This window comes from Furipterus horrens, unplaced genomic scaffold (assembly GCF_987537825.1).
Source record: "Furipterus horrens unplaced genomic scaffold, mFurHor1.1.pri manual_scaffold_7, whole genome shotgun sequence".
Taxonomy (NCBI): Eukaryota; Metazoa; Chordata; class Mammalia; order Chiroptera; family Furipteridae; genus Furipterus; species Furipterus horrens.
This window is the reverse complement of record NW_028327177.1, coordinates 1586201-1644944: the sequence shown is the minus strand read 5'-3', so window position 1 is coordinate 1644944 and position 58744 is coordinate 1586201. Positions and strand designations below refer to the sequence as shown.

At 64.6% G+C, this 58744-nt stretch overlaps 2 protein-coding genes and 1 long non-coding RNA gene across 4 annotated transcripts; 2 read left to right on the top strand and 1 right to left on the bottom strand.

Annotated features, from left to right (window-relative positions):
* The first annotated feature begins 10768 nt into the window (after window positions 1-10768).
* On the top strand, window positions 10769-12947 carry LOC150003941 (uncharacterized). Its single transcript, XR_016512243.1, has 2 exons — window positions 10769-10826; window positions 11751-12947. It is a non-coding gene; the product is annotated as an uncharacterized LOC150003941 (long non-coding RNA).
* A 4161-nt stretch (window positions 12948-17108) lies between these two features.
* On the bottom strand, window positions 17109-19623 carry GPR20 (G protein-coupled receptor 20). Its single transcript, XM_090282721.1, has one exon. It carries the CDS (start codon window positions 19597-19599, stop codon window positions 18517-18519), a length of 1083 nt encoding a protein of 360 aa, XP_090138847.1. The 5' UTR covers window positions 19600-19623; the 3' UTR covers window positions 17109-18516.
* Window positions 19624-48359: 28736 nt separating this feature from the next.
* On the top strand, window positions 48360-56949 carry PTP4A3 (protein tyrosine phosphatase 4A3). 2 transcript variants are annotated; one of them, XM_090283311.1, is made up of 6 exons: window positions 48372-48497; window positions 50889-51787; window positions 53518-53610; window positions 54752-54882; window positions 55485-55559; window positions 56444-56949. In XM_090283311.1, the coding sequence occupies exons 2-6, from the start codon at window positions 51683-51685 to the stop codon at window positions 56559-56561; spliced, it is 522 nt and encodes a 173-aa protein (XP_090139437.1). In that variant the 5' UTR covers window positions 48372-48497; window positions 50889-51682; the 3' UTR covers window positions 56562-56949. The 2 variants fall into 2 exon arrangements, with proteins under 2 accessions (XP_090139438.1, XP_090139437.1); XM_090283312.1 differs by lacking the exon at window positions 53518-53610 and having other exon boundaries at window positions 48360-48497.
* The last annotated feature ends 1795 nt before the right edge of the window (window positions 56950-58744 follow it).

Here is a 58744-nt window from a genome sequence, read left to right as displayed (position 1 = left end):
CCATTGGGCTCAGCCCCTCGTTCCAGGGTGGAGTCAAGGGCATAGACTGGAGTCAGAAGCAGGTGCTCAGGGCCCTTGGCCCTCTGACAGCTCCATGCCTCAGTTTCCCCAGTGTAATGGCACGTGGCACTTGCAGGGATGTCTGGGAGCGTTCGAGTCTTTGATGCCACCCGAGATGGGGATCTGTGCCCACATGCACACACTCTGCCCTCACACGCGTGCACGCACGAACATGTGCACACCGCTCTTGGCTGCCACGCACACTCACCTACACGCACCCACAGATTCTCGCCCCTCTGGCAGCACCACCCACCTGCTGGTCCTCGCTGTTGAATGCAGGAGAGGGTAAGAAAACCAACAAGAAGCCGGCCCGCTCCTGAGCCCCACCTGGAGTCCCACCGTTCGCTCTGCCCCCGCAGGAGCGCTCCAGGGCAGCTGCTGCAGGCCACCTTCCCGGGGAGGGGCTGAGGCCCTGTGGCTTAGCCCGGCCCCCGCCACGGCCTGGCCCACATGGCACAGGTACGCCCTGCCATGGACAGAAGTCCCACTCCCACGGGCTGCACTGCCCCACCTGTGATCAGAGACGTGGGGCTCCCGGAGCTGGGAAACTCCAGGAGGAGGGTCCTAGGGTCTTGGCTTAGCTCACGTGGGCGCTCGGCCACCACCCTGGAGTGACTGGTGCTCTGCGCCTCCATCCCCTCGTCTCTGAACCGAGCCGGGCATGACGCACCCAGGGCCGCGTGTTGCTCGTTGCTACAAGGAGGGCGCAGGGCCCCGTGGGCTGAGCAGGGCTGAGTCGGGCGCTGAGGAGCAGCCGGTCTCTGTTAACAGACAAGACGGGAACAGTGCTCCCGCAGAAGGAACAGCGGGTTCAAAAAATATTGGGCCTGGAGATCTGCTCAAAGCCAGGCAGCACCCCAGGAGGGCTGGAGGCGGGGTGGCCGGGGTGGGCCAGGGGCTGGGGGCTCCCCAACGGCACGAGGAGGCCACTGCCAGGGTTGGCCACACTCCCAATCCCAGCTGCTCCTTCTGCCAGGACGCTGCCAGCCCTGCCCACACTCTCCACCCGTCCAAACTCAACCAAAACGCGTCCTCGCTCACAGGCACTTAGTCCACCACCAAGAGGTGGGAGCGGGCGCACTGCCAGGCTTGGACCAGCTCAGAATATACCTGCCGAGCGGGCGCACTGTGGGGAGCCTCTGGGGAGGTGACTCCATGCAGCATCAGAGGCAAGAAAGGGGCTGCAGGGGGGCTGGGGGCGGGGAGGAGCCCGTGGTCCGGCCGCTCTGCCTTTCTCTGCTGCCTCTGAGCTCACTTGTCGCCAGCAGAGCAGGTCCGGCCCCGCAGGACTTTCTAAGCATGAGAGACACAACTGCCCACAGCAGGGTGCCAGCCTGCTCCTTGGGGTGCTGCTGGGGTTCTGGTGGCAGGTGTGGTGTGGCCCCCCCCCCCGGGGCTCAGCGCAGCCAGTTTTGCAGGTGGGCGCACGCAGGGTCACGGCCCCAGAGGAAAGCTGCCTCCTGGCCCCAGGGGTGGGGAGGCCAGGGGGGAAGGTGCCAAGGCACTCCCCAGGCTGGGCAGGCCCCACGCCCATCTGTGGGAACTGTCACCCGGGACCTGGAGCAGAAACAGCGACAACCCCTGGGCGCCCACGGCCAATTAGCCGAGGAGGAGGAGACTGTCGCAAGGGCCAGGTTTTGAAATTTGACTGAGGACTGCCCTGGTGAACTTGATTCACCCGCAGCCCGGGACCCACCTTCTCCAAGGCCTCCTCCCTGCAGGCAGACCCGCAGCCCCCGTGCCGGCCGGGTCCTGGCCCACTTCTTAGCCACTGGGCCTCCCTCCTCTGAAACGAGACGTGAATCTTCCCTTCTGGGGTGTTATGGGCTGAATTGTGTCCCCCAAATTCCTATGTGTGAGTCCTAATGCTCAGGACCCCAGAATGGGCCTCACTCGGAGAGGGGCCTGTACGGAGGTGACCCAGGAGAGCCAGGTCCCTGGGGTGCCCCTGACCAAGTCTGACTGGCGTCCTTAGGAGGGGGGATGTGTGGACACAGGGAGAGTGCCCGCCGTGTGGACATGTGGATGGCCGTCTACAGGCTGAGGGCAGGGGCCTGAAACAGGTTCTGCCACCAGGGGCCTCGGAAGGAGCCAGCCCTGCAGCCGCCTTCACCTCGGACTTCTGGCCCCCGGAGCGGGGAGGCCGTCCGCGTCCCCATGCCGCTGCCCCGCCCGTGGGGCTGGTCACGCAGCCCGAGCTAACTGACACAGGGAGGCTGTTAAGATCATTTGGATGGACGTTTTTGAAGTGCCAAGCACGTCTAGCAGATGCAGGCCTCCAAGAGCTGTGGGGTTCACACAAGTATTTAAAAGTGCATCACGCCCTCTGCAAAACGAAACAACTGCTGCCGAGGCCTTGGACTGCCGCTGGGAGAGGCCGGGCTGCTGCGCACCTCTGAGCCCCCGGGGCGGGGCGCACGGTACACCCGGCGGCCAGGAGCACAGGCGATCGCTGCGGGCCCTTCGGTACCGACAACCCCTCTGTGCCTGCTTCCCCATTGGCTAAGGGCACCTGTCCACAGGGCTGTGAAGACCAGCTAGGGCAGGGGTCAGCAAACTCTGGAAAGGGCCAGAGAGGAAATGTTTTCTCCTCAGAGGGTCACACTCGTCCGCTACATTGTTCTGCAGGCAGCCCTGGACGTATGTAAAGGGAGGGGCATGGCTGTATTTCAGAAAAAAATCTTCATTCCCAGACGCTGAGAGTGGAATTGTGTGTAACTGTCATGTGTCATGAAATGCGAGACTTCTGTAGATCTTTTCCCAACCATTCTTAGCCCAAAGTCCGCACGCAAACAGTTGTCTGGGCTGCCGTGACCCAGGGGACCCGCCCTAAGTGGTGAGGACCCCTGGGCAGCTGGGGGTGCTGGGCAGGACGTGCTGTATCACCTTCAAGCGCTGCACAGACTTGGGCTCCAGAAACATGTTTGAAACTCACTGGGTCCATTTGGGAGCGTGGCTGCCTCCGTGATCTTCCTCCCTTCCAGGCTCCCGGCCAAAGGCTCCGGAGCACCTGTGGCGTGCCCAGCCCCGGGCAGGTGCATCAGCCTATTCTCTCTCTGAGACTGCCCCTTCGGCGCCGGGGGGCCCGTCCCTAGCTCCCCTTTTACAGATGAGCAAGCTGAAGCTCAGGGGGAAGGTACTCAGCTCGACCCTGCTTGGCCCCGGCACCACGGACCCTACTCTGCGAACCCTGGCCAGTGGGGCCGTGGCGGGGGCTGCAGAGTGAATGGAGGAGGTGGGCACGGGGGTGTCCGGGAGGAGGTTACACAGACTAAGGGAGAAGCAGGGCTCAGCGAAGGGCCTTCCCAGCAGAGGGATGGCTCACGCGGAGGCCCGGAGGTGGGAAGGGACGGGGACCTTTGGGACAGATGGAAGTGGGGCTTAGTCATAACAAGCCTCCACCCTGGGTGTGAAGGGCTTCCTCCGGGGGGGACAGGCCTGATTTTGCTTTGAAAAGCTCCCTCCGAGGGCGGTATGCACAGTGCTCTCCAAGAGGGGTCCAATGGCAGCCGCTTACGAAACTTTAAAAGTTATGTTAAAAAGGGGGAAAAAAATCAGTGCAATCGATCTCAATAATAATCCAAAATGCTACTTCGTGTCATGAATATAAACATTATTGAGATATTTTTGCATTTTTTTCTCACTCGAGGCCTTTGGAATCGGGTGGGTGCCTCACACTCCCAGCAAACCTCAGCTCTGGCCGGCGGCGCGTCAGCTGCTCAGGACCACGTGGGGCTGGCACAGGTGTGGACGTGGGCCGGAGGAGGCGGGGGGGGGGGCTCCCCAGGCTCTCCGCTCAGACCCAGCCCAGGGAGGGCACACAGCGCAACTCGGAGCACTGGCCGCGGACGGCACAGAAAGCAGCGCTGAGTCTGGGCTCTGTCGAGTGTCCAGTGTGCTGTCACCGTATCAGTGTCAACGCAGACAGCTGCTGTCCTCACCCTCAGGGTCAGCCTCCCGGCCCCTGTCTACCCCCCACTTCAGACTAATGTGAGGCTTCCTGTCCCCGCAGGCGGGTGACCCGAGACCTGACCCTGGCGGCCCTGGCAGATGCATCCGGAAGGAAGGCCTCCTCCTTGATGTGCTCCGCAGGCGGCTGCTGGGGCTTCCCCGGGGACTCCCTCGGGAAGCACTTCACACGCTGGTGGGCACTCAGCCAGGGCGGCCCCCAGCAGCAGCGGTCCGCGAAGGTTCTCGGGGGCACAAAGGGCCAGCACCCAGGTTCCCCTGGGCACCTGGATCTAGGGGTACACCAGGGCTGTCCCCCCAGATATCCAGGGCTCTTAGGGAGCATGCAGGCGAACTAGCAGGCCAGCATCCTCCCGGCCCCAGCCCCTCCTCCAGGGTTCGGGGGACAGACAGTTGGGTCAGGAGCACATGTAGCTGTGGCCTGGCTGAGGAGCACCACCTCCCTGAGCCTCGCACTGAAATAGGGGCGTCGGGACGGCTCTCTTCATGGCCAGAGTGAGGATTCAATGAGCGCATGTGTGCGCATGAGGGTCCCCACAGAGAGCTATCTGTGGCCGTGTCATGCATATTTCAGGTCCTGGAACTTCATTTCTCATGTGTGGCCTCATCTCACCCCAGCTGAGTCCCGCTCCCAGGACAGAAACACTACCTGCTCTGGGAGTTAACTCACTCAGGCTCCTTGTTCATCTTCCTTCCGAATAAGTATTGTATTTGGGGGTCTTCCAGCTAGCCCACAATGCCCAGCCTTGGAGTGTCCATCTCTCCCCTCCAAAAAATATTTATTGAGCATCTCTATGTACTGTGTGCCAAGTGCTATGCAAGGCACTGGGGATTTAGCTGGAACAAAACAGACAAAGCCCGGGCCTCCTGGAGCTCACAGTCTGGGGACAGACACTAGTGACTTAAATGGAGAGCAAATGCAGAAGTGTGACTTTCAGTCGCTTGGAGAGAGAGGTAGGTGGCTGGCATCCGGAGGGCGAGCAGCAGAGGGATCGGGGCCAGGGAAGTGCCTGAGAGCTGAAGAAGCGTAGGACGCGGTGCGATCGTGCAAATGTCTCGTGGCCGGGGTTCGGCAGCCGGGCCGCTGTGAGCGCAGGCCGGGACGGGCAGGGCCTGGGCGGGCCTCCTGGGCTAGGCTGGGGCTGCGGGTCTTCTCAATCGAGAGCAGCGGCAGTCCGGGGCAGGGGCTAGAGGCCGGGGTGGGGGTGGGGTGTTCCGACCTAAGGGATCGGCCTGGCGCCTGGGAGAGCGCTCGGAGGGAGCAAGGGTGGGGCTGTGAGCCTGGAAAGCACCGGAGGGGCAGGAACGGGGAGAAGCCGGTGCCTGCGCGCAGGAGGCAAGAACTACCAGGCCTCCGGCAGCCTAGCCCTGGGGGCGGTGTGCGCGGGGTCCGGGGCGCTCCCGCCCCGCTCTCGGGAGACTGCTCGCACGTGGAGGGCGCTCTCCCGGGTGCTGGTCCTGGCCTCCCGCCCCTCTGATTGGTGGGCCTGGGGAGAGGCCTTGCGCATGCTCAGCCCAGGAGCCCCGCCCGCAGGCAGCGCGCCCTCTGCGCATGCCCAGCCTCGGGAACGGGGCCCGCAGGCGGTGTCCCCCTGCGCATGCCCGGCCAGGACGCCTGCCTGCAGGCGGCGCTGAGTCACTGGACGGCCGCGCGTGGGGGGCTGGGCGTCCCCCGTCTGCCCTTGCCGGGGGCCCGAGGGCGCACTGGAGCGGGGCACCTGAGCACCCCCTCCAGCACCCGCGGACTCTGGAGTAGAGGCGGCCCCGGCCTTTCCGTCTGCCTTACTCTTCATGTGCTCATTGAGAATTCGGTTGGGGGAATTGAAAGCGGTGCTTCGTCTGCAAGCTGCACGTTCGCACGGCTGGGTGGTCGTGGAGAGGGGCCCAATGCTAGGTCCCCCGCTGGGCCGCGGTGCGCTGGAGGGGAGCAGGGTGGCCGGACGGGGACTCCTTCTCCAGGACTTGCTGTGCTCACGTCCTGCCTTCACCCTCCCACCCAGCCCCCCGCTTCCGATTCCGAAAACATCAGGTCGTCGTGTTTCCGTTCCCCTAACCTGAGCTGTCTGTGGGCAGGCTGGCCCTTTGGGGACCAGAGGAGGAGCATCCACCCTCCCAGGGAGCCGTGTTTGCTCAGTTCGCATAGATGGCCTCCGACCGCGGGAGGGGCTTGGGGTTCCAGCCAAGTCTTCAGAGGCTCAGCGGCAGCTGCGTGGTTGGTGGGCACGGGTAGAACCAGCCGGAAATTTAAGGAAGGGGAAGGAACCCCGTGGCCTTTCCCTCTCTGCCTGTGTGGCTGGGGACACCTCTGTCACCCTCTGAGCCTCATTTCCCCAGCTGTTACTGGGTGATCAGCACCCACCTGCCTGCCTGGCGGGTAGGCTGCAGAACCAGACTAGCTCGGCCTTCAGTTGCGGGGCTTGGGTCCACATTCAGAGGCTCTGTGGCCAAGGACCCCGGTGGGCGTGATGGGGTAGGAGATCGAAGCGAGGGGGAACGGGGACAGGATGAGAGGCAAGGGGTGGCCTCTGAGCTGGCACCTGCTCCTGTCCTCTGTGTCAGATTCATGGAAGCAGGCGTCACTGGCTGATGTTCATGGCCATGGTCCTAGGCAGAAGTGTCCAGGAGGATGGGAGGCGGCACGCTCTGCTGGGACCCAAGCAGGCCAGCACAGAGCAGAAATGACAACTCATTATCATTCCTTGAGTGGGGGGCAGCACTCAAATAGACAGAGTGGGCGGTGAGAGAGAAATCCATCCCGGCAGCCCCTGCTGACCTAGCAGACAGCAAGGGACCACGACATGGGCCCTGGGGGCCTCTGCAGGGCTCCCCCTTCCCCTGCATGCTGTCACAGCACCTGACCCACCATCAGGGTCACATTGGTTTGATCCTGTAACACCGCTGGTTTCCTATGTTAAGCAAACACTTTTTAAGGGTGTCCTGTGTAGCAGCTTTTGTTCAGTGTTAAAAAAAAAAAACAAAACAACCCTCTTATTTATGCAATAAATAGGTTTTAATAGCCCATTGACAGGCTAGAAAACAGCAGCTCAAAGAGGTTCGGTAACTTGCCCAAGTTCACCCAGCTCACACGGGCAGAAACAGGACGAAACCCTGCCTATGTGCTGATGGGGTGGGAGCACCTGATTCATCTTTAAAGCCCCCACTCCTAACCCTGGCGGGAGCAACAGCCCTCTAAAAACAGGCTGAATGAAGCGGACCCACTGACAGAGTGGAAGGGAGGCTGCTCTTGGGTCCCCTAGTCCTGGGTTCAAACTCTGCTCCACCAGAATGAGCTGTGTGCCCTTGGGCAAGTCACCTCACCTCTCTGAGTTTCTGTGTCCTCCTCTATCCAATGGGAGACTGAATATTGTTTAAAATATGTTGTGAGAATTCAGTGGAAAAATCCTGCCATGGTCCAGAGCCAATTTATTTAGTTTGACAACAAATAGTATTTATAGTGATTCCTGGTGGGCGAGGGGGACCAGGGCGTGGTGGTTTGGGAGGGCTGGGGTGGGGTCCTGGGCAGTTGGGGGGCTGTTTCAGGGCCCACCTCCAGGTTTACAGCTGCTCCCCACAAATTAGAAAGGGCACCACCTCTGAGCAGATGCAGACCCTTGGGCTCACCAGACTGGCCCTGGCCTGGCACCTCAGAAGGCACCCAGTCCTCCTCCCCTTTTTAGGCCTAAAAGGATTGCAGTTCCCCCTCAGCCCTCCTTCATCCCTGAACTGGAGCGGGACCATGAGACTGGCTTTGGCCAAAGGATTTGTGACCGGGGTCAGGGCTCAGTGTAGGGCTGGGATCATGGCTCAGAGTGCAGCCAGAATCAGGGCTTACTAAGCCTGTGACCATGATCAAGGGTCAGTGTGTGACCCAGATCAGGATTCGTTGTGTGCCAGGACCCTAGTTGGCGCGTGATGGGGCCCGGGGCTCAGCACGTGGCCGGCATCGAGGTTCAGTGTGTCCCAGGGCTCAGCAGGTAGCCGAGGGGCAGGCATTCTTGGCAGCTGGGTGTCTCCGTGCACGCCTCTCCAGCTGGCACCCCGTGGCTGCCCCTGCCCGACACACAGAGTAGCGGGGTCCCCCGTGCTACAAGTGCTGTCCTGTCACCCCTGTGTTTAGCCTGCTAGCAAGGACCTGGACACCGGGGTCATACCACAGGTCCCTGCTCAGGCCTGGGCCCTGTCCACTCTGTCAGTGTCTTGCCAGGGCAGCGCCCTGACCCAGTCTGGCCTGCAAACCCGCCCTCCCCCAACTCAGCCCTCAGGCACAAACCTGGGCCAGGACACAGGTGAGATGGAGGGGAGGGGCGGCTGGAGAGCTGATTTGGGAAAACCAGGAAGCACTGGTACCTGAGCAAGGCAGGCGCCTGCCCCCTGCCCCCTCCCCCCCCTCCCCTGCTGGCCCCGGCCTGCAGGTGGCTGGCTCTCACACCTGCCTCTGAGACCCACTCTCATCCTGCAGGGAGCAAGCTGAGCCCAGAGAGGGTGCCTGTGCGCCCGGCATCACACAGCAGAGGAAGCCCGAGGAGATGGCAAAAGGCAGCGTTCGGGCCTTCCTACTAGGGCCGCGCAGTTAAGGCCGCTCCTCCGCCTGGGGCTCCAGCCTGACCCTGCTCTGGGATGTCACGGTGGCATCACTGGGGCGTTGGGGGTCTTTGTGTTGCTCCCAGGAATACTCTTAGTTTTTAAATAGAGGGCGGTGCTTAGCCCAAGGTAGGTGCTCCCAAATACCCCACCTGGTGACCCGGTGGTGGTGGTGGTGGTGGGGTTCGCTGGCCTGGGGCCCATGTGTCCTTGCACCTGTTTACTCTCCGTAACTAGGACGCACCCTGCTCCCAAGCACCTGAGATCTGGGAACAAGGGCGAGGCCTGTAATTAACGTTTCAACAACCCGGGACCGTCTCTCAGCATCTCCCAGACTCTCCCTCTTCCGGTCTGTCCACTGTTCTGTTTGTGAGTGGTGCTGTGACCTTGGTCTCACCTTGATGAGGAGGGAGACACCCCACTCCGCCCTCTTATCCGAGTCCCACTTTCTCTGCGTGCGAGTCAGAAGCTTGAAAGAACTTTTGAATTACACATATTGAGGTAACATTGGTTAACGTTATGTAACTCTCGGGTCTGCAGCTTCGTGATACGGCATCTGCAGGCTCGTCAGCCGCCCAGATCATGGGGGGCTGGGGCTGGGGGCTCGTTCTCCTCGGGCTGTTCTAGGGGAGGAGCCACACACAGCTGGTCCCAAAGGGTCCCAAGCTCAGAAGTCTGAGCTGAAGCCCCCCCTCCTGAGGAGGGTCGTGGGATGGGGGCAGAAGGCCCCTGACCTGGGAGGGGACCTGGGCCCCCGGCTCCTCCCTCCCCAGCCTCAGTTTCCTCATCCGTCAGGTGAGATGGGGTCCCTGCAGGGCTTGACCCAGCTCACAGATGGCCCAGGGCTCCACCAGACCCTAGACTCCACCAGAAAGGACACAGAGGCAGGCTGGTACGGCAGCGGGTAGCTTCAGCAGTGTCCCCACTGGGAAAAGGGCCGCTCCCTGGGGGACCGGGTGAGGGCGGCCCTTGGCAGGGGCCTCAGGGTGCTCTCATCCCTGAGTCAGTGTTGACGGGAACTTTCATTTGTCTAAGTGGCTGGCACGGCTCAGGCCTGGCAAGATGAGGAGCCTTCGCTGAGGCTGGGCTGCGGGCACCAGGTGGGGTCTGCTGGGCTCCAGGCCCCATGCGCAGCTCTGTGCCCGCCCCCTGCCCCCAGGGACAGGGGAGGCAGGGGAGAAAGCCTGCCTCACAGGGTGGGCCTGGGCCCTGGGGCGAGCTGCACGGAGTGGGGGCGCAGCCTGGGCCTGGGCCAGAGGAGCTGGAGGCGGCCAGGCCAGGGCTCCTCCCCAGAGCCTCCAGAGGGAGCCAGCCACACTGCCACCTTGACCTTAGGACGCCTGACCTTGGACATCGTCAGAGCAAATGTGGGCTGTTTTAAACCCAAAAGTTTGGAGTAATTCTGTGCAACGGCAGCCACAGGAGACTCGGACAGCCTTTTGGGGCCAGAGGCTAGCTGACCGAGGTCCCATGCCGGAGCCCCGACCGGCGGCCATCCCAGAGCAGGGTGGGTCAGGCCAACCCCAGGACCCCCGGTGGCGGTCACCAGGAGCCTGGCGTGGCCCACCCAAACGGGTGGGCTTGGCTCAGGCTGGGACAGCGTTGTGACCCTTAGGCTGCCCCAGGCCCTCTGGAGGTGGAAACCCTGTGCCCCTGGGGCCCCTCCCGGAATGGCAGGTGGGCTGCTGGCTGGTCTCTAGGATGCTTCCTCCCTGGAAACACCAGAGCCAGTGGGGACGCGGCCGGTGGGTCACCTGGATGGCACTTCCCTCAGCGCAGCCTGGCCACCGGGGGGAGCGCTGGGCTTGGCTGGAGGCGGCGCTGGGTGCGCCCCAAGTGCTGCAGGCCACGTGTTTGGCTGCCCGCTCCCCAGCCCTGTGTGGTGGTGTGATCGCTGTGTTTTAGATAAGGAACTTTTAATAGGCTTTTTTATGGGGGTGAAAGTCACAAGACATAAAATTAACCATGTTAAAGCAAAACGTTCAGTGGCCTTTGGTAGAGTGACAGTGTTGTGCCACCACCACCGCTCCCTAGTTCCAGAATGTTCTCCAGAAGGAGGGCCTGTGCCCAGGAAGCAGCCCACACAGCCCCGCAGCCCTGGCCACTGCTGCTCGTGGGTGGGCCTGAGCCAATGTCTCACGGGAATGGAACCAGATCACCCCCCCGCCCCGTGGTCCTCGCGCCTGGCTCCTCTCATGCAGCTGAGTGTTTCCAAGGTCTGTCCATGTTGCATGTGCCTGTCGGTGCTTTGTTCCTTTTCCTGGCCGAGTAATATTCCAGGGTGTGGTCGTTACCCGTGCATCTGTCTTTTGGCTGCTGTGAATGATCATGTCAATAAAGACCCTGAGGCAGAGAGGGGAGGGGACCTGCCAGGAGCCCAGGGCCACTTGGGTTGGAGCCAGCGTTTGAACTCCTGTTTGGGGGTCCCTCACCCCTCGCTGCTCAAACCTGCCCACCCCTTGGGACTGGGGCCTTGACCTGGTGGCTCCTGCACCCTCAGGGACAGCCCTGTCCCCGAGCATTGGGCTGGGCTGGGAAGGCCCCTCCACGCCTCGTGAGCAGGAGGGAGGCATTCTGCAGGCGATTTCCTGCCTGAGGCTGCAGGTCTGACAGGCCAGTGGTATCAAGGGCTCTGAACCCTGGGGTCTGAAGAGTCTCAAACACTAAGCTTCCGGAGTCCCAGTGTGTGTCCTGCCCCCACACTCACCAGGGGAGACAGCGTGAGTTGGGACGTGGCAGGCCTGGCCTCAGCATCCCTGCAAGGGTCTGCAACAGCCATAGCCACCCTCTGGAGATGAGGTCTGTGGGCCCCACCTTGTGCAAACTGCCCACCTCCAGCTCTCTCCCTGGAGTGATGACCCTGAAGGGTCACAGGGTGGGGAAATTGGTGGAGACCCCCGGTGACAATGCCCTGGGTCCTGCCCCTTGTGCCCCTGCCCCTGTTGTCCCACCTCGGCCTGGCAGCCGGAGGCCTCTGTGGGAAAGGACGAGCTCTGGGCCTAGAAATAGCCAAGTGTGGACAGAAATAAACTTGGCCTCCAAAGGGAACATGGAAAATTAAATAGGGAACATTAGCATTTGCCCAGCACTTTCCACAGCCATTACTCATTGAGAAGGTGATGTTTTTATCCTCATTTTAGACACAAGAGAACCGAGGCCCAGAGAGGGGAGGTGATCTGCCCACGATCCTTCTGCCAGGCCTCTGACCCCTGCGCATCCCATGATATGACCTGCACGTCCATACCTTTGAGCATCTACCGCCACAGTGCCTGCTGCTGGACATGCCCTTGCTTGCTTCTCTCCAAGAGGCAAACTCCTACTCATCCCTCAAAACCCAGCCAAATGCCACTTCCTCTGGAAAGCCTTCCCCAATCCTGTGGAAGGCAGTTGAGCCTTAGTGTGGATCTCTGCCAGGGCCTTCCCACACTGTGGGCCCCTTGAGATGGGGACTGTGCCTCAGTCAATGCTGCATCCTCCGATTCTATGCCAAGGAGTGTAGTAGGTGCTCAGAAAATGCTTGTTGAATGACTCATCAATGGAGGCTGCTCTCACTGACATGTGAGTGGCGGTGGAATGTTTGCCCCGCCCCCTGCATCTTCCTCACAACAGCCGGAGAAGTTAGCATTTGTAAGGCCATTCTACTGGTGAGCTCAGACAGGTGGACTCACCTGCCTAGGGGCCATGTAGCAAGTAACGGCTGGACCTGGGATTTGAACCCAGTCTCACAATCATGGATCCTTCTTGAAGGCCAGCTGTGTGCCTGGCAGCAGGCTTGGGTGGGATCTGAGGTGGGCAGGGCATCCGACCGCCCAGCCCGTCCACTCCCTGCTTCCTTGTCCCTCAGGCTGGCTCTCAGGAGCGCCATCTGAATGCCCTTTCTCCCACACAGCAGCCCCTCTGTGGGTCTGGCATCCTCCGCTGAGAACTCCTCCCGGCCTGCGGGGACCGTGCCCCGGGGGGTTCTGGGAGCACCTGTGGTCCCATACCGTCCTCTCTCGCCTTCCTCAGGCTGGCTCTGCACCTTTGGTCCCCTTGGAGGGTGTCCTTGGCAGGCTGAGGCCTGAGGCTACCCCATGAGAGGCTTAGGGGGCTGGGGGGCAGAGGCCAAAGCGCAGGGAAGAAGGGGGGTGCAGAAGGTCTGAGAGCCATGGCAGTGAAGCGGGGTCCACAAGAGGATTTCAAGATTCTAGCTTAAAGAATTAAGGTTCAATGGCGCTGGCCGCGAGCTCAGTCGGTTGGAGCATCGCCCCCTACGCCAAGGTTGCCGGTTTGATCCCCAGCCAAGACACATACAGGAAACAACCAATGATGCATAAATAAATGGGACAACAAATCGATGTTTCTCTCTCTCTCTCTCTCTATCAAATCAAGAGATAAAATAATTTAAACAAATTTATAAAAGGAATTAAGTTTCTAGGGCTATTGCCATCTCTCCAGCCCAGCAAGGGCCTGGTGGCTGGAGAGAAGGAGGGCAGCTCAGAGATGGGGGATGGGCCGGGGCGGGTGGACAGAGGAAGGGCAGGACAAGTTGGAAGGAGAAGCATAGCCTAGAGGGAGGAGCGGGCCTGCAGGTGCCTGGCCCTGGTTCTGGGAGGAGCCCACTGAGGGGGTCTCAGGGTCCCTTGGCCACACCCCTGCCCCCTGGGGCGCACATGGGCACACCTGGGGGAGAGCCCAGGCCCTGGCGTGCCTGGCTGGAGCTGGCCTTGTGCCCCGCCCAGGCCGCCGTCCTCAGCTGAGCCAGGGTGGGGTCTGCCTCGTGGATGGCGGGTGGGCAGATGGAGACATGGGCCGTGTCATAGCCCAGCCATTGGCTGGGGTCCACCCGACACCATCTCCTCTGTCCCTATAAGCAGGGCCTGTCCCTTCTGCTGACAGGAGAGGTCAGGGACCCGTGAGTCACTCAGACCTAGTCCAGTTTCTCCCTGGCATCCATCCATCCGCCTGTCTGCTGCCTCCTCGCTGCCTGGGCTGGGGGCAGGTGCCGGCGCTGCGGCTGGAAGCCCACGGCGCTGCGGTCAGGACACCCCAGCCCTCGGGCGCGCCTCTCTCCTGCTCACGCAGTGAGCCGCCCCGCTGCCAGGCTCTGTGACCCAGGGCTCTGGGCTCACGAGGTGCCGAGTGAGGTGACATCAGGCTCCGTTCCACAGGCTCGCCATGACCCCTGCTCCCTGTGGCCCCCTGGCCCAGCTCCCCTCTGGCAGGTGGGAGCTGCGGCCCTGGGCGAGGGCCTGCTCTGGAGTTCCCCGAGCAGGGGGGCCTGGGTTCCCCTAACTCCCCGTCACGCTCCTTCCCAGGCGGGCCGGGAAGCCGCAGCTCCTCCGCTCCTCCAAGCTGCTTTCCAGGACTGCGGGCTCTAGGGCCACCGCTCCAGGGTCAGGCGGCAGAGGCCACGCGAGGGTCCTGGCCGCCTCTCCGGGCCAGCAGCGCCACCTGGTGGCCTCAGGCCCCCAGACACCTTGGTCCCACGACGCGTGTCCCGCGGGTCAGTGGGAGGGGCTCGCCCCAGGCCCCTGGCAGCTCCGAGGAAGAACCCAGGAGTCCTGGGCCGCGACCAAGCCTGCGATGTGCCCTGAGCTCTGCCCCTGACAGGTGAGCGCAGGCTCCAGCAGAGCCCGGAAACAGCGCCCAACCCGGAGGGAAGAGTGAGAAAGGGCCTCAGTCCCTGCGACTGGGCGTGTGTGGCGGGGCACAGGGAAGGGAAGGGGTGCTGCTGGGTGGGTGAAAGGAAGTAAATGAGTGTGCTGGGCCCTTCCCGTGATCTCAGGCTAGTCCCTCATTATTAAGTGCTGAGCACCATGTGTGCTCCTACGCACATGTGTATTTAGTACATATGCAGGCACATGCACACATAAACACATGCACTGTGCATCCACATGCACAGTGCATGTATGTACACAGCAGTATATGCACACACAACTCGCACACATGCACACTAGTGTTTAATTCTTGCAACCCCCTCTCCAGGTGGAAGGTCGATCAGTTTCTCTCCCTCAACAGAAGAGGGAGCGGAGGCCCATGCACGACTGGAGGGGCTGGTGTGGCCAAGGGGTGTGGTGTGTGAGGGGCACCCTGTCGCCCCTGCCTGGGCTCCAGCCCCGGAGCGCCTGCCCTGGGCTGGGCAGGGGTGCTCCCTCTGTGAGCCCGTGGTCTTAGGGTCCCAGGAGCTGCCCCCAGCCTTCCCTCTGGGCTTGGCCCTGCAGAGGGCAGGGTAGGGTGGGGTTCAGATTCCTGGACCTCCCCCGCATATGCTAGAGCTTGACTCTCAACCCCCCCAGCAGGCCACTAGGAGGGGGCATCTGTGGGGGTGGGTGGGGCAGACGAAGACCCTCGGGTCCCAGGACTCCTCCATGAATGGGTCCCAAGTACAATCTGGACATCTTGGGGTCACACGGTCAGATGCCGTGCAGCCCCTATGGGCTGGTCCCGGGCCTCGTGAGATGCTGGGTGGGCCAGCATCTGAGCTCTTCCTGGGGCCACAGTTGGGGTCCCAATGGTTGATCGCAGGGCAGATGCTTGTGCACCTGGCCTGCTCCTCCCACCAACTTCATGCCCCACCCCTGCCCCGCCTGGGACCCCCTCAGGGCCCCCACTCTGCCACAAGGTACCCCAGGAAGGCATCCCAGCTTGAAACATGATTGAGGGCCCCACAGTCTGTGAGGCCATCTCTCTGCCCAGGACACCCTTGTCCCTGAGCTGGAGCCCTGGACGCGGAGAGGTCGCAGGGAAAGCGGCGGCAGAGCCTCAGGCTGCTTCATGAACAGAGAGGCCTCCTGCTGAAGTCCTTGCTGAGCCAGTGGGAGGTGGGCGTGTGGTCCCGCTGGGTGGGCGGGGGGAGCAGGCAGGGCGCCATATGCTCTCAGCTCTGATTACAGATGAAGAAAGTGGGGCCCAGAGGGGGCAGGGCTGGAGCTGAGGTTTCAGGGGCTCCCGCACCCCCCAGGCTCTGCTGTCTCTCCCCTGGCCTCTGCAGAGCAGACTCCCACCTGCAGATGGCAGAGCTGGGGGGCTCCCAAGGTCAGCTGATCAGCTGGGCAGACTGGGGGGGTGGTGGGCCTGCCAAGACCAAGCACAGAATAGAATGGACCGCCCCAGGGTGTGTGTGGGGAGCCTGAGAGTGGGCGTGGGACTGACTGCAAGTCTGAGGAGGCTCTAAGGGACAGGTGGTCACGTGGGAATTCGGGGGGGGGGACCCAGGGAAAGAGCAGGGGCCCGGCCTGGCTGCAGGGGCCCATTTCCCCAGCCCTGCCCTGTCCCCTCCTCCTCCCTGCCCTCCCCCTCTGCCTGCACCAGGACACGCTCCCCTCTGCTGACACCCAGCCCACTGGTCCCTGCCTCCCTGCCCACAGCTCCCCTGTTCCTTTAAGGGGTCCAGGGGTGGGTGTGGCCTTGGACTTGGGCTCAGGCAGGCCTGGGTTGGAATTCTAGCTCCTTTTTCAGACCCACTCTGAGCCTCCATTTTCTTCTCTGTGAACTGGGAGCACAGACCCCTCAGGTGTGGGGGGCCTGTCCCCAGAGGGTGTGAGGACTGGCCCAGGGGGTCTTTACTTACTCACCCCAGTCCTGAGCTTCCCTGCCCTAGGGGGCCACAGAGAGCCTCCTGAAGGCGGGGTGGGTGGGGGAGTGTGAAAGGTGGGCCTGGGGGTTGGAGCCTAAACCAGGGCGTCAGGGCAGGACGTTTCTCTTGCGGGGCGCCCCCACGCCTGCCTCAGGCGTCGAGGCCTCCAGGAAGCCATGGCGGGCGCCACAGTGACATTTCCTGCTATTAATGGAGCCTAATCTAAACAGGCCCTAATATTTACGTCCAGACGCCTCCGGCCTCAGAGGGTGCCAGACAGCGAGAGTGATGAGCCTGTCCAACCAGCGCCGCCCACTGCCCCCCCTGACCCCCTGCCCATGCCTTGTGGGCGGGGATGGGCCCAGTGGTGTGGGAGGCAGGGGCTGGGAGCCAGACACCCAGGGCCTCAGTGTCCCCCTCTGGGAGATGGGGAGACACTCCTGACCTCCCAGGCTCATGGGGAGGTTCAGAGAAAGGGACAACTCGGAGCCCCGTTGCAAGCCCACAGGCGCTGCCACAGTCCCTCCCTCGCCTGACCCCTCCCCTCCCCCTTCTCCCTCCAGCACACACCTCCCGTGATCGAGGACGCTGTGGGCACTCTGGCTGCCCTGCCCACGGCTGTGTCTCCCCCAGGGCAGGCGGAGCTGGGACCAGGATGGGGCGAGGACGCCTCATCCTGCTGGTCCACCTGCGGCGGTGACTGTGCCCACACCCCGCCCACAAACCCGCTGCCTGCACCCCTTCCACCCCCGCCCTCGGAGCAGCCAGCCCCAGGCCCCTCAGCCTCCTCCCGCCAGTGATGGCAAAGCCATGGTGCTGCCTCCACAGCCTTTCCTGGGGGCCCCCGACTGCGCACAGGACAGCGAGTGCAGGGGGCCGTGCGTGGGTCACCACTGGCCCAGTGCCCTGCGTGACCCCTGCCCACTGGCTGAGTCGGGGGCACAAAGGAACATGCAGGTTTAATTCGGGATGAAAACCTCTCGTCAAGGAGACTGTTTACAGCAGATATAAATACACAGCCCGTCTCACGCCACTGGGCTTTTTGGAAAATCTGGGAGGGAGGCCATGGAGGGGATGCAGCGACCTCTCACCTGGCCCCTGTGGGACCACAGACAGTCCTGATCTAGCCTCTGAGGCTCAGCAGGAGGGAGCAAGCATCGGTGCCAGCATGGTGGCCCCGCCCCCGCCCCACCCCTCCAGTTGCAAGGCCAAGGATAGGAGTGGGCATGGGGGGACCTGAGGCCCAACTAGTGAGGGTCCTGCACAGGCGCCATCAGACTGAGTTCTCAAAGGTGTGCAGTCAGCTCCCAATTCCTGCCCCAGCCCCAGAAGACAGGGGCCACCCTGCAAAGCTCATGTGGTTGAAGGCTCCCTGGGCCCAAGCGTTCTTCTCCCCCAAGGCCCTTGAGGTCCCTGAGGACCCCAGTTTGGATGGTGGGATTGCAGATGGGACCAGAAGGCACATGAGGCAATCCTGGAGTCCAGGTCAGAGGAGGCAGTCAGAAGACTGAGCCAGAGGAGGTGGGAGCCAGGATGAGCCAGGGGAGAGCAAAGGGCTCTGTATAGCAGGACTGTGTCCCCACTCGATGTTCTCATCTGCAGGAGGAGGCCAGGAGCTGTCGTCCTCTTGGGGTGGGGGCTTCGCGCAGGTCTGAGCGGCCTCCGCAGGCAGGCACGGGGTGTTGGGCTGGGCTCTGTTCAGACCTGGCTGTCCCCAGCTGTGGCACTGGGACTGCCGCCTAACCTCTCCCTCATGCAGGGCAGATGGTGGGGGGCAGGGGGTGGCCTCTCCTCCGTGGGGCACTGTAGGTCTAAGCGTCAACCCAGATATCTGAGTACTGGCTTGGAGCAAAGCAGCCCTGGGTGGCCTGTGGTCTTAACATGCAGATCGGGGGCCCCTTGGCTGGGTTCCTGTCCAAACACAAACCCCTCGGTCACTCAGGTGATGCTGTGTCCCCTGACATGTCCTTTCTGTTGTTCTGTCTGAGGGGAGGGATGGAGAAACAGTTGACTTTTTAACTCTCCTTGGAATCCCCAGTGCCTAAAAAATCTTTGTCCCTTTTCTGAGGGCCCCCTCTGGGGACAGAATGGCCCAGGCAAGGAGGAGCTCCTGTCTACCCCTTTCAGTGCTCAGTGGACACAACACATACCCCAGGGTGGGTGAATGATCAGCATTCAGAGCACCCTAGCCCACCTGCAGCCCATGGCAGACACTGCCCATCAACCTGAGCACGGTGGCCTTAGACTCTCCACACTGGGCCCTGGGCAGCCATCACCAATCGATCAAGGAGAAACCTGGCAGGCTCAGTTCAGCCCTGACCTCTGGACCCCTCACCAGGTCCTGCCAACTATGCCTCAGGCCCATTAGCCAGGGCCTGCGTGCGGGCACGGGGGCCGGCGCTGAGGGCGTGGCGGTGCGCCAAGCCCCTGGAGCCCTTGGGCATGCTGACCACGTCACCGACGGCAGGCTCACACTCTGTTCCACGCCGGCGGAAGAGGCCACGGACGGTGGCCTGGAAGCCACTGGTGACGAAGCAGTAGACAATGGGGTCCATGCAGCTGTTGAGGCTGCTGAGGGTCACGGCCACATGGTAGACCACGAGGCTGGCATGGCGTGGCACGTCGGGCCACAGTGCCACGGCCACCTGGCGGGCGTGGAAGGGTGTGAAGCAGACGAGGAAGATGACAAGCACCGTGAGCAGCAGCTGCACGGCCCGCACGCGGCGCTGGCGGCCCTGGCGAGGCAGCCCCGGCCGCGACAGCGCGCACACGATGCGGCCCGTGCACGCGCTGATGACCAGCAGCGGCAGCAGGAACTCCAGCACTGTCAGCGCGAAGACGCGGTGGCAGGGCCCACTGCCGGCCGCCACGCCCAGCACGGACAGGGTCACGGCGCCGGCCGCCAGCCACACAGAGGCGCACACGGCCCGGGCGCAGGCGGGCTGGCGCCAGCGGCGGGCACCCTCGGGCTGCACGATGGCCAGGTAGCGGTCCACGCAGATGCAGGTGAGGAAGAGGATGGAGCAGTGCATGTTGAGGAAGTAGCCAAAGATGTGGGGGAAGGCACAGTGCGGGCAGCCCCGCGTGCTGTAGAAGACCGCGAAGCGCGTGGGCAGGGACAGCCCCACCAGCAGGTCGGTCACCACCAGGTTGATGGTGTAGACGATGGACGGCGTGGTGGCCCGGGTGCGGCAGCAGAAGACGTACAGCGCCAGCCCGTTGAGCGCCAGCCCCCCCAGGAAGATGACCCCGTGCAGCGCCATCAGCGCCCGCCACAGGCCCGGGAAGGTGCTGTGCAGCTCCTCATCCAGCATGGCGAACAGGTGGAACAGGGGCCTCTCGGGCGTGCTGAGGTTGGCCCACGCCGCCACCGCCGCGGTGGCATTGGGGGCCGCCACCGTCCAGGGCCCCGCAGGAGATGCAGACGGCATGACGGCGGCTGGCCAGCACTCACCCCAGGCCTGGGAAGAAAGAGATGGGGTTACCCTGGGGGTACCCGAGCCCTGCCTGGGGGCTGCACCTGGCTGGTCTGCCCCGTGAGCGCCCCAGCATGTCTGCCCTCATGCCTCCGCCCCGCGCAGCCCTGCAAGGCCTGCCCTCTCTGCTCCCCGGCCCCAACCCTGGCCGGCATGGGGCTGTGGCAGACGCTTGTGCCCTGAGCCGGCTCCTCCCGTGTAACCAACCCCCTTGGGTGGAGGTCGGGCACCAGGACCTGGAACACAGAGGCAGTGGCTGTGGCACAGCAGAGGGGCAGGGCCGCCGCCTCCCTCGCTCTCTGTGCCACTTGCGGAAAGTGCCCGTGTCCCGATGGCACAGCTGGGATCCCGGAGCCCAGGGATGACTCAGGGAGCCCCGCAGTGCACAGCGCAGCGCCGGTGCCAGAGAATCCAGTGCTCGGCTCACAGCCTGGCCCTGGGCGGCCCCCCGTCGGTGCTCACTCGGCCTGTGCAGCGCGGCCCGTCCTCCAGGCCACGCTGTCCTCACCTACTCTCGGGCCGGCACCAGGTCAGCGCCCCGGATGCGGGGCCTTGCGAGGAGCAGGGATGGGGCTGAGAACTAGCCTCCTGGGGGCCCCTGTAGTGCCTCGGCCCAAAGAGGATGGATCCCTGGTTGTGTGGGAGGCCCCGCAGCGTGGTTCCGGGCCAGGGCTGGAGCCAGACCCTGAGGCAGTGGGGCCCGAGTGGGTGTGAGTTAAATAAACGCTGCGCTCCTGCGGTCTGCTGTCCACGCCTGGTGGCCCCGACAAGCTGATGGGGGCGGCTGGGGGCGGCTGGGGGCTGGGCTGGGGCTGCCCACTTTGTTTACGTTCCTGCTGAGCTGTTTAACTTGCCGAGATTTATTCCTTTATTTATAAATGAAGGGTTAACAGCGTCCCGCCCCCCACCCTGAAGGAAGATCCTCCAAATAAGGGCATTTCTGGCTTTTGGGGGGGGGGGGGGAGGAGAAGGCTTTTGGGAGCAGCAGGGAGGGGGGTGGGCGTGAGGCCCTCCAGGGGCTTAGTGTGCCCTCCCCGGCCTGCAGGGGCAGAGAGGACCCTCCTCTCTCCCAGGGCCAGAGGGAAGTGAACTGGCCGGACACTGCCCGCCTCTCTGGCCACAGACTCTCTGGCAGCGTCCACTCTGTGGACGGAGGACTCTGAGTCCTGGGGGGCAGGCGTGGGCCTAGGAGAGGGGCCTCCATAGCTGAGGCTCAGGGCCCCAGCTGGCCTGGAGGGACCCCTGGGCAGAACGGGCGGCTGCCTCCACCCTTGGGATCAGAGAGGTCAGCACCAGCCAGAGGTCACTCTGCAGGCCGAGGCCGCCAGGAGGGCTCAGGTGCTGCCCAGGCCTGAGCCCAGCCGCTCCAGCTGTCCCCAGCACACTTGGGCCGGACCTTGGCTTACAGGTCCTGCAGGTGGGCTGCCCAGTGCCTGGGACCCCCGGCCCCTGACAGAGTCAGTGGATGCAGCTCAGGGAGGAAGGAAGAGTGAGGGCCATGGGGCAGGGAGAGCCCTCCAGCGGGCAGAGGGGCGGTGGGCTTTGTCCTCTGGCGCAAGGGAGCTAAAGGTCACCGGGATGGGCCGGAATGCCCCCCATCATGTCCGTCCTCAGCGATGAGAAAACCACGCCTCGCAAAACTCGGGGGACAGACCCCAGGACCCGGGAGCTGGCCCGGGGGCAGAGGGCAAGGATTTTGAGACTCCCAGATGCTTTTCAGTTGCCCAGAGTGCCTGCAAGAGGCCCTCCTCACTGTCACCATCAGGGACAAGCACCAAACACCACAGACCGCTTTCTGTGGGAGACGCTTCCAGGAAGCTCCCCCACGGCCAGCCACTCACAGAGGCGCCGGGCGTCCGGGCGGGGCGTCTGGGTGGGGCTGCGTGCAGGGTGCTCCGGACGCCCAAGAGGCGCTCAGGGGTGGAGACACGTTGGCCAAGCACCTGCAGGTTCTCAGTTCTGTGTCTTGAACCCTGATCCCGGCCACATACTGAGCCTCCACCCCAGTCACACACGGAGTCACCATGTCAGGACCGTGATGAGCCTGATCTGCTATCTGTCACACTGACCCCCAACTCTGGTCACAGGCTGAGCCCTGACCCTGGTCACACACTGAGAACCCCCAACCCCTGAATCTGCTTTGTCAAGCCCGTGCCCTTCTGCGGGCCCCTGACCACGCTCTTGGCATGCCCACGCCCCATGGCAAAGTGTGGGGACATCACAGCTGGCGATGGCCAGGGGCTGGGCGCTGTGGGGCAGGTTTGCACAGGAGCACTCTCCAGCAGAGGTTCGGGTCTGGGCTCCCTCAGCCTCAGTCTCCCTGCCTGGGAAGTGACGTAAGGACAGCTCCTTCATGCTGTCTCCCAGAGAGAGGACCCACGGTGTTGGCTGGGGCTGCAACATTGTGACTCTTCCTGTCCCGCCTCTAGGCCTCCTCGCTGGGACTCGAACCCGGGTCTCCCTGGGGTGTCCCACAGCCAGGGCCTTGATGCCGAGAGGGCAGGTGGGGCACTCAGGAAGCAGCCTCGTCTGCCAGCAGCAACAGAGCACCCACTCCCCACGTGCCCCTCCTCCTGGGCCTGGAAGAAGAAGAAGGTTCTGTTCTTCTGTGCAGATACCTGGCCTGAGCATCTGCCGCGCGCTGGGCAGGGCTTCTCTCAGCCTTTGTGAGGGCCCAAACCCAGCAACCTCCTCAAAGAGGAAGAATAGGCACCTTTCCCCAAGTCATTTGACCCTGTCCCCTTCTGGGGCTCCCTCTCTGTCCAACCTGATGGCCATGCCAACCAAGAAGGGGCTGTGTGCCCCACGGCCTCCACTCACGCCTTGCTGGGTTCCTGCTGTGTGCCCAGCAACACAAGGCCGTGACATCACGGGGGACCCGGGCCGTGCCAGCTTCCTCTCCTCGGCAGGGAGGGGTGTGTTTTGACCTCTTCTTGGTTCCTTTCAACCCCCTAGCCCGTCCCTGCGTGCTCTCCGCAGACACACGACCGCTGAGCAGACACCAATCTTGCAGTCTGGCTGCCTCCCCCTCTGCCACTTGGGGGACGGCGGGGAGCCTGGTCTCAGCCAGGGGGCAGCAGGTGGCTGCTGCCTGCACCAGGCCTGGGAGGGGCAGATGCGGAGGCCAGGCCCAGCTTCTCCCTGCCCAAGGGGCTCAGAACCCCTGCTGTGCATCCACACAGTAGTCCCGGGTTAGATAGAGGAGGAAGCATTGGCCCAGAGAGGTGAGTGACGTGCCCTAGGTCACACAGCGCGAAGGTGGCGGAGCTGGGGATCAAAGCCAGGCCCTGCTGCTCCCAGGCCCACACAGGGGTGGGACCGGGCCGGGCGGGCCTCTCTGGATGTGGGGTTTGTGCGCTAGGAGATTCTTGGGCACACAGCACCTATGGGTGCTGACACCCCCAGCAAGATGAGCTTCCATGGCCCACGGAGCCACTACTAGGGGAACCGGGGGTCTGTTTACTTTTCCGATTATTCCTGGTTTCGTTATATCCGCTTTAGAATACCGCCTGCTGGTTTTGGCTGGTCTGAGCCCCTGTTGGCTCTGCCAGGGACAGCTGGGCCCTCCCTGAGGCCTCCAAGAGGAACCAGACTGGCTCTGGGTCACCCAACAAGTCCTAGGTGGTACCAGCCACAATCTAGGTCCCTTCCCCGCAAGGGTTCCCTCCCCGCAGCTCCAGGAAAGGGTCACATGTGGGTGCAGGTGGAACCCTATTGAGGGCACCTGACTGCTGCCCATTCCAGCCCTTGATGAAATGTTAGTTTCTTGGGGGGGCAGCCCCGGCATCACCCCACACGGGGGTCCTGTGGGTGCTCAGACAGCCCTCACTGCCACCTGCTGTGGTGCCTCACCCTGCTCCTAATGCAGCCTCCCTCGGGGCCCCGGGACAGGGTTCCAGGCTGCACCTGTCTGGCCTCTGCCTGGTGCTCTTGGCCTTTGCATACGCTCCGCCCTCTGCCTGGCAGGCCACCTCTGCCTGTGCTACCTTGCGCCCTCAGTCACCACCTCGCACTGTCCTCCCTGAGCCCCTCCGACCGCCTGGTGCCCCAGGAAGAGCTGTAACCCCTGATTCGTGCGCTGTCTCCAAGGTGACCCCTTGCACGGTGTCACTGGCCCCTCTCCGACGTCCCCAAGTTGGTGTTCCCAGCCCCACTCTGCCTGGGAGGAAATGGAGGTGTGTCTGAGTCCCCCGGCCGGGGCCGGGGAGGCTGGGGTTGGGTCTCTGCCCCATGTACCCTCCTGCTGGCGCCATGTCCGGAAGCTGACCGTGCTTGCTAGGCAGGGAAGAAACTACAGGCCGGGGGGCAGCAGCCTGACCGGGCTGTGCAGCCAGGAAGCCCCTGCAAGGGCAGGGGCCCTGGCTGGCCTTCTGTCTGGGAGAAGGGTATGGTGGCCAGCGGGGCAGTGTGGCAGCCGGGCTGAAGGCCGTGAGGGACGCCACCCTCCATCCCACCCGTCCCTTCCGTTCCCAGTCTGCCTGAAGCTTCACAGCTGCTCCCTGTCTACCCGGCCCGCCGCCCTGGCCCCGGGCCAGTTCCCAACCCGCCTGCCTGCCCCTTGGGGACCCTGTTCCTTCTCACAGGGCAGTCACCACCCGAGAGAGCCGGGCAGGGACAGAGCCAGCTCCGAGGTCCACGCTGGGGGTGGGGGGTGGGCCTGGGCCTCAGTCTCTGCACCCCAAATGGGCTGCGGGAGGGCGCGGCTGGAGCGAAGGGCCTGAGCTGAAGAATGGCTCTCCACAGGGGGTGTGCCCTGCTCCGAGCTTGTCCCCACAAACCCTTCACCCCCCAGCCTGACCCCAGCCTGGGGGATGGTCGTGGCCAAGGTCCCAGAGCTTACCCAGTGCCTCTGGGGTCTCCCGCCCTAGTGCCCTGACTTGTGGGGAGCCAAGGCCCAGTGTTGGGCTCCCAGCAGAGTCCATGAGCGTGCTGAATGAATGAATGAAACCCAGAGAAGGGCTTGGCGGCTCAGCAGCACGGGACGGGGGTGACTCTGGGTCAGGAGGGGCGCCCCACAAGCCTTTGGGAGCTCTCCCTCCCTGCTCTGCACCCAGCCTGTCCAGCTCTAGCCCCTGCCCTCGGGGGGCTCAGTTTTCCCATCTCTACAATGGCTCCCTACAGGGGGGACCTCAGAACCCCTCTGGCCTCAGGCTGCCTGTCTGGTGAGGAAGACGCCCGGGCTGACCAGCCCTCAGGGACTCACCTCACCTTCGCCCACTGGCGGCTGGAGACAGCCGGCGCTCCCGGAGCCTCCCTGGCAGCTCTGTGGCCTCTCGGTCAGGCTGCCCCGACGCGCCTTCCTGGGGCCTGACGTCAGGCGGGCGCCCGGGTCTCCTTTTGGGCAAAGGCAGCAGAGGTGGGGGCGGGGTGGGGGCGGAGCGGGGGCGGGGCGGCTCGTTTTTCTCCCTTCTCACCCCCACCCCAGTCCCCTAGAAGAGCTTGTCCCGGGCCTTGTGGGGAGGAGCTTAGGGACTGCGGAGTCCACGGTCCTGCCTGGCAGAGGAGGGAACTGAGGCACCGAGGCGTGGAATTAAGCTACACCCCCTGGGGGGTGGGGAGGGGAGACAGGAAAGGATGGTGGATGCAGCCCCAGCTCTCTGTCCCCCCACGGTCCTGTCTGCGGAGGCCGCAGAGACCCAGTGGAGTGCAGCTGGCGCTCTGAGTGCCGGGAACGTGGGAGCACACGCAGACCCGGGAGGGGACAGGTGTCCCGGTGGCTGCGCCGTTCTGCCCTCCGGGCTCTGCGGTTTGCATGAGCGGCGTCTGGGTCTCTGGTGTGTGTCCCTAGGAGGCTGCGACCTCACGGGGACACAGGCATGCCTGAGTGTGTACGCAGGGCTGGCACTGGCCCAGAACCACGCGCGGCCCGGTGTCACCTCTGCGGGGACACAGGGATTGGCTGTGTGGGAAAACCTGGACCTGACAGGGCCAGCGGGTAGGTATCAGTAGCTGGGGCCTGACCCAGGGTGGCGCTGGAATGGATGGCCCGCCCTCCACAGGCACGCTGACCGGGGCAGAGGCTGGCGGCCAGCCCTGGTGGGTCAGGGTCCCAGGGCCGGGGGAGGTCCGGGTGCCCTCAGCCACCTGTCCCCATGCTCCTGCTCACTCACCTGCTTCAGTCCTCCAGCACCTTGTTTCCTGGGCACCTACTGAGCTTGCCTGCGCCAGGCACTGGGACACAGAGACGGCCGCCCCCGAGGCCCCTGGCCTGGGAGGTCTCAGGCTGCTGCCAGGGCCGGCGCTGGGGGCGAGGGGGCCCCTGGGTGTGGGGATATAGCTCCAGGCAGAGGTGGGGGTGGTGGGGTGGTGGAAGGAGGCCCTGTGGGTAGCAGGAGCTGTACCCCGGGGCCTCCAGCTGTGGAGGGCAGGGAGGAGCAATGCAGCTGGGACTGAGCGGGAGGCGCTACATTGGGTCTCAGCTGTCCCTGTGGAGGCTGGAGTGGCGATTGCGGCCCTGAGGGCAGCAGGGAGCCATGGGGGATTCTGGGGGAGGGCGGTGGATGAAGCAGCTTCCCTCCCTCACCCCGGGCTCCCCACTAATGCAGGCTGTGCCCACACACTCTCATTATCTCCTGAGAACACTGTTGCCTCTACCCTGGAAGAGGAAACCGAGGCCCGCAAGGTGCAGGACCTCTGGCCCACGAGGGCCCCTGGCCCAGGCTGGCACGGGCTCCTGGCCGGCCAGGCAGGGGCACCCAGGGTCCTGCTGGGGGAGCGTGGGCTCGTGTTGGCGGGACGTGGGCGGGGGCGGGAGGGCTGAGCCAGGGGAGGCCTGGGTTTTACGAGCTGGAGACGGCCGGCCGCTGAGTCAGAAGGAGGCCGGCAGGCCTTGTGCCCACCTCTGGGGGCCGCGGTGGGGGCTCTTCTTGGTAGGACCCAGCGGTGGGGGCGGGGGCGGTGCCGGAGCCCAGGAGGCTTGAGTGACCCTCGGGGGGCTCTCAGTGGAGACAAGCACACAAGGACAATGTCACCCTTGTCACCTGGTCAGTCAGGGGTCAGAAAGTTTTCCAGTGAGTGGGTCTGACTGGGGCAGTTTAGGGTGGAGCTTCCCAGCCTGGTGGGGACCCTCTGTCAGCTGGCAGGAGCCCCCACTCTCGCGGTTGGATCTGCGATCCTGTCCCAGGACTCACGAAGGACCGAAGTCTGCCATTCTGAGGACAGCCACAAATAGCAGCAAAGCAGCCGAGGGGGGGCGGGGGGGCGGGGGGGGGAGCGGGGACACTCCATGACAGCCAGGCAGGACCTGTCGCCCTCCTGGTGCCTGCCGCTCCAGACCTCATCTGTCCTCCAGCGGAGCCCTCGTCTCTGTGCCACTGGGCTGTGGCCAGCGCTGGGACCGTGGCTCTGTGTCCTGCTGTCTGCGTGGGGTGAGGCCGACCCGGGCCTGCCAGGGTGCGCAGCTGCAGGCCAGCTCTGCGAGAGGCCCCAGGCCCCTGGGAGGAGTGGGGGAACCCCCGGCCCCGGGGTGACCTGCGCTGGGTGGGCAAGAAAGGCCCTTGGGACCCTCCTGAGGGGTCAGTGGCCATGTGCCCCAGGGAAAAGTGACCTGTGTCTGGGGTGAGGGGCCTGGGAGGCTGGGAATGGTGGGCCCTTGGGCAGCCCCAGGATTGAGCCCAGTTGGACCACTCACGTGCTTGAAGTGGGGACAACAGGCCTATGAAAGGCCCCAGGCCAGGTCCCCTCGTCCCAGCAAGCACCTAGGCCTGTGCGTCAGTGGGACACGGGATGTGGGAACACAGGCCGGAGGTGGGGACCCCTGCTGAGGCCCACGACAGCGAGCGGGGAGCTGGAGAAATGAGAGTGAGGCTCAGCTGGGGCAGAATTTTGCTTCAGTGAGCGGGGAGGCGGTGGGCTGGGAGGAGCCCCGAGTTCTGGAGCGGGCCTGGATTGCCCCGCTGGGCCCGGCCTGCTCTCTCTCCGGGAGCTTTGGCAACCCATCCCCCAGGCACTGGGGGGTGAGTGTCAGGTTTGAGGTCCAGGCTCCGGTCCTGGGCAGCTGACAGCCCAAGTCCTGGAGGCCGAATTCAGCTACCAAAAGCCACCCACCCAGGTCAAGAGCCAGCCACGTCCCCCGCAGGACCTCAGACCTGCTTTCTATTTCAGAACAGCCCATGGGACCGGAACAGCCATGTCTGTCTGTGTCTGTCTGCTCAGCTGGCCTCCCAGCAGTGGCCCTGACTCCGGGCTCTACTGCCTTGGCTGCAGGGACAGCGGGGGTGTCGTCCGCGTGGGGACGCAGCGGCAGTCACTGTGTTGTCTGCACAGCCTTGTGCGCCTTCCTCGCAGGGGCAGGGAGCTCCCCGGTCACCGTCCTCGACCAGAAAGGCCTGGAGCCCTCCTGCAGCAGACAAGGCCTGGGTGGGGCAGTGGCCGGATGAGCTGGGGTTGGCCCCTGCCTCCCTGGGCGCCCTCAACATGTCCCAGCCTGTCTCCTTCCTGCCTTGGGTCTGGCCACCTGGGCAGCGGTAACGCAGGCCAGCTGGGGTGGTGGTGGGGTGTCCCGGTCACTGTCCATAAAGGTCCTACCTCCTCCTCACCACCCGCTGCCCCAGGATCGGACAGCCGATGGGAATGGGCGGAGGGAGGCTGTTTCCGTTGGCCAGGAGGTGGCTTTCTGGAAGGCTGGTGCCAGTTCTCTGGGGCAGTGGGTGGGGAGGGAACAGAGCGTCAGGGGCGGGCAGGCCCCCCCGCCCTGAATCCTGAAACCCAGTCGGCTCCGAGGCGGGAGAGCATGCAGGTGAGTTTGACACCAGGCCGCCCAGCCGTGCCTCCTGGCTGGACTGGTGTAGGGCGGGTGCAACCATTACACACCCTGCGTCCTGGGAATGGCCCGCATGTAGCCCCGATGCCGTGGTGTGTTCGTAACACACAGCATGTGCGTTTACTGTCTTTCTAAAGCCTGAGCCAGAAACACAGGTCGCCCCACAGGCTTCGAAGCCGTGGGTGTGGTGTCCCCTGCACTTTGGCGGGATGGACCCTGGAGGCTGGGACATCTGCTCCCGCCAGGCCTGAACCCCGGCATTGCTGATGGGACGTAGAGTGAGGCCGTCCCCCACCAGGAAAGTATCTGACTCCCAGAGTGGTCTGTCTGTCCTGAACTGTCTTCCCAGAGGCCTCCAGGGGAGCTGGGCCACCCGCCGCTCCCACTCTGGGCATCGCCCCTGGCAGTGCTGGGCTCAGACCCTCTGTGTGCCCGGCCCCAGGGCACTTGTCCAGGAGGGGCTGCCTCTTCCTCACGTGGCCCCTCTAGGGCCCTGGGCAGGTTGGTCCCCAGAAGCTTTGCTGGGAAGGAGACAGTGCCAGACGCATAGTCCGACTCCCGGGCCCAGGTCCCGGCTCAGCACCTGACCGGCTGTGGCCTCAGGGCCCGCGCCCCAGCTGGCCCACCTGGAGTAGGGAACAGGGACCCCGCTGCCGCTAACCTCGTGGGGCCAGTCGGGCGCGGGGCTGGGCGGGCATCCGGACTCCGTGGAACCAGGATTGAGGCTCAGTGATGGGGGTCAGGGCTCAGTGTGGGACCAGGGTGACCAGGGCGAGGGTTCCCTGTGGGACCCAGACAAGGGCTCAGTCTGTTACGAGGATCAGCGTCAGGGAGCGGCTGGAGCAGCCGCCAGGCACCCTGCCTGGCCCAAGCCGCCCCGCCCTCCGACCCCACCCCCCAGACCCTCTTAAGAAAGGGCCTCACATGTCACAGAGGGCGCTGGGGGCACTGTGTCCTCCCCTCTCTCTTTCCCGTGGGGTGGGGGCACTAGAGCTCCCTCCGAGGCATCTCCCCAGCCCCCTCCTTCTCCCCAGGGAGCTGATGGTGTCTGGGATCCTCCCGGCCGGCGGGGTCCTGTTGGCTGCTTCCTGCTTATGAGACGTGTCAGAAGGACAGAGGCCAGACCTGGACGGTGTTTAGATGGGCGGGAGGGGCCGGGGAAGGAGGGGGAGCCAGGGTGGGGGCCCCGTCTGTTCTCAGGCTGTCCGATGGCTGCCCTCGGTCACGGTACTTTCAGATGGCCAGCAACCTGGTCCCACCCACGCCTGGGTGGGGGAGATGACCGCCTGGGCCTTGGGCCTCACCGTCCCTCCCACGAGCGGGACTCCAGGGCCCCTCCCCCGGCTGCTCTCAGGAAATAAGTCGGGTGTCCAGACCCTGCACTGCAGGCCGTCCTCCATGGGGCTCGAGGGTCCTGAATCTGGCAGGGAAACTGGTCTGCAGATCCCAACCACACACGGGCACGATGGCGGCAGTGGTGAGGACGGCGGCATCAGCGGCCATTAAGACAGTGATTGTAGCAGCCCCGGCCGGTGCTCCCTGGGCATGGGCTGGGCACGGGCTCAGCACAGGCCACCCGCTGGGCTGTGGCTGACCCGCCCCAGGGAGGCATGGCATGGGCGCCGCTGTGAGGGTGCAGCTGCTGCAAGTAAGAGAAGGTCCCAAGGGTGGCAGAGACAGACGGGGAGTGACAGTCGCCACTGGGCAGCTGGGGGGTGCTGGCCAATCCAGGAGCAGCTCCTGACCCCCGGGCTCTCCCCGTTGACCTAGGGCAGGAGCAGGGCCTCGGAGACCTGCGGCCTGAGGACAGACAATGTGTCAATGGTGCCTACTCCCTGTGCAGTGGGGTGCGTCGACGCATAGGGCCTGTCAGCGCTAACACAAAATTTAAAACCGGGCTAAAAACAACGCTCCATAGGAGGAAGCTCTTAGAATCTCTGGTCTTCCCGCTGGGTGGCCTGTCTCGACGCTCTGGCTCAGGGTCCGTGAACCCCCAGGCTTGTGTGTGAAATTGTCCCTTTGTCCTTGAGGGTCGGGCAGAGCCCTCCGGCATCAGGCGCCTGCAGGGTAGAGAAGACTCGGTCAGTGCCCACCTCTGCAGTGGGCGGGGGCCCCTGCTGTCACACGGGAGGCGGAGGGTCAGGGCCAGGACAGGCTTGGCAAGGCCCCTTGGCCCCGTGCACTGGGCCCTCCTGCGGGGGGTTGACTTCTGACCCCAGCCTGCCTCCCCGAGAAGTGGGAGAGACTGGGGTGGGGCCTCAGATGAGGCGATGGGGGCATTTCGGGGTGACCAATTTGGATTCTAACGCTGGTCCCACTGCCTCCGACCTGAGATGAGTCCCTTAGCCTGCCTGTGCTTTGGTTTCCCCATCTGCACAACAAGGACAGCCACGTGTGGCCCTGCAGTGAGGGGTCAATGAGATGACAGATGTGTTCCAGGGTCACTCACGGCCGTGTGGGGGTTGAACACGTGGGTGCCCAGCAGGGTCCCTGGGGAGCTTTCCTCAGAGGGACACCCAGGCTGAGCCCTCGAGAGGCTGGGCTGAGTGGTCCAGACTGGCGCCGGGGCATCCCCGGTGACTGATGAGCAGCCAGGTGACTGTCCCCGGACACACCTTGGCTCCCGTCAGTGCACTGAGATGCTGGTTGGAGCAGACGCTGGCTGAGCAGCTCGCTCTGTTCCGGCCCCAACCTAGACCCTGGCTCACACCGCGTCACTGCCGGAGCTTCGTCTCTGGTGGGCAGCCTCCCTCCTTCCCTCCCTCTATCCACCCCTCCATCTGTACATCCATCCACACCTCCACCCTCCCTCCATCTCTCCCTCCACTCATCCCTCCATCCATCCATCTCTTCAAGAACAAACGGACTTTGTCCAAGGTCTTGCAGATAATTATTTTTTCCTCTATAAACCAAACCCTGTTTCAGTCCCACCTTCATCCTTCCTGCCCCAGCCCCGTCACCCACCGGGCCTGCTCCTCATCTCTGGCCAGCAGGTCTGTTTAGGCAGACTGACACTTCCTCTGCCGTCTCCTTGGCTGTTTACACCGCGGCTGTCACTGGGACTCCAGGTGTGGGAGGGAAGCCTGAGTTTATTCTGGCTGGTGGAGAGAGGGTGGGCACTGCAGGGGGCTTCATGGTACTCTTCCTTGCGGTGTCTTGGGGAGCACTGTCCCCAGCCTTGTCACTAATTCACAGGTGGGTCCTCAGAGGCTCAGAGGTCATTCAGCAGGCCAGGGATTAACCTGAGATGTGGTCTCAGGCTTCAGGTTCCTGCTGCCTCAAAGGAGGAGCCCAGGAAAGCTTCCTGAAGGAGGTGGCATCTGAATTGTTTGAAGACTGAGGAGCAACAGCTTGGGCAGTGGCTGTCCAAGGAGGGGTGTGGCTGTCACTTCTAATTCCAGAACATTGCAATCACCCCAAAGGAAACCCTGTACCCACAAAGCAGTCCCCATTCCCTCCTCTAGTCCCTGGCAACCACGGCCTGCTTCCTCACTCCGTGGACTTGCCAGTCCTGACATGTCACAGAAATGGAATCACACGTGGCATTGAGTCTGGACCTGTCACAGCACTGTGTTCTCCCGGTCCGTCCCCGTGAGGCAGGCAGAGCACTTCACTCTGTCCTGTGGTGAGGACTGTCCGGACAGACTGTCTGCTGCCCTCTTGTCAGTGGTGTACACGGAGGCCGTTTCTGCCCGGCTGTCATGGGCGCAGAGGCGGACGGGCCCATGAGCAGGTGTGGGTGGAGCCCTGCCTGCAGCCCTTTGAGGCGCACCCCCCGGGGTCGCCCCATCCAGGCCTTCCTCACACTGGTGCTGCCTGCAGTCTCTGCTCCTGTGTGCTACCACTTCCCGGGGCGTGTGCGGGGCCAGGTGCTTTCCGAGGACGGGCTAGAGGCTGCCACCCCTGGCACATGTCCCTGGCGCTCCCTTGGCATCTTTCTGTCACTGTTTCTGCTTAACAGATGGTCATGGGCATGGGCCTGGCACACAGCAGGCGCTTGAATGGAGCCCTCAGGGTCGTGAATAAATCCGAAGCAGTAACTTGGGCTCCTCTGGGGAATTTGATTTGGGAAGAAAACCCCAAACTGCGGTTGTTCCCTCAGCTGCCCAGATGCCCCAGGTTCAGGTCAAGGGCGTTCTTTCTGCCCCACTGGCAGCCCCTCATCCTGGGCCTGGAGCCAGGTGGGGTGCCCACTGCAAACGCAATGTTGGGGTACAGTCACGGGGGTGGGCTGCTGGGTGGCATCTGGTCCTCCCTGTGCTTCGTAAACTGACTCAGAGAAAATTCCCCCAAAGGAGTTTCAGGTGCTGCGTTTCCACGGCAGATTGGACTCCCCTGTGGCAGGAACGGCCCCAGTGGGGCTGGTCACCTCCAAGGACAGGGTGCTCACCGCAAAGTGCCGTGAGCCTTGCGACTCTGTCCAGGCTGCTCTGCCCACCCTGGGGCCCTGCCGCCCCCTGCAAGCTCCATGCGAATGTCACCCAGACCCTGGGGACAATGCTCGCGGTGCACCCACCCCTGCAGAGCCTGCGTATGGGAACTGCAGAGCAGGGGGGGCTGGGGAGCGTTCCTGGCCGAGGGCAGCCCCTCCTCCGGCCCAGGGAGCTGTAACCGAAGTCCACGCGGCGCCTCTGTATGTGGTGGTGGCTCAGCGAGGGCTCTGCAGTGGGCCCCCCCTGGCTCAGGACGTTGGGTTTGCCAGTGAATATTTGGGTACTCCTGCGACAGGGAGCTCAGTGCACCGCGAGGCCACATTTTCAGCAAGGAGAGCTTCCTGGGAACGAAGGCTCAGCCTCCCCGGAAAGGCTCCCCCGGAAGGAGGTCGGCAGCCCGGTGTCGGTGTCATGGGGAGGGCTGCAGTCCCAGGTGGTCTGACTGGTGGCCGTCCTCAGAGCGGTGCCGGAAGCCGGGCTGTGGCGAGCCCGCTGCCCCCTGGTGGCCGTCGCACGCAGGTGCCAACGCCCTCCAGTCTGCATCTCCCTTGGTGCCCGCTGCTGGGGACGCAGGGCGCCCCTGGCACGTCCACCCATGGAGACTGTGGTCCTGGGAGAGGCCTCGGAGTGTCAGGACCCAGTGGCACAAAGCCCCAGGTGTCAGCCTGGGAGGGGCTGACCTTTCACCTCCAACACCGTGGGGAGAGCAGGTGTTCCAACTCAGGGCTCACACCAGCTGCCCAGCCGCCGAGGCCCGGAGAACCCTGCAGGGCGCAGTCCAGGGCTGGGGCGCTGCAGAAGGCGCTGAAGGGGTTGCTGCCCCTCTCGCAGGAGTTCGTACCCGGAGATGGTAGTATAATACCCGTGGACAGAAAAGAGCGAGGCCAGGAGGCTTCCTGGAGGAGGAAACGTTGTGCTGGGCCCTGAAGGGTGAGTGGGGTTAGGGTTGTCTGAGTGGGGTGCGGGGTTTAAAGGCTTGAAGAAGGGTCGTCCCCCAGTGTAGAGGACCCTTAATGTACAGACCTACGTCTTCAGGGGGTCACCCCACCAGAGGCAGCAGTGTGTTGGGGACCAAGGTGGGAGACCCTGACATCAGGACCTGAGGAGTGAGGATTTGCCCCCCACAGCTTGCCTGCCTCACCCACGCAGGTTTGGAAGTGCCCCTTGGTCCTTAGAGGCCTGGGCTGAGGAGGGCACCTCGCTCGCTCCCACCTACCCTCCCTGAGCCCCGGCAGCGCCTCTTGTGTCACTGGGTAGGTATCACCCCTGCCCCTCACTCTCCAGGGGACCCTAGACCCTGGGGGGGCCCATGGCACTGAGGGCCGGCTCCGCACCCGAACGAGGAAAGCGACCCCTGCTAGCAACACTGAAGGTCCCAGTCCTGTCCTTCCAGGTTAAATGACAGTCCCTGGATTGGGAGACAGAAGGGGGGGGGAGGAGGGTCAGGGGCGCTGGGAGAGGGCCCTTCCTCCGACCTGTGGTGCCCACAGACACCACACGGGGGCGCCCGACGCCCATGCCCTGGCCGGCGCCCGGAGGTGCCCACCCCAAGCCTTTCAGCCCCAGCTGTTCGGTCAGGAACGTGGGCAGTGGACGATGGGGTCTTCTGGCCTCTGACTCTCTGCTGCGGCGTCCCAGGTGCAAAGGCCAGGAGGGGGCTTGACCTGGTTCCCTGGGGGCTGCAGGTACAGAGCTGGAGGACCCCAAGTGCAGGTGGGCCCGGGAGCCGGAGCGTTGGTGGGGGGGCACACCTGGCTGTGGCCGCCTGTGCCTATCCTGGCGCACCTCCCCCACTCACCTGCCTGACACCTGCTTGGCCTGCAGGCCTCCCCTCGGAGGCTGGTGCCCAGGTGCTCCCGGCAGCTATCACGGGGGGCTGTCCGGGTGGGCTCCTTGGCACCCGTTGGCAGCCCTGCAGAAGCACTCGGTAAGAGGCAGAACCACAAGGGGTTTAAGCCAGCACGCAGGGAACGCAGGGAACTTCCAGGCTTAGACGGGGCCCCTGCCCCCACAGGGAACCCTGCTCAGATGCCCCTGAAGCTCCCATGCCCCACTCCACCGGGGGCCTTAGAGCCCCGGGCTGAGAGCGGTGGCCCCTTAAGGGAAGACGCCCCTGTCCCTGGGCAGGGAGCCAAGCACCCCTGCTGCTGCCCTCCTCCAGGCAGGCAGAGCCGGGTGGGCAGGTCGCAGGGCTCTTGAAGCTGCCCTGCCCTCCCCGCACTGACTCAGGGCTGGCTGGTGTGACCCATGGACACCACCCCCAGGAGCATCCAGGAGCATCATGGAGATCTGTCCACGTGTCCAGAGGACCGTGTGTGACGCCGGGGGCTTAACTCCATGTGCACGCTGCTTGCTCTCTGGGACGGCTCCCCCCGGGGAAGCCAGCCCACCTGCAGCCCTTTGGAGGTCTGCTCAGCGCAGAGGGGCAGGGACATGCCAGCTTGTCAGCTGGGACCGTGAGCCGCTTGGAAGCAGGTCCACTCACGCCCCAGGAGAGCTTTCAGATGGCGTGGCCCCGGCCATGGCCGCCCCCCTGAGAACCTGAGGCAGCACTGCCAGCGAAGCCACCGGGCCCTGACCCGCAGCCCTCAGAGGCTGGACAGGGGACTGATTACTGCTGTGTCGGCTGTAAGTGGGAGGTGACTGGTTTCACAGCACGCAGGACAACGCCTAGCAGATACACAGGGGAGCTCTCCTCCACTCAGGGGCCGCGCTGCACCGCCGCAGACGTGGGGAGGAGAGGAAGGAAAACCTGCCTCCTGGTGCCTTCCTCCAGCCCTGCTTCTCCCGGCCCGGCTTCCTCCTCCAATCTGGTTCCCTGTGAGCCGAGCCTGAGGTGGGGACTGGGGTGCAGTGGTTTATGTGGGATGACCCCAGGAGGGGGAGGGGCAGGACAGCAGCCCCAAGAGCATCGCGGAGGTCTGTCCACACGTCCAGGCCCTGTGAGCAGGGGTCTGTCTGCAGACGGGAGTCTGGGGTGCGTGTGCACAGGTGAGGGCAGTCCTGGGTGTTAACACCTTTGGGGTGCCCTGGTGGGTAGTGCTGTCAGGATGAGGAGGGTCTGAGCATGCTCAGAACGGGCCCCTGCTGCTGCCACTGAGCTGGGGTGGGCAGGGCGTGTGATGTGTCCTGTCCCGGAGACCACCCCTTGCACCCACTCTGGCCCCACTTTAGGGATGCGGAAACTGAGGCGAGGGGAGGGTAAAGGATGCAGCCCCGTATCAGGGGCTCAAAGGCTGCTGCTGGGGCTGCCGGCTGCCGGTGGCCGGCTGGCTCTTGCCCTCTCTTCTGGCCCTGCCCCTTCTGGGGCCAGACCTGCTGGGCTGGAGGCTGCTCTCTGGAAATCCACTTAGCACTGACCTGTTTCCATCCTCCTGGGAGCTAATCTGCTAATCCTGCCCAGCTGGATCCTCCAAACCCACCTCCTCCTGGGAGCTGGGGGCCCCTGCTTCATGCTTCTGGAGGTGGTGGGTAGATCCAGAGACAGGGGTGGGCAGGGTGGGGACCTCCATGCAAGGAGGGCTCGGGCGCCTGGAACTCAGGCCTGCACTCAGACCCCACCTTTCCCTGCTTGGCCTCCCCCCACCCCGTCTGCCTTCTCAGACCCCCGGGTTCCTCTCATCTCCTCTTCCTACCCTGCCCATCCACTCACAGCGGTGGTGTGGCTCTGGTCTTCCCAGACCTGGGTTCAAATCCCAGCTCTGCCTTAACTGAGCTTCAGGTTCCTAACCTGCAGAATGGGAGTGGAGGCCCCTCCTCTGCGGGACATGGCCAGCCCACCAGATGCTGGGTGCTCTTTGAGGTACTCACGGGTCCCCCAGGAGGTCTGTTGTCCCCATGCAGGGGGCGCCTTTGATGATGTGGGTAGTGGAAGGCCGGAACCCCCAGGCTGCAGTATGCTGTGGTTCCGTTTTGGGACTCAGATGCTGGGGGACTTAGTGGCAAGAACTGCAGAGTGTTCTAGAACAGGGTGGTGGGATGGAGCAGCACCTCTAGGGGTCTGACTTCCCTGGGGTATTGTCCTAGAAGTGGGAGCACTGAGAGCAAGGCTGCCACCGTGGGGCCTGGAGATCCTTGGTGCGCTGCTGGGGGCTGAGGTGCAGGAAGGACTCTGGGCTGAGGATGTAGGTAGGGATGGGTGCTTCTGTGGGTCTCCCCAGTGTCCCCTGCAGGGCTGCCCAGGGGACACCTGTTTAGGGGATGACAGGCAGGCTTCTGCAGGTTTTTCCCTGGGTCTCAGTTTTCCCTTCTGCAGGAGGGGCCTTGGACCTGTGGTCCTGGCTCCTCCCCCCTCCTCACCCCCCAGCCCGCCCAGGAGCTGAGGAGCCCTTTCCCACGCCCTCGCCAGCAGAGACCCCGGGGCCGGGCTGGCCCAGCTGGAGGAGGCGGCCCTGCCCTGTCCACCTCCCATGGGACTGGTGCTCCCAGCCACTCTCCTGGCTCTGGGACCCCACTTGTGACTCAGGCTTCCTGGAAGCGGCATGGAGCGTAGAGGGGGCAGAGGACTCCCTGGCACTCCGCCTGCCCAAGTTTCCTCCGCTGGCCCATCCTTACCCCAGGGGGCTCACCTGCTCGTAAATGCTGGGGCTGGGACACGGGCCCCTCCTCACGCCCCTCTGGTTCGGCTCTGCCAAACCAAACGTCTTTTCTCCTTCACCTCTGGCTCGGCCAGCTGCTCAGTGGCCTCTGGGCCTCACTTCTCTCTGGCCGGCTGCCTAGGGGCCCGTCTGTGGGGAATTGCTGTACGGAACTCAGGGGGCACCTGGGGGTGCCTGGGACTCCCCACAGTGACCCCACTGTCCCCTCCAGATGGCCCTAGGGAGCCCAGAGGCCTGCTAGGCCTCTCTGAGTGATGGTGGGCTTGCTTCTGTCCTTCCTGGTTCTCAGTTTTCTTGTCTGGAGTGTGAGGGTGCCACCTATGGGTGCTAACAGTGCTCTCACTGCGTTGCTACTGCTCTGATCCCAGGGTTGGGGGTACCTGGAAGTTCTGACTGCTTTGGGGTCTGGGCCCTAAACGTGTCTTTGATGGTGCGAGAGCCAGCGGCCGGCACGTTCTGTTTGGCATCTTCCTGGAATCTCCCTTTAGGTGCATCATATGCCTCCTCTGGGTGCCACCTGCAGGTTCAGGACCCAGGGCTCAAGCGCTCTGCTGATGTGCCAGCACCCTTGGGGTGGACTCTCGCCAGCAGGACTGTGCGCAGTGGGGTGGTGCATCTGGCAGCCCGTGCGATCTCCTCCTGGTCTTGCCTCTGTGCCTCTTGAAGGGGCCTCCCAGGCCTGTGTCAGCCGTGGTGGGAGGTGGGAAAATGCAGGGAGAGGAGGCCCTGGCCCTGAGAGGGGCTTGTGGGTGACCAGGAACCTACAGGAACCAGCAGTCACCTTTCTGGAGTGCGTGGAGGGGCAGGAAGTCAGGGTGGGCTTCCTGGAGGAGGTGGCATCTGCTGGGTTTGAAGGATGTCGACATCACAGTAGCTGGAGGAAGGGGCTCCAGGAAGGGGGAGCTGGGTGAATGCAGGCTCCCCAGGGCTCGGGGCTGTGTTAACAGCATCAAGGAAGCCAAGTGGCTCCAGTGAGTCTGCACCCCCATCCATCCTCACGGCCAGCTGCGTGGCAGCTGCTGTTGCCACCATCTGCCCAGGGTGGGGAGACTGGGTGTCTGAGGTTCAGACCCCTGCCCTGGCAGCAGGTGGGGAAGTGGGCTACTTCAGCTGGGGTTGTGCAGCCTTGGCCATGCCCTGGTTCACAGAGGGGCCAGGGAGGAGCCTGCAGGTGTGTGGGGGGCAGGGCACGGCCTCGGCTCATCCTGCCCTGACAGATCCATCCTCAGCTGGTGTGGTGACAGGCTGACAATGACAGGGGCGTCTGGTGAGCAGACAGGACATCCTGGTGTTATGGCCTGCCTGTGCCTCAGTTTCCTCTTTTGTCAGTGGGGGTGTGGAGCCCTTTTCTGGGACTGTGAAGAGGTGTAAGAGGGTGGTATGTCCAGGTGGCTGGGCATTCAGCTGGGCCCTGTGGATGGGAGACACAGCCGTCCTGCTCTCACCGCCTTCCCTGGCGGTGGCGGTGGTGGTGGCGGTGGATGGGCTGTTCCCACGGGCCGCCTCTGCAGGGCAGCCAGAGGAAGCCATCTGCAGGCCTTGTCCCCTCCCCCGGCCTCTCTGGCAGGAAGTCACCGGAAGGGCTGTCCCCAGGGGCCTTTGGCCTGTGAGGACAGAGGACAGCTAGCAGCTGGGGGTCTCTGAGTGGAGCATTAGGGACAGGGAATGAGGAGGACAGAGTGGGCAGAGCTGGCTGCCCCAGGATCCATGTGACTGGAGTATAGACTGAACTGTTCATAAAGTATGTCCATCTGTCTGTCCACCCTGGAGCAGGATCAGAGCCTGGGCTTCCTCTGCCCCTCAGGACATGCCCTGCTGCCCATGAACTGGCCTGAGTGTGGCTGCCCGGGCCTGGGGACTATTCCCACAGACACTGCCAGCTGGGCCTGCCTGTCCCTAGGAGGGAGGTTGACCCGGTGGGGCCCTGAGTCCTGTGTTCTTGGCTGCTCAGGCGTCTGTCCTTCAGATGGATCGGGTGGGCTCAGGGGCCAGGCAGCCCTGCCCAGCCAGCCGTGGGGGCGCTGAGGAGCACCCACCCCCAGCTGGTTCCTGCTTCCCCTTCCCCGACCCGTCCCTTTGAAAGCCTCTGGCTCAGGGTCCTTATGGGAACAGCCCTTCCTGAGAGCTTGCTGGGGTTGCAGGGCCTGGCAAGTCTCCCCCCACCCCCAGGAGGAAGTGAGCGTGAGAACCAGGGCCTGGGGCAGGATCCAGGATCTGGGATCCTGAGCACATGGCCGGGAGGCGTGTCTGTTGGCCAGTTCTGGGTGACCGTGAATGTTCCAGGGACATCAGTGGGCTATTCCCAAGCACGGAGCGTGACGCAGCCTCACCGCTGCCCCAAGGCAGAGCCGAGCTGACCCCAGGTCTGAGCCGGCCGGCCTGCGCCCTCTGCCCCCGCTGCTGGGAGGAGAGATGGGCGGGCCGTCCCGCCGGCCGTCTGCGTGCTGCCACGCCCTGCGGGTGAAATGCATGCAGACCTGGAGTGACCCCAGTGTCCATCAGCTGAGGAGCAGATGGCAAACTGCCCTCTTCACACCGTGGGGATCACCCGGCCATGAAAAGGAACGGTGTCCCCACACGGGCCACCCCGTGGCTGACCTGTGAGAGTGGAGCCGAGTGGGGGAGCCAGCCCCAGAGACTGCGCGTGTGTGGCCACACTGTGTGAACCGTCTGGCAGAGGCGGGCCCACAGACAGGGGCTGGGGGGAGGGTGGGGAGGGACTGCCAACGGATGTGGGGCTTCCTCTGGGGGCGATGGGAACGTCCTGGAGTTAGAGCACGGGTGGCAACGACAAAGCACGGAATATACGTAAACACAGCAAAGTGTACCTTTCAATGGCTTAAAATGGCACGTGTCACGTTCCGTGAACTTGAACTCAATTAAAACAATTAAACTACCCTCCCTGCCCACACAACCCGGCTTGAGCAGACGGTCGGTGAACGTCTGCAGAACAGGATTAAGCCGCTCTGCCCAGGCGCCTGGCATGCGGGGCGTCCTTGGCTCTGATGGAGGGAGGCTCGCACCTGCGTGGCTGGCACGCTGGGATGCGTGGGGGTCCCAGGGTGGGCGCCCCGACCTCAGTCGCTCCTCTGCCTGAGCAGAGTGCCTTGCGTTAGGGTGAGTTCTGCTGAGCGCATGCAGGAGTGGAGGCAGGGACGTGGGCACCGCGTCGCCCGGAGCAGTGTGGTCTGTTTTCCTGCTTGTGGGGGTTTGCCTGGGTCTGCGGGGCCTGGGCGCGGAGGGCGGGTGCGAGCTCCGGCCCGTCGAGGGGCTGCCAGCTGGGGGCTGAGCACCAGTGGCCACGCAGCCCCTCAGGTCCTTGCCCAAAGGAGCTCACAGGGTGGCTGCGGGGTCAGATGGGGCGCGTGGGCCTGTGCGTGGCCGTGGCTAAAGCGAGCTCCTGGCCCATTCTGTCCACCTCCCCCCCCACTTTTCTTCAAAGAAGGTGGGTCATAGAGGTAAGGCCAGCAGGGCGGGGGTCCCCAGCCGACCGCGGCACCTTGGGGGACCTGCAGGCCACTTTGTGTGCTGGGGACAGCAACCTACCTCTGGGCCCCTTCCGCGCAGCTCCTTGGGGGCACAGGGTGGGGGGGCGGGCTGCCCCTCTCTGCCAGGCCAACCCAGAAATAGCTGTGACCTTCCGCACCCGGCCTGGCAGCGCCGGTGCCGTGAGGCCACGCTTGCCCTGCTGAGTCCTTGCAGGGTGGTGGGGCGGCTTATTTTGGACGTGGCCTCCCAAGGCCAGGCCAGAGCTCTTTCCCGTGGCTCCCGCAGGCTCCTCTGACGTGCGTCCACCAGGACCTTGGCCAGTGTCCCTGGCTACCTCTGTGATCCCGCTCCCCCTTCCCCCGCTGCCTGACCCTCCGTGGCCTGTACCACAGGAAGGGTGGGGGGAGGGGGCCTCGCTATCAAAGGGCTGGGCCTCAGTTTCCCCTTTGGGGGCTGTTTTAAGGAGAAAAGTGCATAGAAAGTGCCCACCCTGGGCTGGGTCTGAATCCGAGCTCAGCCCCTCCCAGCTGTGCGGTCTCCTCCATAACAGGGGGCAAGGGCACCTTCCAGGACTGCGTTGAAGGTGGATGTGCGGGTGTGTGCCAAGGGCACCATGTGAAGCCATTACGTGGCGGGGGCCTCAGGCCTTCCCCACGTCACAGGACTGGACACTGGGCCCAGGGGGGGCTGTTCATGGGATGTATGGGCACGAGTGAGCTGGGCAGGGGCTGAGTTGGCCTCAGAGCTGTGGGGAGGCCATGGACTTGCATTCCACCTGGGCCACAGGCTCCTCTTCTGTGACACGGGCAGCGTGCGCTCGCCTCCTGCTCTGGCCAGGCTTCTGGGTGTGTCGGTGAACAGAAGGGGCCACCACACCATGATGCCCCAAGGTCCAGCCACCCCGGGGGGCCCACACACTTGCTGGGCATTCTGTTGACAGGGTCTTAAGTCTGAGGACAGGCCAGCTTGCTCCTTGCCCCCCAAGTGGGTGCAAGGTGGCCTGTCTGAGGGTGCTGCAGTGGGATCCGACCCTGTTCCCTGTCAGAGAATGACAGGGAGGGGCTGCATGGCCTGCCAGGTGCTGGGTGCAAGAGGAAAGCCTCTCCCCTGCGCAGGGGCCCTGTCCCGGCACTGTCCAGGGGTCCCACAGAGCCGTGGCTGCTTCCCTGTGGAGAGGGTCTGGGGTCCAAGGCCTGGCTCTCTTCGGGTGGGCACATCGAATCCAGTGAATTCTGAATCCTTGCTGCAGAGGGGGCTTAACCGGAGACCACTCATTGCCTATGTGCCCCTCCCTGCCCTGTGACCATGTGACCCCTCATGGGCACTTGTGGGTGCAGTTCCCATTTTCTCACCTGTGGGCAAGAACTTGGTGGGCAGCCTCCTCCCGGCCAGCGAGGGGGACTGTTAGGCTACACGGTCCCTCCGTGAGGATCATGGCACCCACGCTGGTTCTGAGGCCCGGCTTGGAGCCTGCAGCCTGGTTTGTGGCCTGGAGTGTCTTTGTCCACTGAGCGTCCCGTGTGTGCCGTGCAGGAGAGGCTGTGCCGCCTGGTGAGGGGGAGGCGCTGAGCTCTCTGGGAGGCCGGGGCCGGGGCCTGCTTGCACTTGGCAGGGCTGAGCTGGGGGCCTGGCGGGAGGACGTTTGAGAGCCTCTCAAGGGCCATTAGCTCCAAGTGGGTCTTGAAACTCCATGTCCTGCTGGCACACCATGCCTGCTCTGGGCACAGTCTTTAGGGGCCTTGGAGACATGGTGCCTGGTGCCAGGAGTTGGTGCCAGACACCAGGGTCCGGGAGGAAAGTGCCCGCGACTGTGGACGTAGGCCTAATGCCGAGGCCAGGGAGGGCTTTTGGAGCTCGGTTCCCTCTGTCTAGAATCCCAGGGACACAGAATTCCCGGCTGGACAACCCATATTCTATAATAACAGGCTGCCAGCGTCTGAGAGAACCAGGTCTCCGGGGCTGGGGGCTCTACCAGCAGGGCAGTGGGGGCACTGCTGAGCCTACAGAACCTGTTCCCAAGCGCCCAGGGTCAGCCCCATGTGTGGGCAGATGCAGGCGCGGGGGGCCAGGGGGTGCTGCGGCCCAGGAACCTGCCTGTAACTGAGGGCGAGGTTTCGGCCCCACAGACGAGTCCAGCCATGGCCATTCTGAGATGGCTGGTTGGGGCCAGGAAGGTGCAGGGATGGGCCCAAGGCCACAGTGGGGGCTCTGCCTGATGGTTCCGACCCTCTGGGTACCAAGGCAGGACCCCAGGGCCTAAGACACAGGGAAAACCCATCTCAGAGGCAAAAGCCAAAGGCTGGGGGGACCTCCAGCCAGGGCAGTGGCCTCCTGGACGGAAGACAGGCGTGGACCTGGGGGCACGGAGGGTGTGCAGGACATGCTGGTGCTGGGCTGTGGGGGAGGGGTCCCCATCCCTCCTGGCAGAGCCGTCTGGTCCCAATGTCCCCGTTTGTGGCGCGAGTATGCATCCCCGTGGGTGAGAACAGGGAGTCCTGGCTGAGGCGCTGACTTGGTGGCCCTGTGGACAGGTGTGGCTGTCGGATGGTCCCCTTCGGTTGTGCCCACTGGCGGGGTGTTCAGAGGGGGCTGGACAGGTGGGAGGTCTGGGTGACAGCTATTGCTCCGCATTGCTCCCCCACAGGGCAGGCATAAGCATGGACTTCTTGGGGGCCACCCTAGGCCCCCAAGAATTATGCTACAGGGGACTGGACTGGCCTGAGGTCCCTCAACCCCCATCCAGAGTGGGGTGAGGGGGCTCCACCCTTCCTGAAGTCACCATCCTGGGGCAACATCCAGGAGGGGGAGGGGCAACTGACCTTGGCCCTGGGAAGCAGGAACAGCCCCTCCCCCACTGGTGGGGTCCCCATTTCCTCAGTGCTGGAGCCCAGGCTGGGGGAGGGGTGGGAGGGGATAACTCGCCCTCCCCCCTGGCTGACCTTCTCCCTCCGTCTCTGGGAGGAAAGGGCAGTAGGATGAATTGAGGGCCCTGGAGCTCAGATGGCACTTGGGAGAAGCTGGGCTGCTACCCGGATGGATGGCAGAGACCCTGCGGGTGCCCTCCTACCCCCAGCAGGCTGGGGCGGGGTGGGGTGCTTAGGCTGAGGGAGGCTGTTTCTGTGCAGGCAGGTGGGGCGGTGGGAACGCAGTGAGCTCACCCAGCAGGAAAGGGCCCTATGACCCTCTTCCCAGCTCACAGCAAGCCTCAGGCTGCCCCCTGCCAACCCCGCGCCCCTGCTGGCTGCGAGGTCTGGGCCCTGGTGCCTGGGCTCCCCTTCCCTCCGGCTCTGTGCCTGCACTGCTTGCCCCGCCCGCTCTCTCCCGCTCTGGCTGCCTGCAGTTACAGGACCCTGGGGACGGCCCTGCCTGCCAGGGCCCCAGAGCCTGGCTCAGTGGGGGAGGGGCTTCCCTTTCCCCCTCCTGGGACCAGGGTGCCCCTGTGACCTCAGACCTGTGTCCCAGCCCCCCGTCCAGCTGCTGGCGGCCCTCGGAGGGGGGAGCCACAGCTGGGCGGCAGGAACCTCCCAGGGCTGCCAGGGCCAGTACCCCAGCCTCCCTGCCATTCTGGGCGGGCGGGGGTCGGGGGCCTTTGACGCGGAGGGCGGGCATGTGGGCAGGGATAAAGCCAGGCTGGGGGCGCAGCCACGAGGGACTCCAGGACTCAGGACTTGGTGAGTGTTCGAGGGCTCCTGGCTGCCTTGGTGGCCTCTGGGGTTGTGGGCCCAGGGTGTGGAAGGTGGGGTGGCTGGAGGCCTGGGTGTGGGCACCCTGGGGCAGACCTCAGGGGAGCAGCCGGATGAGGGGTCCCCAGGTCTTCCTGCTCAGTCAGATAGGGTGAGGGGTCACCTAGTAAGGGACCCTTTCCTTGCAGACCTCAGACTGGACCACGCGGGGGCCACCCTTTTGGTCCAGCCTCTCTGACGCTGGCACGTGCCCCCAGCCTCCCAGCGGTGGCTCCGACCTCAGAGGGACAGGAGCAGGGGGCTGGGCTGCACTGGGTCATGCTGCCGTGGGGGCCCGCCTGGCCCTCCCGCCCTCGGTGGTGACAGAGCGCCTCTGTGTCCATGTTCTCTTCATTAAGTGAGGGTCATAGCGCAGTGGCGCACGGCTGGGGAGCGGGAGGGGGGGCTGTGAACAATCCTACAGTGCAGCGGGGGTGCACAGGGCCGCTCGGGACCCTCTGCCACCACGTGCCCAGAGGTGCTGGGCAGAACAGCTGCCGCACGGGGTTGGTGTGGCCGCCGGATGCTGACTTGACCACACCCCCTCCTGCTCCGCTGTAAACTTCCATCCCACAGTGAGTTGTGGGGCCACGTTAACCCCCTTGTACAGAACAAATCAGTGGAGCGGCAGGGAGCCCCCCCACCCAATAGCAGGGAACTGCTCCTGAAGTTTCTGCAGACACCCAGACACCCGCAGCTCGCTCGTCACTTGCCATGAGCCCGTTTAATGCCCCCGAGGGCCTGGGTGTCATAGCAAGAGTCACAGTGCCCTGCCCTTGCCAGTCCCACCTGCCCGCCGAGAGGGTGGCAATGACAGCCTTCCACTCTGTGGCGGGGCTGTGGCCTGCCCAGGCAGTGCCAGTGGCGGACATCACGTGAGGATGGCCTCTGTGGGCAGGTGCGTGGGTTGGCAAGTCAGTACCATGTCCCACGGGCACCACGAAGACACAGGTGTGATGAGGGTGACCCCACGCAGGACTGTGGGTAAGCAGCTCTGGGGACTGTGTTCTCTACTTCGGGATCCCGGCGGGCAGAACAAGGGCCTGGCCTGGTGGAAATGAAGCCTGCTTCCTACAGCTCCACCGCCAGGTCACAACGGGGTGCCCTGTGACTGGCTGGGAGCTGCTGCCACCGTGCAAAGCGGCTTCCCTCTCTGGCAGTGTCTCCATTTATAGAGGAGGCCACAGGCCCCAGAGAGGGCAAGTGCTGGCCCTGGGCCACACAGGGAGTCAGAGCAGTCAGCCAAGCCCTGATGATGCAGTTCTGGGCCAGCTCCTCTAGGAAGTCTTCCCTGATCACCTGGTGCTCCAACTCTGATTTCTGCAGCACCTGCCTGCAGTGTTGGCTTATTCTGCTGGGAGGCTCCTCCTGCTGGCCCCTGCCCCAGCAGTGGGCATTCAGGAGGCACCAGAGGGAGGGACTAATAACAGGAGGAGCTGCCTGAAGTTGGAAGGCGATGCCAAGAAGTAGTGAGCAAGAAGTAGTGAGCAAGCCAGGGATTAAATGACGCAGGTGACCTTTGAGACTCTTCTGTACCTCAGGGACTGAGATCCCGTGATGGCTCTGGACAGTTCCCAGAGCTGGACCTCTGCCCAGAACGTTGGGTCATTTGTCCACAAACAAGTGGGGGGCCCTCCTGGTGCTGGCCCTTGTGCAGGACGCGGCAGCCTCCACGTCTGCCTCCGGGGCACGCCTCCCCTGGAGCTGGGCCAGTCTCCACTAAAGGGCATGTGGTTGAAGGGAGAGGGGACAGGGCAGGAGTGGGGTCGGGGAGAGAGAGCACTGACGGTCAGTGATGGGGCTGGACCTGCTGCTGCTGGGTGGGGGGTCAGGAGAGACTCTGGGGAGGTTTCCTGGGGGGTGGGGGAGGGCTGCCCTGTCGGGCCTCCCCTCCCGGCAGCCCCAGCCGTGTGCAGACTCGGGCCTGCTCTGGGAGGGCTCCAGGAACGGCTTCTGCCCGATAAAAATAGACTTCTCTGAAGGGCTTGGGGCTGTGCCAAGGGCAGCAGGTGCCCCCCCCCCCCCGGCCTGGCCAGAGTGGGTGCCCCAGGCGAGGGGGGATAGGGATGCTGGGGCCCAGGTTGGCAGCCTAGGCAGCAGGGTGGGCTCCGTGTCCCGGGTGCAGGATCCCTGGGCTCGATGGGAACTTTCACCTGGACGGATGGGGAACGGGCGGGGTTGGGGAAGCCGCTGGCCCCAGAGGCCGTGTCTCCACAGGACCCGGGCCCGGACGAGCAAAACTCAGCCCAGCTGAGGTTCTGCTTGCTGACTGTGTGGCTGCAGGAAGGCCCCCGAGCTCTCTGAGCTGCTGTGTGTTACCCACGCCGTGGCTGACAGTTCACGGAACGCAGCTTCTGGCAGTGCCGGGGGGACCGACCCTCAGTGAGCAGTCCAGGCAGGAGGGGGGTGGGACACTGAGTGTCCAGAACCGTCCTTCAGGGCGCAGAGAGCACTGGAGTGGGAGAGCCACCAAGGCCGCCCTGGTGCTGGGTGGGGCACAGGGCAGGAGCCCTTGTCTGGGAGCTTGAGCCCTCAGCTCTTTGATGGGTGGCAGACCACCTGGCTTGGTTGGGGGTGTATCTGCAGGTGGGGCTCCTGCGGGTCTTTCTGCCCCGTGCAATTGTCTGTAATGGAGGGTGACAGGCACGGCCGATGCTCTCTGAATGTGTGTGTGGAAAGCCCAGGAAAGTGCCGTGTTCTTGGCTGGGTCTCCCACCAGCTCCCCTGGCTGCCCCTGCAGTGCTGGCTGCCAATTGCTGGGGCTGGCTGCCTGGCTGGGAGCTGGGTTCAGAGCAGGGGGTCTTCCTACCCATCTGCCCCCTCCCGAGGGCCTCTGGGCTGGCAGGGGAGGCAGGGCACTGACTGTGACATCAGTCCATTCTTGGGGCTCTCATTTGGGGGACCGCGTGTGTCTGGGCACGGTGCTTCCTGAAAGCAAAGCCAGGACCCTGGGAGGGTTTTGCCTGGGTCGTCATGGAGGGTCTCCTGGGCCAGGGCGTCTTTTCTGAGCCTTGAAGGGCAAGCTGCTGGGGAGACAGCACCCTGGGAGCCCTGCCTTTCTGTGGGGGGCATGTGGGCTGAGTCCCCGGGGGTCCATTCCCCACCTGCACACTAGGGGCGGGGTGGGGAACGACAGCTCCCGCCCTCCAGCCACGAGGGTTCCTCCAGGGTCTGCGGTGTCTGGCACGCAGTAGGTCCTGGGCGGCGTGAAACCCGGGTCGGAGCAGGAGCCTGAGCAGGCAGACCCTGGGGCCGGGCGAGGCGGGCGGCGGTGGGCCTGGGGGCTCGGCCTCATTTCCCCGCCTGGGCCGTGGGTGCCCTGCTTTGCATTTTCAAAGTTCTGGGTCCAGGCTTTGGCCTGTGCGGAGGTGGCCCCCCAGCAGCACGCTCCACGCCGCGCGGTCCCCCAGCAGCCCCCCCGCGACGGGGCCCTGGGGAGCCCCGGAGGGTTCCCGAGCGGCGCGCCCTCGCCGGGTGGGAGCGAGGCCGTGCGCCCGCGGCAGGGGCCCCGCCCCGTGGCGGCCAGCGGCCCTCCCCTCTGCCCTTGCGTTTCCCCTTCCTCTGCGCCGCCGCCTCCTCCGCGCCGGGCCCTCGGCCGCCCCTTTGTTTGCCGCGCGCGGCGGGCCCACGGTTATATTTAGGCGGCAGGTGTGGGAGCCACAACAAGCCAGGTCGCCAGCCGGTCACCCGCCATCCTGCCCACGTGACGCCCGGGCGCTATAAATAGCCCCCGGCCGCCGGGCCCGGGGAGCGTCCGCGGGGAGCCACCGCCCCGCGCTGTGGGTCTCCTGGCCCCGGCCGGTTTGGCCCCGCGTGGATGGAGGCAGCGGAGCGACGCCTGCACTCCCGGGTGAGCGGGGCCGTGCAGGACGCGGGCGGGGGCGTGCCGGGAGGACCCCAGCCCCGCCCCGGGGAGGTGGCCGCACCCCTCGGAACCAGCCTCAGCAGCGTGTGGTGTCGGGGCTAAGGCGCCGCAGGACCGGCGGGTAGGAGCCCGAGAGCCAAGCGCTGGCCGCGGCGCTCGGCGCGCGGGGTTCCTGCCTTACCTCTCCTGGGCCCTGAGCCCCAGTGCGCCAGCCTCCCCGCTTTCATCGCGGGCTCTGGGTCCAGAGGGGCTGGCTCTCCCTGAAGCCCTCTGTGTTCAAACTCCTGCTGGCTCCTCGGCCAATGTGGCTGTGGATGAGGGCGGGTTCCACTCCGCCAGCCGGGCTGAGGGTTGCTCTGGACTCCGAGACTTGAGCTTGAGACACCCCCAGGGGCACTTTGCTGGTCTGGGCAGGGCCCAGGGAAGGTCCTCGGTCTCCCCCTGGTCTGTGCGCTCATCTGCAGACGGGAGGGCGAGGGGGTTGCTCCTCACAGGTCTCCAAGGGGCAGTTGTTCTGGACATGGGAGCGTAGGAGGAGGCGGGCTGTGGTCCCAGGAGGGGCGTGTGGGCTGTGGCTGGAAGGCCAGAGCGGTGAGCTTCGGACTCCTGTGGAATGGCGGGCGGGCGTGGGGGTGGTGGCTGGCGGACTTGGGTCTGCCCTGCCTGGGGACCCTGCTCAGGGCCTCACTGAGGAGGTGTGGTTAGGAGGGATGTCTCTCCCTGAGGGCGGTCACCAGGCCTGGCTGAGATGTGCGGGGCACCCGGGACAGGGGAGTGGGCTTTGCTGTTTGCTCCCACCTGCGGCCGGGGGTCCCAGACCCAGCGGGGACAGGTGGGCTGTGTGGTGAGACCCAGTGGGGTGGTGGCCTCTGGGCCTAGCCAGTCTAACCCTTAACCCCATGACAAGTGACAGCTTCAGGCTCAAGTGGGCATTGGTAGGGGTGGCCCTAGGCTCCGCCCTGCCTGGTGACCCTCGGCCCTCAGGACTTGCCCAGGGACACTGGGCAGTAGAGCCAGGCCATCTGCTGTGGCCCACAGGTGTCCCCGAGCAGTGAGGCCGAGTCCTGTGGCTTCCGTGGGCCTTTTTCCCTCCCTTCCTGCTGGTAAACACACCCGCACATGCACACACACACGTGCACGTGCGCCCCAGGAGGCTCAGGTGTTTGTGCGCTCGCTCTCAGGGCGTCCGCAGCTGTCTCCTTCTGGCTTTGGGATGGCACAGGTGGCGGCTGAGTGAGGACAGAACCCGCTCCTGTGCCTTTCTCCCCTTCCTGGCACCCCACATGCCTGGCTGACCCTCCTGGGACCACAGCAAGGGGCGGGGATGAGGGAGCTGTGGTGGCTGCCTGCAGCCTGGGAGTGGGCCCGCAGTGTCTGGGGTCTGAGGCGTTGGGCCCAGGCTGAGGTCCCAGGGGCCACTTGGTCACAGCTGGAGGGACCTTGGGGGCATCTTATTCAGCCTCTCATTGTGCAGATGAGGAAACTGAGGCCAGTGACATGTCCAAGGACCCCAGCCTGCCCTGGGGGTGTGAGTGGGGCTGGTACTGCTGCTGGGGCCCCAGGCCTGGACCTTTGGTGCCCAAAGGGGGAGGGACAGGCGTAGAGGTGCTCGATGGCTGTCTCTGTGGCCTGGCAGCATCCCTCCCTGGCTCCCTGTCACAGAGTGACCCCCTCCTGGCCGCCTGCGCCCTCATCACCGTGGCGTGTGCCTGGCAGCCGGCCCTCTGGCTGCTGTGGCCTGTCCTGGTTCTCTGAGCTCTCGGAGCACAGGGCCCGGCTTGTTTACCCCTGTGCCCGGCCAGCCCTGTGGGCATGCGGTGGGGATAGTGGCTGGGGCAGAGAGACGGGTAAGGTGGATCACGGCCATGAGTGGGGCCCCCTTCCGCCCACCCACCGGGTTCCAGTGCCTCTGTTCCTGAGCCCCTGTCTCTGAGGACTGGCTGCCCCAGGACCTTCCGGCTCAGCAGTTCCACAGTGGACAGGGGGACTGTCTGGGGTACGGCGGGGGGGGGTGTGTGTGTCCGCGGATCACAGGAGGGGGCCAGGCTCCGGGTGCTAGGCCTCTGTCACCACACACCTGGCATCGTGTGCCAGGGCTCAGGCCTCTCCTAGGGCGGGGGCGTGATCCTGAAATCCTTCCCTCACTCTGTCCCTCTCCGCTGCATCCTGGTGGCTGTCCTGTCGCCTCAGGGCCCGGGGCAGCAGGGGCTGTCCTTCCTGTGCGCTCCGGTGGGGAAACAGAGGCCCGAGGAGGGTCGCCCCCTCAGCGAGCTCCTGCAGCATGTCCCGGGGAGACGCAGCCACGCCGTGGTGGAGGTCGGGCAGGGGCTCCTGGTGGCCCCTGATGTTTTCACTGTCTTCGCTCTGTGTCCCCAGACGCTGCCCGCCGCTGACTGGCCTGGGATTCATGGAGCGGGTCTTGAGGGGCAGCTCTGAGCACTGCCGTGTCCAGCCTCACCGTGCCTGCTGCTGAGGGCGCCCCTGTGCCTCCGGCCCTCACCATCGCCCTCACCCGCCAATGGCCTCCGCCCGGCCCAGGGCCGCCTGAGCGCCCCGCGCCCCGCCAGGACTTGCTGTGCCCCGATGGGGTAACGTGACACAGGCCCACGCGTCGGAGCCGCTGCCCGCCCGCCGCGGCCGCCGCCTGGGACCGCCGCCCCAAGGGGGCCCTGTCGGTGCGGTTCACGTCCGCTTTTCCTTTGGTCCTTGGGGCTTGGAGCCCGCCTTTGAGTGCGGGGCCGCCCACCTGCCCACCGAAGCAGAGAGGACGGGCGTCCCCAGCAACGGGCACGGCTCCGGCCACGGCTGCGGTGGCCCGAGAGACTCTGGGCTTTTTAAAGTCGCCTTTGCTGAGTTTCCGATTGTTGTTACTTTTCCGCTTTTATAATCGCTCGTCTCTGAGAGGCAGGAGCTTGGATGAGCCCGTCTTACTTCTGGGGCACGGTTTCTTCTTTCTCTTTTTGAAAGAGTTGGATTTTCTTTTTTAACTCTGCGCACACCGGGCAGCGTCCTACCCCCCCCAAGTATTTGCACAATATTTGTGCGGGGAGTGGGGGCAGGTTTTTTAAAGCATTTTTCTCTCTTGGACAAGCACAGGGATCCCATTTTTGGGTTTTGGGGGGCTGGGGGCTCCTCCCGGGCGTGTTCCCAGCCCATCTCGGGGCGGAGCCATGGCACGCATGAACCGGCCCGCCCCCGTGGAGGTGAGCTACAAGAACATGCGGTTCCTCATCACGCACAACCCCACCAACGCCACGCTCAGCACCTTCATTGAGGTGAGTGGGCCGGGCGGGGCGTCCAGCTAACCTGCTGCGCTGCCCGCCGCCTCCAGCTTGTAGCTGCCGTCCCCGGTTACAGGATCGCCGACGGGGGACACGAGACTGTCCCCAAGAGTTCGGGGTGAGGGCTGCTGGGGGGTCAGTCGGCTCCTTGGGGACCGGCGGGTGGGCAGGTGGGCTCCAGGCTACGCGGACAGAGGCAGGTTCAGAGGCGGGAGGGCAGCCTCACGCACTTGCCTCTGCAGAGGCCGAGCAGGGGCCGGGGTTCCGGGTGAGGCGCGGCTGCCGGCGCAGCCCGGGCACAGGCAGGGCGGTGCCCTGCGGAGGCCAGCACCACGGCCAGCTCCGGGCCCGGTCCAGGCAGGCTCAGGGCGGGGAAGCCCAAAGGCTCTGCGGGAGGCCTCCGGTGGGGGGCTTCATGCTGCTGGGGTCTGTGTGAGGGGGGCTGGGCGAGTCCGCGCTGGAGAGTCGGAGGGCTGAAGGGTGCCGTTCGCAGGCCCGGCTGATGTGCCCGGCTGTGTCTGCAGAGCCCGGCGGAAGCCTGGAGGGCGGGGTCGGACTCCCCACTGTTGGTGGGGCCCGGGGCGGGGTGCAGGGCCGTTGGAGGCCTCAGCCTCCTCCCTCCTCAGCATGAGAGCTTGTCACCGTTACAGAGACCTGGGCACAAGGGGACCTCGAAAACTATACATGCAGAGGCAGCGGGTCCCCTGCCAGCAGGTGTCTTGGACCCAGGACATGAGCCAGGGGTCCTTCTGAGGGCTGTGCCCCTCGCAGCCGAGACCCTTGAGACCACAGCAGGACCTGGGAAGATACGGAGTGCAGCGCTCAGTCGGTGGTCAGGGTCAGGACTCAGCATGGGACCAGGATCAAGGGTCAGCGTGTGACTGGGGTCAGGGCGTCGACCTGGGTCTGGTGGCGGCACCTGCTGCTCCAGGCACGGAGGGATCTCGGGCGTTCCCACAGCCACGGAGCCCTGCACCCTCTCCTGGCCCCATTCTTAGAAGTTCTCTGTCCTGCCCTCACTGCGCCCGGTGTCCCTGTCGCATGACAAGCAGGACCCAGCAGCTGATTCCTCACCATCCTCAAAATAGCTGCTGGGAGCAGCCCCTGCTGTGGCTGGTGGAGGGGATACCTGCCCCCCGCCCCGGGGGTATAAATATCCCTGGGCCTGGCTGTGAACTATCTTGACCTTTTCCCTGGGGCTTCCCTGCTATTGTGCTGGCCTGGCTCCCTTCGCAGGCGCCGCCCCCGAGGCCTGCCCCTCCCGGACTGCTGGCCCCTGTGTGGGGTCTGGATGTGCCCTTGCCTGGACCACTCATGCCCTGCTCTGGGAGGGCTGCTGAGAGCGGGGTCATACGGTGGCCCCTGTGCAGGCTGCTGGTGGCCCATCCCTGCTTGGGGGTCCAGGAGGCTTGTTTGGAAAATGGGGTCCTTCTGGGTCCTAAGCACCCAAGAGAGTGGAGGCAACATGCTAGAGGCTGTGTTCCCCAGGGGACTGGGTGGGGACACCTCCTCTCTGCTCAGTGGGCCAGGGTGCAGCTGCCCCAGAACCATCAGGAAAGACCGTTGCCCCAGCAACCGTGGAGCCCGGAAGGCTGCCCCTGGTGGCCCCTGTGGCGCGTCCGCCTCTCTGTGTTGTTGAGCCGGTGCGGAGGACCCTGCCCCGTCTGGGGTCCCGCCCTGCGTCTCGCAGCCCAGCCCGGCCTTCCCCTGCTCCCCTCCTGCAGGACCTGAAGAAGTACGGGGCCACCACCGTGGTGCGCGTGTGCGAAGTGACGTATGACAAGGCCCTGCTGGAAAAGGACGGCATCACCGTTGTGGTGAGGGGCGCGGTGCTGGGGCTTCGCTGCGGGGGGAAGGGGAACCTCTCCTCACCTCACAGCACAGCGAGGCAGGCCCCTGTGGCCTCCCTGCGCGCCACCTGCCACCCCAGCATGTTTGCGCTTGGGCCACGTCTTGGAGAGGCCCCGGCCTTGGGCCATGTGACCTTCCGTGAGTCACCTCCTCTCTGCATGGCCTTTTCTGACCTCGAGAGTGGTGTGCTTGTCCCAGGCCAGCCTGGCCCAGGGGACGGGAGCACACGTGCCCAGCTCGGCCACAGGCTGCAGGCACACGGCTTCTCAGCCTCAGGACAGGCCCCGAGGTGCTCAGTTGTGGGGAAACTGAGGCTGGGGTCAGAGGCTGTCTGAGGCCACTGACTACGGCAGAACAGGGACCATCAGGGAGTGGCACTTTGGTAATGACACCCCCTCTGGGGCTGCTTCTCCGTCAGGGGCTGGGGCTGTGACCCAGCAGCCAGGCCTGGTGGGGACATGGCCCCCCTGTGCAGATGCCCGAGACTCAGGGCCGCCCCTGGACTCTGGGCATGTGCGGGCTGAGCAGGGAGTGGGCCGCCCTGGGCCTGTCGCAGAGACTGCTGTGTCTCTGGCTGCCTGAGCTGAGCCTGTGCCCTGGCGCTGGGCAGAGGGCGCTTCGGGGAGAGGGCGGGGCAGGCTCACATGGTGGGCCCCCAGGGAGGCTGTCTGGGGAGGCCGTGGGGAGGGACGCCTGGGCTGTTTCCTTGGTGCCTGGCCCTGGGGACCGGCGTCCATGCAGAGGGTGGGTGGCCGTGCCTCCATGTCCCTGCAGGAGGGTGTCACAGCACCTCTCTGGGGCAGGGCAGAAGGAGCCGGCCTGAGCCCTGCCCCTGCCCTTCCCCACCCTGTGACCCTGTTCCACTCCTGTTGGTGCCCAGAACGACTCGAGGTCGAAGTGTGCACAGTGCCTCTTAGCTCAGGGAGTTGGCGGCCTTGCCCTTCCTTCCCCTGCAGCAGGAAGGATTTGGGTTAGACGGGAGGCAGTGAGGCAGGCTGGTTTCATCCAGATGTTGCCGTGTCTGGAGGCTGGGGACAGGCTGGCCTGGGCCCCTCCAGTCCACCGACCTCTGGGGTGGGGGTTTCTCAGAGGCTGACACCTTTGCAGGACTGGCCGTTTGATGACGGGGCACCCCCACCCAGCAAGGTGGTGGAGGACTGGCTGAGCCTGCTGAAGGCCAAGTTCTGCGATGACCCCGGCAGCTGCGTGGCTGTGCACTGCGTGGCTGGCCTGGGACGGTGAGCCAGTGGGGCAGGGCGGGTGGGCTTGCTTGACCATGGGGATCTTATGGCCTGACTCGCTCTCAGATGTGGGTGCTAAGCCCCCCATCACACATGACCTCTTTCCAGAGGGTTCCCAGACAGGGCCCTCCCACAGCCTCTTAGGGAGGAAGTCCTTCCTGAAGTCTGCCTCCACTCCTTCCTGCTGTGGTTGCAACTTTGTCCCTGTACTAGAGCACCAAGGAGCTGCCAGCCGCATCCCTCCCCAGACAGAAAAACCCCAATCCCACCAAACAGCCTGGGTTTGGTGGAAGAAACCCAACTTTGCAGAGGGAAGACCGGCTGAGCTGGGCTGATAGCTGATATCAAGCTCTTGTTCTGAGCCCAGCACAGAGATGTTGCCTGGCCCACTGGAGGTCACACAGCAGGGCTAGGAGGGAATGGGATTTGGACCCAGGTGGCTGAGCTGGGCTGAGAGTCTGCACCCTTCATGGGGGACTGAGGGGCTCTGGAGTGAGTCTGGGCAGCCGTCTAGGGGAGGGGCGCTGTGTCTTCAGTGGGTGGCCTGTGGGGAGGGAGGTGCAGAGGCTTGGGTGACCTGGCCCTGCTCTCCACCCCAGGGCTCCGGTCCTCGTGGCACTGGCCCTCCTCGAGAGCGGGATGCAGTACGAGGACGCCATCCAGTTCATCCGGCAGTGAGTGGCTGGCCGTGGGGAGGGTGGCTGCTGAGAGCTTAGGGCCCAGAGTCCTGCCAGCGGCATTCCTGTCCCCCAGTCCCGTGCACCCTCCTGGCCCCGAGGCCTGCACCCTGGGACCGGGGATGGGGGTGTGGTGGTGGCAGTGGCGGGGTGAGGTGAAGGCTGAGCTGTGGTCCCTCCACCCGGGGCTGTGTGAGTCAGGACAGGCTGTGCTCCAGGCCCAGCCTCTGAGAACCACGCGGGGTGTCCTCGCTCTCAGGTCCTGCCCGATGCCATCAGTGGGGGCAGCCCCTTGTCCTGCCGTGTCCCTAGATCACAGAGACAGCCACCGTGGATCACACTGTCTCTTGAAGCTCTGTCTGGCACACATGTCTCTTCTATTCACATTTCATTGGTCAGAGCAAGTCCATGGCCACATCTGAGGTCCTGGGTGGTGGGGACAGACGACCTCCAAAGTGTTATACGCCCTGTCACTTGGGGACCCTACTTGCCTCCCCTGCTCCTTCCCAGGTGAAAGGCTTGTTCAGGCTTCACCCAGGCGGCCCTCCAGCAGCCCATGGCTTGGGGGTGCACTGGTACCTGGGTAAATATGGGGGCCTTGGGAGAGTGGGGAACACAGAGGTAGAGAGGTCAGGGGGTCAGCCTGGAGGAGGTGACAGCCAGGCGAGCTGAAGGCCAGCAGGGGTGATAGCAGGTGACTGGGAAGGGTGGCCCTCGCAGTGGGAACGACTCAGGCAAAGGCCCAAGGGTAGAACAGGCTCTGCTCCAGCCGCCGCCCCGCACCCCCCCCCACCCCCAATCTCTGGCCTCCAGCTCCCTGGGGCAGGGCAGGTGGCCGAGCCGGGTCCCACCTGACCCCCACCCCTGGCCCGTCTCCCCAGGAAGCGGCGCGGAGCCATCAACAGCAAACAGCTCGCCTACTTGGAAAAGTACCGGCCCAAACAGAGACTCCGGTTCAAAGACTCGCACACGCACAAGACCAAATGCTGCATCATGTAGCCCAGGACTCAGCCGCCTGGGGCTGCGGCGGGACCCGCCCTGTCCCCACAGCAGGGCCACCCCGGGCCCGCTCCGCCCATGCACCTTCCGCCGTCTCTCTCCCTCTGCCACGTTTTGGTTCCATCCTCCCCTGTGTTCTCTGTCTGGATGCCCCGCGTCTGTCCCCGTGTCCTGGGTGTGTGTCTCTGAGGCTGTCCCTGCCTCGCTGCCCCCGCCCCCACCCCTGCCCCGTATGTTGGGCGGCAGGTGTACTTTCTAACCACTGGGCCTGACCCCTGCTCCGCAGCCCCTTGCCCTGACCTGTCCTTGGTCCCTTAAATTATTGGGTCTGAGGGTGGTCAGCTGTCCTGGGCTCTTGAAGGCAATAAAACAGGACCCTGTGGCTGTGCATGTGGAGAGTGGGGTGCAGGGCCGGCCGCGTGGTTGGGGCGCCCAGAAGCCGCTGTCCAGGCTGCACTGGGGCTCCCCCTGGTGTCCATGCCGCGTCCCTGCGCTCTCTGGCTTCGGGACAGGGGACCTCCCTGACAGCGGAGCAAGCGGGGGCTCCATGGCTGCCCTGCTAATGTCGGGGGCTGGGGCCTGGTGGCCAGTGAGTGGCTGCCCTGTTCTGCCCCTGGCAGGCGCCTGCCCCTCAGAGGACAAGAGGGAGTGGGCGAGGGTGGCCAACTCGGCTTCCTGTGTCCAGCTTCCTCCCCCCTGTATCCACCTGCCTGGCCTCCCCCATCTCCCCCTACACCCTGCACCCATTCTGGGTTGGGGGCTTCCCCAGCACCACATGCCGTCCCAGCTCCTTTTCCTGGGGAGGAGGTGAGCCCAGGGCACGTGGCAAGGCCTTGGGAGAGACTCGGGCTGTCAAGACAGGTGCCCCAACCTGGGCCCATTGCTGGTGCTTGAAGGGTAGGCCCTGGGCGGGGGCCCAGCAGGGACACGGGCCTGGTCCCTCCATCCCCCGGTCTGCTGCACCGGGCCTGGCAGGGAACAGTTAGCATTCAGCCAGACCCTACGTGCCTGCTGGGCAGAGCCCAGCCCCCGGCTAGGAAGGATGTGGGATCCCCCCTGATGCCAGACTCAGCGTCCTGGAGTCTCAGTTCCCCCGAGGGGCTTGGCCCGTCAACAGCATGGCTGAGACCCGCCTGCCCAGAGGCCCCCAGAGGGCAGCCGATGGGTGAGACCTGGGAAGTTCTCATCTGGGAGATGACACCCACCAGACCACACCCACCAGGCTGAACCAAGGGGACCCTCCTCCCCAGCCCCTTGGTCCCGAAGGAGTGCACCCCTGGAGCCCAGCCAGGGGCTGGAGCAGGGGAGGATGGGTGGGTGCCCGTGAGGTCGGTGGAGGAGATGAGCAGCTGGGAAAAGGTGGAGCCACCCCAAAGTCCCTCCTCCGGAGGCTCCTTTCAGAGATGGATGGAGGGGATAGGTGGGGGGGGTGGTGGACCCGGACCCTCCCTGGGCTCCTGGGCGCAGAGGGGATGCCACCTCTGCCAGAGGGCCATTCCCTCCGTGCCCTGAACTCATCTGAGAACACAGTGTAGAAATGTGTGTGCTTTTTAACCCACCATCCAAATTATGGGGCCCCCTCTGTGCCGGCCCAGTGCGGTCACATCCTTGTCCCGAGGGGCTCATGATCTATGGGGTGGGGGTGGCAGGCTAGGGGTTTGTCTAGTGCAAGGGGGGCACCCAGCCATAGCTGAACGTTTGAGGGGCTGGGGGGCAGGGGACATGCAGCCTGGTCCTGGAAGGATGTGGAGGTACTAGGATGGGTCAGGGCGGGGAGGTGCTCCTGGTGGAAGGAGTGGCCTGAGCACAGGTGGGAGGGGTCAGTGGGGCCCTGCAGAGGACAGGCAGGTGGGCAGGCTGGGCTGGAGGATGCTGGTGGTGGGGTAGTTGGCTGGTCTGGTCCACAGGCAGCCTGGGATGGGGCCAGGGAAGGACCCTCTGCCTGTTTCACAGGTGGGAAGACCACAGCTGAGGGAAGGACCCGCTGAGGGTCAGGTGGGTCTCCAGGAGTCAGGGACGCTGCCAGGAAGGGGCCTCCTCCAGACCCACCCTCTCAGGGGCCTGGGGAGGGAGGGCTTCCTACCCATTTTGCAGACGGAACAGTGGAGACCACACAGCTGCCCAGCCGGGTGGCCTGGCCCCACTGGGAAGGTCTGACTCTGGGCCCAGCTGCCAGCTGGGTG

Bases quoted from the DNA above. Each gene is read 5' to 3' on its own strand.
- GPR20 (XM_090282721.1), bottom strand. From the start codon at position 19,599: ATGCCGTCTGCATCTCCTGCGGGGCCCTGGACGGTGGCGGCCCCCAAT.
- PTP4A3 (XM_090283311.1), top strand. From the start codon at position 51,683: ATGGCACGCATGAACCGGCCCGCCCCCGTGGAGGTGAGCTACAAGAAC. The intron at 51,788-53,517 runs GTGAGTGGGCCG...CCCCTCCTGCAG, and splicing joins CGCTCAGCACCTTCATTGAG to GACCTGAAGAAGTACGGGGC. The intron at 55,560-56,443 runs GTGAGTGGCTGG...CCGTCTCCCCAG, and splicing joins GCCATCCAGTTCATCCGGCA to GAAGCGGCGCGGAGCCATCA.